The sequence below is a fragment of the Leopardus geoffroyi genome, chromosome C2, assembly GCF_018350155.1.
Source record: "Leopardus geoffroyi isolate Oge1 chromosome C2, O.geoffroyi_Oge1_pat1.0, whole genome shotgun sequence".
NCBI classification, from domain to species: Eukaryota; Metazoa; Chordata; class Mammalia; order Carnivora; family Felidae; genus Leopardus; species Leopardus geoffroyi.
Genome location: NC_059333.1, coordinates 46,660,119 through 46,730,203, shown reverse-complemented (window position 1 = coordinate 46,730,203; position 70,085 = coordinate 46,660,119). Strand labels below are relative to the sequence as shown.

The 70,085-nt window shown below is 37.5% G+C and overlaps 1 protein-coding gene and 1 long non-coding RNA gene across 2 annotated transcripts; one reads left to right on the top strand and one right to left on the bottom strand.

Moving 5' to 3' along the window:
- Nucleotides 1-23,844: 23,844 nt before the first annotated feature.
- On the top strand, nucleotides 23,845-25,165 carry LOC123610776. Its single transcript, XR_006718292.1, has 3 exons — nucleotides 23,845-24,210; nucleotides 24,293-24,369; nucleotides 24,668-25,165. It is a non-coding gene; the product is annotated as an uncharacterized LOC123610776 (long non-coding RNA).
- A 36,215-nt stretch (nucleotides 25,166-61,380) lies between these two features.
- Nucleotides 61,381-69,620, bottom strand: LOC123610317 (soma ferritin-like). Its single transcript, XM_045500971.1, has 4 exons — nucleotides 69,536-69,620; nucleotides 65,326-65,432; nucleotides 62,639-62,782; nucleotides 61,381-61,573 (listed from the first exon to the last, which is right to left on the bottom strand). Exons 1-4 carry the CDS (start codon nucleotides 69,618-69,620, stop codon nucleotides 61,436-61,438), a joined length of 474 nt encoding a protein of 157 aa, XP_045356927.1. The 3' UTR covers nucleotides 61,381-61,435.
- Nucleotides 69,621-70,085: the final 465 nt, after the last annotated feature.

Genomic DNA, 70,085 nt, shown 5'->3' with positions numbered 1-70,085 from the left:
TAGACAAAATGATATTGTGAGCTTCCTTCTAGCTGGAAGTTTTCATGATTCTAAAATTCTTGTCTATTGATAATTCTGGTTAAACCTATTGAAGGCTTAGCCAGGACCAAAAAGCCCAAGTTAAGTCCAATATATTGGCTCGTTTTTCTCAAAGAGGACTGACTCTCACACCCCACCCACCTCTGCCCACTACAAAGCTTCCATTGAATGCGGTACTGTGTCAGCCAGTGTGAACTCCATCTGCCTATCTCAAAAGAATGGAGCTCTGTACAAACATAGTCATACTTTTGGGGGCATGTGAGAGTGTATCAGGGCAATTGATTATTTCTTTTATGCATTGAAAGCCGAAGCACAGGGATAGAATGCTGATGTAAAAAGCAACATGACCCATTAGAAGAAATTTAACCAGTAACATCAACTCAATTTTGAACGTCTTATTTGATGTTTTATTTATTAGAAAAATATTTATTGAGTGACCAAGATGTGCCATGTATGAAATACATAATATTTACTAATCATAAGTTTAGAAGAATGCTTTCTTTCTCCCCTGAAAAATAACCTTTAGCAGAGCACTAAATTAAATATTTCATACTTAAGTTTCCTTTTCAGTTTTGTTCACATCCAATAGTATTTTATTTTAATAATATTATTTCACCAACATTTATTCTGTATATATGATTGCCAAGGACTGCGGTAATCTAATCCTTGGGGGAACCAAGCCATATGGATTTGGTCCATCTCTTTTAAAAGTTCACGATGTTGGGACACCTGGGTGGCTCAGTTGGTTGAATATCCGACTCTCTCAGGTTATGATCTCATGGTACGCGAGTTCGAGCCCTGCTTAGGGCCCTACGCTGACAGCGCAGAGCCTGCTTGGGATTCTCTCTCTCCCTCTCTCTCTCTGCCCCTCCCCCGCTCATATGCTCTCTGTCTCTCTCAAAATAAATAAACTTAAAAATAAAAAAAAATGTTTAAAAGTTCATGACATAGATGGGCAATTATAAGATTTATACTAAGGAAATGCAGTCACTACAACAAAGGGGTAAATGAGTATTAAATGGTATAAACTGTGCATAGTGCAGGGACAAAAGCATCTCTTTGGCCTGAGGGGTGTATAGAGGGACCTTGAAGAAGAGGTTTTGAACAAAGAGGGAGGGACATGTGGGCTGATCCTGAGAGGAGAGAATAATCATGGGTGTGGGGACAATGTATATGCTGTTTGACTTGAGAGAATGGGTTGTAGATATCCTTGTAGTCTTTTCCTTAACTTCAGATAGCCAGTCTCTTCTTTCTTTTTTCCACAAGTCTACTTGCTGCAAAGGTGAGTGTTCAAAGACCTACTACATAACTCTTTAAAGCCCCATGATTCGCACTTGCCGTTGCCTTGGTCTGGACTGTCCTTTTCTTGCCTTCTCTGGTGGATTATTTACTCCTATTTACTACTTATTTTTCAAGGCCCAGGTGAAATTTTACCTTTTCTGAGATATTTTCTTCCAGCAGAAGCCCCTCTTCTTGTGTTCCCATGGCATGATGCTCATCTTAAATAATTATATATATTTTTTGTCTCCTGGTTGTATCATATTCATCTTTGGGTCTCCAGTTTCTTCAAGAATCCTGGTGTGAAAGAATATTACGCTTGTTGAGGGAATGAATGAGCTGGTTCTAACACTCATAAGATCAACTTCACCTCTCCTAATTACCGATTTAATTCCAATTTGACATTACGTTTTATAGATTCTGAGCAAAGTGGGATACTCCCCCTTTTCCTAACATCAGAAAACCTTGGAGAAAAGCACTGTTATTTTCACAGTCAAGCATTTTATCCTAAACCTGGGCATCTGAATAAAAGACATTGACACCTGTTTCCTGCGTTTTGCTCATATTCTTGTAGCACTCTATTTATATACTAGCACTACCATTTTAGACACTGGAAAACCAGACAGGAAGGCTGCACCCCCAACCCTCCTCCTCTATGTTTTTCTGATCACTATTGACATGTGAGGCTGGAGAATTCTTTGTTGTGGAGGGTTGTCCAATGCATTGCAGGGTGTTTAGCGGCATGTTCGCCATCTACTCACTAGATTCCATCCACTACTCATAGTAGATGTCAACGATGCAACCAAAACCATCTCCAGACATTGCCAGATAAACCCTGGAGGATGGGATCACCCCTGGCTGCAAACTACTGCATTAGGTCAAGATTGCCTCAGGTCCTCCCTTATACACACACACACACACACACACACACACACACACACACACACATTTTCTCTCACACACATTCTCTCTCACATGCACACTCACACACACACCTCTTTCACACACACCAACTCTCTCACACACTACCTCTCTCACACACATTCTCTCTCTCACATGCACATACACACACATTCTCTGTCTACACACACACACACACACACACACACATTCTCTTTAACACACAATCTCTCACCCACATTGTCTTTCTCTCACATTCTCTCTCACAAACACATTCTCACACATACACACACTCTCTTACACACACATGCACGCACACACTTCCTTTCAGCTTTCTTTCTTTTTCCCCTCCCTTTTTTCCTTCTTCCTTACCCTTTTCTTGGTAAGTGTCATCATAGTTGTCTCTTCATCTTCAGCAACTACTCTTGGGAAAAACCAGTTTACTATTCTCTCAGGAAACAGAACATGTGAAGCCATTATTGGTCACTAGTGACTTAGAGTAACCAAATGTCCCAGTTTGACAAAGAGTGAAGAAGTTTCCAGGATGTGAACATTTTACTGCTAAAATTGGAGAAATCCTGGGCAAACCAGAATGAGCTCATGTCCAACCCTTTTAACCTCTGATCCCTATGGTCCAGTCCGTGTATAACGTCTTACTCATACAAGCCCAGACCAAATATCTATTAGTTATAAAAACAGGATTACAATCTAAATTTTGTGCTTTTATAAATGCATTGAAGTTGCTTCTTTAACACATTCCCACCTCCAGCATCTTTCTTACCTTTTCCCCCTTGTCCCTGATTATCTTATACCTACACTACACCAGCACCTTTCCTTCCTCCTACATTTCCAAAATTCTCTTATTTCTTTATTTTGAGGATTAACTTAACCTCTCTCCTTTCTCCTCTCACCTCTCAGGTTCTCCCTTCATTGCCACCTTTCAAAACCAATTCCAGGAACTGACTTGGCAGTGATGGAGGAGACACTCCCTGGGGGGATAGATGGGTATTGGAGGAAAGAAACAGAGCAGTCTGAGTCATTGTTGGCTTCTAGGGAGAAAGAACAATACCAGAATCATTTACATGTAATATCACATATGTATTACTTTATGAGCTACTACCTAATAAGAATAGCTAAAAGTGGAAACAGAGGAATGAGAAAACCATAACAGCTGAATTTTGATGGGATGTCCGTATGGAAAATATAGATATACAGATTCTACCCTGAGTAGCTGTGGGGAGGATATAAGGCTGCTAGTGCTCAGTACTAGTTCCTGAGTACATAGCAAGGGGAAGAAGTTAAGGGTAGGGGCATTAGAAGGGAATACAATTTGCTGTTTCATATCACTGGGTAAAGCCAATGTTATGTTCTCCTGATTACACCCTTATCTTCAACTCCTTTCTCCCCAACATTCAGTCCTTTTAAACTGGTTACCATTTGGCCAACTAATTTGTCTTTGCCTCAAATGTTCTGAGGTCACTATATCACCACCACAAAATAATTTCATTAGCAAAAGTGTTCTCAAACACAAGACATAAGCTCTGAAAGGAAAATATAAAATTATAAGATCACTGCTGTAATATCAAATGCCCATCGAGTTAAAAGAAGATGAGAACACCCCTCACACAGGGAAGCAGTAACGCTTTAGAACAAGAGACAGAAGGATTAGTGGGTTCTTACTCTGTGAACCTAAGGGTCTGTTGCATTTCCTACATGTAAAATGTTTCCCAAATAACCCTCATGATTCATGTTTTGAATATCATGAAGTTTGAATTATTTACTTCACTTACAAAAATCCATTTGGGGCAAAAGATAAAACCATATGAAAGACAAGGAAGAAACCGATTGCAGACAAGGGCATTTATTTCTATTTATGGTATTTGAATTCTGCAGAATTCATGCAGACTTAAATCATTTTCATGTTTCAGGCTCATAGTGACTCAGCTCTTCCTTTACCAGTAAATGTAATTGTTAATGAACCTTGCCCTGCCTTTGCAGGGGCAGAAATCCTTTTATTTCATTAAATCCAATTCAATAAGCAAGAGCTTCTGTTGAACTCCTGAGTGGGTTGAGTGTGCTTGTGTGTTTCATTTTAACATTCATTTAACATTTATTATAGAAATTATTATATTATCTCTATAGCCATAGCTTTCCCTAACAATCCTGTACTGAAAATGTTCTGGAAGTATATTACCCCTTTGGGGGTCTGTATTACTGTTCTATTGCTGTTGTGACAAATTATCATGGACTTTGTGGCTAAAGACAGCACAGATGTATTGTCTTATTAGTTCTGGATGTGAGAGGTCTAAAATGAGTTTCGCTGGGCTAAAATCAAAGTGTCAGCAGGGTGGCATTGCTTCTAGAGGCTGAATGGGAGAATCCACTTTTTTGCCTTTTCCAGCATTTAGAAGCTGCATATATTCCTTGGCTTCTGGTCTTTTCCTCCATCTTCAAAGTTAACACCATAGAATCTTCAAATCTTTCTGTGACTCTGACCATCTTCCTTATTCCATATTTAAAAGTCCATTGTGATTACATTATATCCACTGGATATTCCAAAATAATCCACTTAATTTACACTTGGCTGATTGGCAACTCTCATTCCATCTGCAATCTTAGTCCCCCATTGCCATGTAACAACATACAGGTTCAGGGAATTAAGATGAGGACATCTTTGGGGGGCATTTTTTGCTTACCAAGGTTCCAGGTATGGAAGGGGTAGTCCTACTAGACTCTCATCTTTGGTGGTCTCTGAGCCTTATCTTCTGTCACCAGAATTGGGTGGTCATGAAATCAGAAACTCAGAGCCACCAGGGCACTTGAGACGCCCTCAGGCAAATGTTGGCTTTGGCTCTTGCTTACCTCTTAGGTTTCCCATATTATTTATTTATTTTTTAATTTTAATTCATGTGTAGTTAACATACAGTCCCATATTAGGTACAGGCATACAATATAGTGATTCAACAATTGTATACATTACTCAGTGTTCATCATGATAAGTGTATTCTTAATCTCCTTCACCTATTTTACGCACCCCCCCTTACACCTCCCCTCTGGTAACCACCAGTTTGTTCTCTATAGTTCAGAGTCTGTTTTTGGGTTGGTCTCTTCTTTGTTTTGTTTCTTAAATTCCACATGAATGAAATCTTACAGTATTTGTCTCTGAACTGTTTTTTTCAATGTTTATTTATTATTGAGAAACAGGGAGAGACAGCATGAGCATGGGAAGAGCAGAGAGAGGGGGAGACACAGAATCTGAAGCAGGCTCTAGGCTCCAAGCTGTCAGCATAGAACCCGACATGGGGCTCGAACTCACAAACTGTGAGATCATGACCTGAGCCAGGGTTGGATGCTTAACTGGCTGAGCCACCCAGGTGCCCCTCTGACTGACCTATTTCACTTAGAATTATACTCTCTAGATCCATCCACGTTGTTGCAAATGGCAAGATTTCATTCTTTTTTATGAGTGAATAATAGTCCAATGTATATGTATACATATATACATACACGTATATGCCACCTCTTCTTTTTAAGTTTTTTTAACGTTTATTTATTTTTGAGAGAGAGAGACAGAGACAGAGCCTGAGTGGGGGAGGGGCAGAGAGAGGAGACACAGAATCCGAAGCAGGCTCCAGGCTCTGAGCCATCAGCACAGAGCCCGATGAAGGGCTCGGACTCACAAGCTGTGAGAAGGAAGATTGAGCGGAAGTCAGATGCCCAACCGACTGAGCCACCCAGGCACCCCTATGCCAGCCCTTCTTTATCCATTCCTCTATCAATGGACAGACACTTGGGTTGTTTCTATAATTTTCCTATTGTAAATAATGCTGTAATAAACATACAGGTGCATATATATTTCTGAATTAGTGTTTTTGTATTCTTTGGGTAAATACCCAGTAGAGGAAGTACTGGATCATATGGTCATTCTATTTTAATTTTTTGAGGACCCTCCATACTGTCTTCCACTTCCCGCTTTTATATTGATGTTGAGTTTGTGAGTATCTTAGTTTCCTTGCCATCTCAGAGAACCATTAAATATGTTATAATTTTTTTAATGAAGCTTAAATTGTTTTCATTCATTGGGACACTTAAGATAAACAAATGTCCCACTGTACCAGAGATCATGCAGTTGCTCTTAGGAAATAAAAGTTTGGTCTGATCTAATAATATTTTACCCCCATTCCTGCAAGTGTAAGATTAAAACTACAAACTCTTATCCAAGTAGCTATTCCTTTCCCCTCTCAGTCTGCTTCAAACTTTCAATCTTTAGTGGAAGAAGGGGGCATTTTTGGCTTTGTTTCTTTTTCTTCTTTCTGTTTCTTCTTATATTTGCAGCTGTTGCTTTGAACTCATCCAAGCATAAGGGGTAGAGAGAGAGCTATCTTGTTTAGATTATTGTCTAAATAAAAAATATTCTAAGGGGCGCCTGGGTGGCGCAGTCGGTTAAGCGTCCGACTTCAGCCAGGTCACGATCTCGCGGTCCGTGAGTTCGAGCCCCGCGTCAGGCTCTAGGCTGATGGTTCAGAGCCTGGAGCCTGTTTCCGATTCTGTGTCTCCCTCTCTCTCTCTGCCCCTCCCCCGTTCATGCTCTGTCTCTCTCTGTCCCAAAAATAAATAAACGTTGAAAAAAAATTTAAAAAATATTCAAATATACAAAAATCATTACAATTAATAAGTCATTTGCACTTTGATGCAGTCAAATTTTTATTTTTAATTTTAAAAAAATTTTTAATGTTTATTTTTGAGAGAGAGAGAGAACGAGAGCAGGGGAGGGGCAGAGAGAGAGGGAGACACAGAATCTGAAGCAGACTTCAGGCTCTGAGCTGTCAGCACAGAGTCTGATGCAGGGCTTGAACTCATGGACCATGAGATCATGACCTGAGCTGAAGTCAGCCGCTTAACTGACTGGGCCACCCAGGAGCCCCAGGAAATTTTTTAAAAATCTGATTTATATTTATTTATTAAAACTATCTAAATATGATTAAGATTATTTATAAGTCTAATTTATATTCTTATATTATTTTCTATTAACACAAATATAAAAGACTTATGAATAAATCTAAAGAAATATAACTAATATTTCTGTAGGAAATTATAAACATATATTAAAAGAAACCAAAGAACACTTAAATAATGAAGAGCTGTGTATGGATAGGAAGGGTCAATATTAAAAATATGTCAATTCTTCCCAATTTACCTATAGATTTAATGGAATTTCAAAGAAAAATCCCATAAGAGTGTCTTTTTTTCTCCCTATTGTTCTTGATAAACTCATTCAAAATGTACAGAGTTGAACAAAAGGCCAGGAATAGCCAATACTCTCCAGAAGAAGAAAAGGATGTGTTGAGGGAGACTTGTGTCATCAGATGTCAAGCTACATTGAATAACATAGTGTTGAACTGATGCAGACACAGGCAAACAGACTACTGGAACAGACTACAGTGTCCCAAACAGACCCACTGCTATATGGACGCTTGATTTATGGCAGAGAGAGAATTAAAGAAAAGAGGAGAAAGGATGGGGTAATAATAAATTGTTGTGTGGCATTTGGGTATCTGTATCATTTATTTATGGCTACATGACAACCTCTTCTGACTCTAATTTGTGTGCTTGAAATAGCAACCATTTGTTTATTTCATAATTCTTAGGTCAAAAATTTGGGCTGGGATCAATTGGATGCTTTTCTCAACAGGCTCATTTTTAGCTCACTCAGGTGTCTCTGAGCAGCTAAAAACTCAAGCAGCTCTGCTTCTGCCTCTTTTGGCCGTTGGCTGGAGGGACAAGGGTGACTGGGCCACATACCTCTCATCATGGCAGTGGCCGACACGAACAGAGAGAGCAAAGATGTCCTAGGCCTGGAATTGGTATGACATCACTTCTGGTGCATACTAATGGTGAAATAAGTCACAAGACCAGTTTAGATTCAAGGCAGAAATAGACATAGCTTGATGAAAGAAGCAATCAAGGATTATAGCCACCTTGCAACCTGGCACGGTCTATCCTTTGGACACAATAATGATCATTCCTTCCGCATGTTGGACTCCCAAAATCTCATCTAATTATGGTCATGCTTTTATCGGTCTTGTGATCTAAAGCAGATCAGGTGAGAATCCTCAGATGGGCTCCTCTACTATAAACTAAAAAAGACGTATTAACCCATTATCTGTCCCCAATATACCCAATAATATACAAAGACAAAGCAGAGACAGGATCATTACAGTACACACTGACATCAAAAAGGGGAAGGATGTGAAATACATAGCAGCCACTGGTCCATAATGATTCTGAAATCCAACTGGACATCTGTTGCCAAGTCTCCCCATTCTAGGGGCAAGAAATATTTCTTGATTAGGTCTAGTTTTATCTCCCTGCTCCATTGTTCTCCTAGGCTCTTAGCTCCTACCTTCTGAGTTTTTGACTCTATCTTCTGGGACATTGTTCCTTTCCTATAAGGAAAAATCCATGTTTACAGCCAAATAGCTTTCTCTTATTGCTTCCTACTGGTAAAAAGCAAGGGTTCCTGAGGCTATTTTGTAATCTGAGCGATCTCAAATTTTCATCCCAAGTGTGCGGTCCTTTCATCAATACAATTCTCAAAAGTTTGTGGTTTTGCTATGAATCTGACTTGAGAGTAGTTGGTTCAAGAAAAGCCACACCCACAACTTTTTTGAGATAGAATTTTGTGGATGTGTCTGTTGTGGGATATCATTCTTATAATCCTTAGACTCAGCTCCTTTTTTTAAGTTGAGTGGGTCTACTAGATACCGCCTTAATTCTTTGAAATATCTTAATAAAGTTTTAATAGCCACATCTTGATATGATCTTCAGTCTCAGACTGCCTTCACTTGAAAGACTTTTACTGGCTAAAGGGATTAGAGATGAGAAGCAGTTTTATTTTCTGTAAATTCCCTCCAGATTCTTTCCTTAGCTCTTTTCTTTCTTTCTAGGCAGCTAAATAAAACCAATCAACACTTTCAACATTTTGCCAGGAAGTCATCTTGCAAGGTCTATAAATTCATTAGGAAAAAATATATCTATTTAATCTTCTAAGTTACTATGAGCAACCCTTTGCCAATTGCTTTTAACTACATGATACATGTTGCCATTTTTTTCTGGCCAGCTATAGCAATTTCCTCGCCTTTTTTTTTTCAGCAACCACTAATAGTTTACTCACACTTTTCCTCATTTTTGCTACTGGATTAATTTTTTTTTTCAGTCTCTGCCGAATTTAGGGACCCAAGGCCACATGTTTTAGGTGTTTTGGGTTTTTTTTTTTACAACAATAACCCACTTTTAGGTACTAATTTCTATATCAGTTTTTACTGTGGAACTAGCCACTCCAAATCTTAGTTATTTATTTTTATTTATTTATTTATTTATTTATTTATTTATTTATTTATTAGCTCTTGGTCCTATAGGTTGACATTTTGGACTCATTCTTCTGTTGCTCTCAGGTATCCTTAATTATGCTTTCCTGTTCAGCTGGCAGTCAGTGGCCTCACATATCTGGTGGGTTAGCTGGCTTTCATCTGGATACTGGGCCACATATCATCATCCAGCATGCTACCACAGGCTTATTTATGTGCCAGTAGCTGGAGGGTCCCTAAGAGCAGCAAGGGAACAAGCCCCAGTGTACAACTACTTTTGAAGCCTTTGCTTGTGTAATTTTTCCCACTATCTCTTTGTCCACATGGTCATGTCCAGATTCAAGGCACAGAAGAATAAACCTTACCTCTTCTTACGAGTAGCTGGCATAGTCACATTGCAAAGGGATGAATAGAATTTGTGGCCATTTTTTCAATCTTGCAATAAAATGAAATAAAAATTAAATATTTTTACAATGGTAGTGTTTTGTTTTTTATATTAACCATACATCATAATAATGCGTATAAATTGTTTATTGCAGCATTATTTATAATAGCAAAATTATGGAAGCAGCCCAAGGGTCCATGGATAGATGAATACATAATATATATATTATGTATATAATGGAATATTATTCAGCCATAAAAATGAAATCTTGCCATTTGCAACAACATGGATGGAGCTAAAGAGTATAATTCTAAGTGAAGTAAGTTTGTCAGAGAAAGAGAAATGCCATATGATCTCATTCATATGTGGAATTTAAGAAACAAATGAACAAAGGGGAAAAAAAAGAGACAAACCAAGAAAGACTCTAACTATAAAGAACAAACTGATGTTACCAGAGGGAGGTAGATGGAAGGAGGTGCATGATACAGGTGATGGAGATTAAAGAGTACACTTATCATGGCGAGCAATGAATAATGTATAGAATTGTTGATTCGCTGGGCGTCCGGATGGCTCAATCAGTTAAGCTTCTGACTCTTGATTTTGGCTGTCATGATTTCATCGTTTGTAAGTTTGAGCACCCCCTCGGGCTCTGCACTGACAGTGCAGAGGCTGCTTGGAATTCTGATTCTGTCTCCCTCTCACTTTGCCCCTCCCCCACTTGCTCTCTCTCAAAATAAATAAACATTAAACAATTTTTTTTAAAGAATTGTTGTATCACTATAATGTACACCGATAAGTCATATAACACTGTATGTTAACTACACTGGAATTTAAAAAAAACAATATAAGTGAAACAATTAAAAAGTTTTTAAAAAATAAACACAAATAAACTCTAAAAAGTAAATAAATTGATATTTCAATAATATTCCTGCTGATTTGTAATATGTCCGACAAGAGCTTGTGGTAGGAATAGGAGTGAAGCTCTGCGGTTTTCTGGTTGTTCGTTTGTGCACTATTAGCGCCTTCAATTCGTTGCCAGATTATGTTTTTTTTAATCACCTATTCATTTTGTGAGAGTTAGTTAGGTTGAAAATAGAGCTAGAATACGTAAATCCACTCAACTAGGCACGGTCTGCCACGTGTGGCAAACCAATCAGGAAGGATGCCAATGTCAGTCAAATTGTCTACCCTCCACTCATCCCTTAGGCTCTCTTTCATATTGTATATGGCAAATGACTGGTAGATAATCACAAGGGCAAGTGTCAACGTGAATATTTAATTGTGTATTTTATTTTAAATTAAAACTACATAGAAAGAGAATGAATATATTCTAGTATTTTCTGGATTGTCTGGTTTCCCTTCTGGAAAGTATTTGCCAAAGTGCTTTAGATAATTTCTCATCACCAGGGTTACTCACAACATTCTGTGGAAATCCCACCACTCTAATTAAATCATTTGCACATAATTTTGTAGGCCTAGTCTGTCATCCTCCATCTGAAAAGCAAAGATATCTGCATGTTTTGCCTAGTCTGCCCTATTCCCAGCTCTGTTTTACGTAGAATGTGGACCTACTTTTTTTTTAAATTGAGGTAAAATGATATATAGCATTATGTAAGTTTCAGGTGTACATCGTTATAATCTGTATACACCACAAAGTGATCACTACCATTACCATCCATCACCATACAGTTGAGTCCCAACACCTGTTCCACCCACTTCCTAACCCCCTGCCCCTCTGATAACTACCAATCGGTTCTCCATAAGTTTTGTTTGTTTTGTATTTTAGATTCCATATGTAAGTGAATATATGGTATTATTCTTTCTCCATCTGACTTATTTCATTTAGCATAATACCCTGTAGGTCCATCCACATTGCTGAAAATGACAAATTTTCCTTTTTTTTTTATGGCTGAGTAGTGTGTATACACACACACAGACACACACACACACGTTTATATGTCTTTAATCAAATATGGATAGATCACATGTTCTTTATCTATTCATGAATGGACACTCAGTTTGTTTCCATATTTCCATATCTTGGCTGTTACAAATAATGCTGTGATGAACATAGGGGTGCATGTGTCTTTTTGAGTTGGTGTTTTTACATTCTTCAACTAAATTCCCAAAAGTGGAATACTGAAAAGTGGGTAGCTATGGTAGTTTTATTTTTAATTTTTTGAGGAACCTCCATATTGTTTTCCATAGTGGATTGCACCAATTTACATTCCCACTAACAGTGTGTAAGGGTTCCCTTTTCTCCACATCCTTGCCAACACTTGTTATTGCTTGTCTGTTTGATAACAGTCATTCTAACAGGCATGAGGTGATATCTCATTGTGGTTTTGATTTCATTTCCCTGATACTTAGTGATATTGAACATCTTTTCAATGTGCCCGTTAGATATCTGTATGTCTTCTTTTCATTTGTTTATTTATTTATTTGGAGATAGAGAGCATTGAGCAGGGGAAGGGCTGAGAGAAAGGGAGAGAGAGAATCTCAAGCAGGCTCTGCACTGGCAGCATGGAGCCCAACATGGGGCTTGAACTCACAAACCGTGAGATCATGACCTGAACCAAAACCAAGAACCGGACACTTAACCAACTGAACCACCAGGCACCCCTACATCTATATGTCTTCTTTATAAAAATGACTATTCAGATCTTCTGCCTATTTTTTTTTTAGAATATTTGGGGATTTTTTTGTGGGGAAGGACTTTTTATTGTTGACTTGTATGAGTTTTTTATATAGTTTGGATATTAATCCCTTATTGGATATATAATTTGCAAATATCTTCTCCCATTTGGTAGATTGCTTTTTCATTTTGTTGATAGTTTCCTTCACTGTGCAGAAGCTTTTTAGTTTGATGTAGCTCTATTTGTTTATTTTTGCTTTTGTTTCCCTTGCCTGTGGAGTCAGATCCAAAAAATATTGCCAAGACCAACGTCAAGCAGTTTATTTACCACCTATGTTTTCTGCTAGGAATCTTATGGCTTCAAGTCTTGCATTCAAATCTTTAATCCATTTTTGAGTTAATTTTTGTGTATGGTGTAAAATAGTGGTCTAGTTTCATTCTTTTGCATGTGGTTCTCCAGTTTTCCTAACACCATTTAATGAAGAGATGGCCCTTTCCCCATTGTATATTCTTGCCTTCTTTGTCATAAACTAATTGTCCTTATACATGTGGGTTTATTTCTGGGTTCTCTATTTTATTCCATTGATCTATGCGTCTGTTTTTATGCCAACACCATACTATTTTTTATTACTATGGCTTGGTAGTATACTTTGAAACCTGAGATTGTGATACCTCCAGGTTTATTCTTATTACTCAAGAGTACTGTAGCTATTCAGTCTTTTGTGGTTCCATACAAATGTTAGAATTATTTTTTCTAGTTCTGCAAAAAACACCACTGAAATTTTAATAGGCATTGCATCGAAACTGTAGATTTGGGGGGGGTGTAGTATGGACATTTTAACAATGTTAATTCTTCCAATTCATGAGCACAGAATATCTTTCCATTTATTTGTGCCTTCTTCGATTTCTTCTATCAGTGTCTTATAGTCTTCAGTGTACAGGTCTTTCAACTCCTCAGTTAAATTTATTTCTAGTGATTTTATTTTTTGATAGTAATTGTAAATGAGATTGTTTTCCTCTTCAAAAAAATTTTTTTAATATTTATTTATTTTTGAGAGAGAAAGACAGTGACAAAGTGCGAGCAGGGGAAGGGCAGAGAGAGAGAGGGAGACACAGAATCAGAAGCCGGTTCCAGGCTCTGAGCTGTCAGGACAGCTGGAACCCATGAACAGCGAGATCATGAAGTTGGACGCTTAACCAACTGAGCCACCCAGGTGCCCCTTGAGATTGTTTTCCTTTTAATTTCTCTTTCTGATAGTTTATTATTAGTGTATAGAAATGCAGATTTCTGTAGATTGATTTTATATTCTGCAATTTTACTTGAATTCACTGATCAGTTCTAATAGCTTTTTGATAGTCTTCAGAGTTTTCCAGAGATAGCCTCTTGTCACCTGCAAATAGAGACAGTTTTACTCTCCCTTTCCAATTTGGATGCTTTTCTTTTTTCCTCATCCAATTGCTGTGGCTAGGATTTCAACTATAGGCACATCTTGTTTTTATTGTTTCACTTTATTGCATCTTGCAGATATTCTGTTTTATACAAATTGAATGTTTGTGGCAACCCTATGTTTAACAGGTCTGTGAGAGCCATTTTTTCCATCAGTATTTGCTCACTTCATGTCTCTGTGTCACATTTTGGCAATTCTCACAGTATTTCAAACTTTTCATTATTAATATTACATTTGCTATGGTGATCTGTGATCAGTGATTATGGCTCACTGAAAACTCAGATGATGGCTAGCATTTTTTAGCAATAAAGTATTTTTTTAAGTTTATTTATTTATTTTGAGAGAGATAGAGATAGTGTGAGCGGGGGAGAGTCAGAGAAAGTGGGAGAGAGAAAGAATCCCGAGCAAGTTCCATGTTACCAGCTGTGGAGCCTGAAGTAGGAATCAAACTCATGAACCGTGAGATCATGACCTGAGCCAAAGTCGGACGCTTAACCAAGTGAGGCATCCAGGTACCCCTACATCATTTTTTAATTTGGGTATTATGTTGTTTTACTAGACATAATGCTATTGCACACTTAATAGATTATGGTGTAAATGTAAATTTCATATGCACTGGGAAACCAAAAAATTTATTTGAATCACTTTTTTGTGATATTGATTTTATTGTGGTGGTCTGGAACCAAACCTGCAATATCTCTGAGGTATGCCTGTGCTATGTTGAATAAAAATGGAGACAGTGGGCATCCCTGTGTTGTTCCTGATCTTACAGGAAAAGCTTTCAACTTTTCGCTGTTGAGTACGATGTTTGGTATGGGTTTGTCATATATTGCCTTTATCGTATATTTTAATTAATTTTTTAATGTTTATTTATTTTGAGAGAGAGACAGAGTGCAAGTGGTGGGGGGGGGTGGGCAGAGAGAGAGGGAGACACAGAATCCAAATCAGGCTCCAGGCTCTGAGCTGTCAGCACAGAGCGAGAGGCAGGGCTTGAACCCATGAACCATGAGATCATGACCTGAGCTGAAGTCGGACGCTTAACCAACTGAGCCACCCAGATGGCCCTAGCCTTTATTGGACTAAGGTATGTTCCCTTTATACCCATCTTGTTGAGAGTTTTTATGATAAGTGGATGTTGAGTTTTGTCAAATGCTTTTTCTGCATCTATTGAAATGATCATATGATGTTCATCCTTCATTTAGTTAATGTATTATCTCATTGATTGATTTGCATATGCAGACCCTTCCTTGTATCCTTGGAGTAAATTCCAGTTGATTATGCTGTATGATCCCTTTAATGTATTATTGATTTTGATTAGCTAATATTTTCTTGGGAGTTGTTGCATTTATGTTCATTAGGGATATTAACCTGATACTTCCTTTTTTGTGTTGTGTCATTGTCTGGTTTTGGTATCAGGGTAATGGAGGCTTCATAAAAGGACTCTAAAAGCATCTCCTCTTCAATTTTTTGTTCGTCCTACTTCTTAGTCTCAGATAGGTAAATAAGTGGATAGGTATTTATATGAAGAAATGTATCCTTTAGCTGGAACATCTCAATTAATTTGATTTTTGTTTGCCTTGCCCTCCGGCTTTAAGATGGGGACATTTATATTTACTCCATAGGACTGTTAGGAGAATTAAATGAGTAAATTATAAGATGTTTTGAACAGTGTCTGGCACATAGTAGGCAGAGTACATGCGAGTTACTTTATTCTTTTCTTTAATTTTGACTGAGTTTATTTGGTTCTTGTCCAGATAATACTTTTTGTCTTTCTCCCACACTTATTACTTTGTCTGATTCTTGAGAGCAAGAGCATCTTTGTGTGGCAAAAGAATTGGCCAGAGATATATGGAAGAGTTGATTCTATAGACACGGTAAATAACATCCTGGGTTTGTATTAGAAGGCCAAGAAGAAAGATGATGCATGAATCATATTAAAGTCCTTTTACAAATGCAAATGTTTTTTTATCAATTGCTTTAAAGGTAAAAGATGAAGATGAAAAATCTAAAAGATGTATATTTTTCCCCACAGAGTTTTGATCCCAGGAACAGTTCCAAAGGGGGATTTGCATGTTTTTATATATAATTTTTGGTATTTGGTAGAGTATCTGCTTTTCTGGTGAAAGGGAGTAGAAGGGAGCTTGGGGATTCTTACTTATTTCATCCATTTTTGATGGATTCTTTTATTGAATACAAATAAGCATGGGAGAATTTACCTATATAAAATGTTTTCATTTTATAATCATCATGATAGGCACAAAGTGGCAGTAAAGCAGATTATAAGAGGGTCAGAAGGAGAGGTTAATTTTAACATGGACTCTTAAGAGGATTTTTTATGTTTTTGGAAGAGATTTTGGGCAAATCCTCAGAGGATTAATAGAACTTTGTCTGATATGCCCCTAAAAATGTCATCAAGTATATCTGTCAGTCTATTTTTATATAGAAAAATAAAAATTAATATTTTTATATAATTAACTTTAACTCAGACTTATTTGTTACTCCACAGAATGTGTAGAAGGTGCTAGAAGAGGGAAGGGCTACATGAAAGAAAACTTTAGTCCATTTTCATTTCATTTTTTCTTGACAATTACTGTTCAGTAATTGGAACCACATGTTACACAATTGATTACTTGATTAAATTGTGAACTTCTATTGTTCCCTTATTGTGACTTAAAATTATATCCCCACCTAGATTGGAAGTTCTTTGAAAGTCATAATGTTTTAATACTTCAGTGCATTTGGTGATTGATTGAAAAACTTAAAAAAAAAATCTGTGTTCTCTTGGGCTGATGGGTTAAAGAGAGAGGAAAGGGAACTAATATTTCAATCATTCTATGCCTTACACTCCATAAACATCCTCTCTCATAATTCTTAACATCCCTCTGAAGTAGATTCATCACCTTCATTTTAGTGATGAACAATTTGAGTGATGTTTGAAAAGTTAGCCAACTGGTCCTATGTTACTGTGCTTCGAATGAAAACCAGATCTGTATTTATCCAGTCTATTCTTTTTCTTTTTATAAACTTGTAAAATTTACTTATGAATCTTATATAATACATAATTATAAAATGTACTTATAATATATTCCAAAAGGATTTATCTTTCATATATAAAAATATATAGTGTATGATTATATATATTATGATATATATATATACAATGTTATATGATACATATTATATATAATTATATAATATAATCTTAATATATACATATAGTATATCCCAATAAGATTTATTTTTCACACCTTTGTTTACTCACCATTTTTCTCTGGTCTCAAATAAAACCCAGACTTGTAGCACTGGATTATTAATAAGGTACCAGTGGGAATTTTAGTAATCTAGAATGGAGAAAAGGTAGGGACAGCATTTTTTTCTTGGTTAGTCACTAAGATTAAACTGAAACAAATTTATGAATTCCCTTCTCTTTCCAGAGGCTTGTATCAGGGTGGGGCAAAGAACCACAATGAAGCCTACTCTCACAAATTATCTTGGTCTGGCCAGACAGACTGGGAACTTTCTGGTTTATTGGCCCTGGGTCTCAAATAAAACCCAGACTTGTAGCACTGGATTATTAATAAGGTACCAGTGGGAATTTTAGTAATCTAGAATGAAGAAAAGGTAGGGACAGCATTTTTTTCTTGGTTAGTCACTAAGATTAAACTGAAACAAATTTATGAATTCCCTTCTCTTTCCAGAGGCTTGTATCAGGGTGGGGCAAAGAACCACAATGAAGCCTACTCTCACAAATTATCTTGGTCTGGCCAGATAGACTGGGAACTTTCTGGTTTATTGGCCCTAGAGCAGCCCTGATAACTGGGGCAGAGGGTGAAGCAGGGAGGCTCTGAGTGTTTCCTGCTCTCTAAAGGACTGATTTCCCATCTGCCATACCGTCAACATGTTTTAGTAAGTGTTTGGCCTCACAGGGAAAGCTGCCAGCATCGTTTCCTATCTGGCTCTGCTGTGTCAAGTCCAGAGGAAACCTGTTTCAGTCACTGTTCTCCTGGAACCACCCACATCATTAGGCAGGAAGGGCAGGGGGAGCGTGGAAGTAAGATGTGAAGACGTGTCATTGAAAAGAGGTGGTGTTTGGGAAAACACTTTGGGGCGTGTCCTGGTTACGAAAACAAAGAAGGCTAGGCCCAAAACGCCTGGAACTGGGAGGGAGTTTGTTGTAATCAAGAGCCCAGTCTCCGGAGGAGGATGGGAGGAGGGTATGTCCTCAGAGAAGGTAACCCGTCGGGATTCCATCAGTGACAGCAGTTGAGTTTGGCTTAGTCTCTGCTAGTCCTTTCGGCTGGCCAGAAACATTTGCTCTGTGCTCTTTTTCAGTCTGCCCTAGCATTTATCCTATCACAGCAGAATTGACAGTAATTATAGCTCTGTCCATTTTTCCCTTCTCCTGCCCTATATATTCATTTTTTTTATTCCTTCTTTCCTTGCTTTACTCCCCCCTATTATTTTGTTTGTTTGTTTTTATTCATGTATTCAATTTAACTGCTGACACCTATAGATACTATATGGCTTTCTTAATATCTTCAGAACACAAAGACTAATGGTCACTTGTTTGAGGATATGGACAAAGGCATATTTGTAGCAAATACCATGTGTGTAGTTTATATGGTTTATAGAATGTTCTTTTGGCTAATGGGATTATTTTGCCATATGGGAGTTAAATCAGGAGCTTTTTATTGCTGGTGCTTTGAGGAACTGAACTTAATCTAACCTTACCCAGGAATGTTGAAGAATGTGACTAATTGTATATGCTGGTTACACTGTCAGGGGCAACTGTAGGAAGTACTGATAAAGAATCATGAAGAACAAAATGAGAATAAGCCTGCTCAAGAATTATGAAAAACAGGATGTCAGAGTTCACTTGATGGAACTACTGATGCAAACTGAGTAACTACTGATGGTTTATGAAAAGTAGGACAACGAATTGTAACTTCAAGTCCATATTAACAGAGCCCAATATCCATTATAGCTTTGTAGCCACTTGCTGGCTGCCAGCATGAATTCAGGTTTTTGTTTGGTTTAGTTTGGTTTGTTTGGTTTTGCTCAATAGTAAACTTACCTAATTTATATTTATGAATTGGCCCATTCATTTGGACTTCAATTTCTTTTCTCTCCCGCCAACAATGTTGAATAAATATCATTGTGTTGGCTGGTTTGGGCCTGAGCTCAAGTTCCCTTTTCTGCAGTTTACCAGCAGGAATATCAGTAAGCTGCTGGTAAGCGGTGTCCTCATTTGCAAATTTGGGATGGTGATAGCTACATTGCAGGAATGTTGTAAAGATTAGAGGCACTTATGTAAAGCCTCTGGTATATAGTGGGTAATACCCAGTAAGTATTCTGTAAATGAAAGAAATACTGCTTATGACAAATTAAGTAAATAATGAATGTTTCTTTGCATGGACTATTATGTCATCATGTAAAATAAAATTTCCAAAGACTATATTACTGTGGGACAAATGTTTATGGTAAAATATAAAGTATAAAGGTGGGCCACCAAACCTGACACATGGTATGATTCAAACAGTACAGATAAAAATTCTGCAAAGAAGAAATGTTTGGAAGGACATAGACCAACATGTAAAAGTGTGTGCGTTGGCTGTGTCCCTCCTTTTCCATGTTGGCAAAGCATGGCTTTTATGAAATGGAAATAGCAGGTATTGCTTCGTTAGACCTGTTGCATGCACCTGTGGTAGGGACACCAGTTCTGGGCAGTGGAAAATATAAGAAAGGGTTTTCTGAGAAAGGGTCTTCCTCTCTAACAAAAAGCAACACATGGGAGCCCATTTGGGGGCCCCAAATATTGTCATATTTACACATGGTACCTGGCATGGGAGTGCCATCTTGCAAGCGTGACGGTTATCAAGTCAATATAGCAGGTATGGCAGACTGAGTCCTACCACCTGATGAAATTGTGGAGTTGCTCTAGCAAATCTGGAAATATTTTCCTCCAGAGTTTTTGGTTGTAAAGTAACAAAACCCTATTTTTTAAGCATCTTTCAGCAGTGTGTTCTGTTACTTGAAGATGAATATTCACTAACTGATTTGAAAATATAGCTATTTAAATTTTTAACTAAAATTTTTTTCTCAACTTTTTCACTTTTCCAGATTTCTAAATCTTTAAATTAGGAAAAAGTATCTTAGGTAGCAAGTTATTGGATCTTCACATAGTAATGTATTGGTGTTATTTGACCTTAACTGAAGGATGGTTTCTAAGAGCTCTTGAATAACCAACCATTTCCTCTCTTTCCTTCACAACGTCCTGACTCCTCAAAATACTTTAAATGTCACCCCAGTAATTGCTACCATGCAGATCAAAAGAATGCATGAAAGTCTCTTTTGATTATTCCATTTTGACCAAATTGTTGGCTCTCGCATATATTATACAAAATATTACAAAATAATAAAGATGAATAGCATTCACCAACTTGGCATTTATGGATGGCTATTTTTTTTTTTTTATGAAAGCTCTACACCCAGTGTGGGGCTTCAACACATGAACCTGAGATCAAGAGTCACATGCTCTACCAACTGAGCCAGTCAGGCACCCCTATTTTGTTTCTTTTGTTCAGTATAATCACCTACCATTACTATGTCTCTTATCATTTATGGTACCAAGTAAAAGTCAACAATCATGATTTAACATGTGATTTTTTTTTTCCAGCAAAGTGTTATTAGAAACCTTAAAATATTTATTTTAAAGTTCCTATGACCTAATTCTTATCACGGGAGAATTCCCTGCCTTATTTTTTATATGCTACACAGTTATAGGATCTTTGCAAACATATTACCTAAACCTTCATTTTATATACCAGAAAACTAAGGCTCAGAGAAGTTAGGGGCTGTGGCAAAGATTGCACAGTTGACCGAGCAGGGACCTAATGACCCATACTCTATGACTACCAACCGAGAACTCTTTTAGCCAAATATTACAAAAAGTAAAAACTTCACAGTAGCTACTTTTCCCATTTAGCTTTTTTTTGTGTGTGTGAAACATTTTCTTATTAAATGAGGGGTGACACAGATGCCAGGTATTATAGTCACAGTATTAAAATTCTGGGGCCAAACAGATTTATTTAATTTGGTGCTTTTCAAAAAAAAAGTGCTTTGTGATTTTTCTCTTTATACCTTAGTAAAATTTTATATATAATACATTTGCAAATATAGTGTCTTAAAGTTAATGATTTCATTTTTAGTTTAGAAAATATGGACATGGTATTAATGTTAGGGCTCAGCATTTCTCTTCATATTAAGTTGTTCTCAACCTTATTAAACCTCCTTGCTTTCACAGGTTGATAGGAAATAATGACAATATAGAGGACATCAAACAAGGGGACGATATTTTGGCTTTTTATTTGATACTCCAGGAAGATCTGATGTCATATTCCTAAAAGGACAAATCAGACCAAAGTGAGGCTCCAAGACGACTGGGCTTTTTGGACATAATCTTATCAACACACGATCTGGGGAAAAATTACTCACACCCTGAAAACCTTAGTTTTCTCATGTGTTAAATAGGGACAATCAAATACCAATTTCTGAAGACTGTTCTAATAATTAAATGAGACATTCCTTATAAAACACTTAGGGGGCGCCTGGGTGGCGCAGTCGGTTAAGCGTCCGACTTCGGCCAGGTCACGATCTCGCGGTCTGTGAGTTCGAGCCCCGCGTCGGGCTCTGGGCTGATGGCTCAGAGCCTGGAGCCTGTTTCCGATTCTGTGTCTCCCTCTCTCTCTGCCCCTCCCCCGTTCATGCTCTGTCTCTCTCTGTCCCAAAAATAAATACACGTTGAAAAAAAAAATTAAAAAAAAAAAAAAAAAAAACACTTAGCAGAACACCTGGCAAATGTAAGTAACATTGATTGGTCTTTGTAAATGCCACTCTCCCATTAGTCACTTTCGTTTTATCTTCTCCTTTTCTCTTTCCTCCAATTAATTTTACATCCTTTCCAACTTTTTCCTGTCCTTTCCATTTCTGCCATCTTTCCGTTCTTCCACTCTTCCTTTCCTCAGAATCTTCTTCTCTAGATATTTTTTTTCATTCTTTTCTGTGCAGATTGTAACCTTAGCTAAGTAGTGGTGGCACTCACAGAGTTGCTGACTTTCAGTCTCTTCTATTCCTCTGCCTAATGGTTATCATAGATCTTTTTTCTCTGTTTCAATCATACTTCACTTTAAAAAAAAAAAAAAAAGAGGCATACCTCGTTAGTAGATCTTTTGGTTCCTTGGTAGATCTGTATGTTCTCTTTAAGACCCCAAATATAGATATTTAAAATTTGCAGTTTGCGAAAAGGATGAATTTAATTTCCTATGTAGTAAACACAATAACTAACATTTATTTAGAGCAGACTATGTACCAAGTTCTGTTCTGTGCATTTCATGTTTATTAACTGATTTAATTACCCAGAAGGGCACAACACAAATATTGTACCTAGAAGAGCCCACCATCTGACAGTTTTTATTTTGTATTTCTTTAAACATTTAATTTTTTAATTTTAAATTTCTTTTATTCTTTTTTTTTTTTTTATTTTTGAGAGAGAGAGAGAGAGAGCATGAGTCTGAGCAGGAGAGGGACAGGGGGAGAGAGAGAGAGAGAGTGAGAGAGAGAGAGAAAGAGAGAGAGAATCCTAAGCAGGCTCCTTGCCCAGCGTGAAGTCCAAGGTGGGGCTGGATGTCACAAGTGTGAGACTGTGACCTGAACCAAAATCCATAGTGAGATGCTTAACCGACTAAGCCACCCAGGAGCCCCTAACAGGTTTTTTAAATTAATTTTTTTTAGAATAAAACTGTATGCCCACTATATAAAATTATGACAATATTAATAAGTGCATAGAAAGTAGATTGCTCCTGTAATTTCATGATTCTGATATAATCAGTTACCATTTTAATATATATCTTCACACATGCATATATGTTTTGTAGACATACATATCATATAAATGAGATTCTGATAAAGTATTTTGTGATAAATATTTTGTGATAAAGTATTTCTTGATGTTGAGATAGGGACTGTAGATTAGGTTCTAGCAGGGAAGCACAGTGATGCATATTCCCTTTACTGATGAAAGGTCTTCTTCCCTTTGGAAAAGTCAACATTTCCCAGTCACCACACATATTCAAATTACAGTGGCAAGGATGACGTATGGTGGTGACAAATGACAGATTGGGAGGAAGTAAAGAAAGGTTACTACTCTACAATCTCTGTGGGAACTTATTGTTATCTTGGAGAAAGCTAGTGAAGCATCTCTGGATCTCCATCATCTTTATCAATCAGCATGCACCTATTACCATTCTCTAAAAGGTGATTTTTATAAGAGAGGCATCACAGATGTTCTGAGAAGATAGCAAGTGGAAGATAGGTCTCTTCTTTAGAACTCCTAATAGAGTTCCTTCCATTGATGCTTTGTGTTTCATATTACATAAAAATACAGAACTGATAGAGTAGTAAGCTTCCATAAGGAGGTTTCACTAAGAACTAGTATCTTTGGCCTAAAACTTCAGGGTTCACCTAGGTCAGCAATGTTGCAGAACAACATAGGGAGATTCTGAAATTCTTACAATAGGTCACAAGGAGTTGAATCACAGACTAGGTTAGACCAGAGGTAGGTTTATAGCTGGAAAGAGGAAGGAGAGAGAATTCTTGAAGTAATCAGGATTAAACCAATTGTGAACCTTCTGCTTTGGGAATGATGTAACTGGCAAATTTTGTGCCCTTCTTTTATGGCCCCACCCATGATTAGTGCTTAAGTCAAGATGGGAATTTCCATTAGGTGAGTGATACAGTCAGTGGATTAATCTGAGAAAATCCGGGGCAGTTTGACATTGAAAATATTGACTGAACTTGTCAGAGAAGTCAATTTAAAAGTGAGAGGTGATTTATATCTACAAGTGAGGACCTGACATCTTGGTGTCCCACTTATTTTACTGTAAGTCTAGTGTCAACTAATTTATTTAACTATATTTGGGGTAAACATTTTATATCACTATAATAAGATCTTGAAGAGATAGTGTTTTGTTTTGTTTTCTTTTCTTTTCCAGTAACATGGAGTAGCTGGTTACAGACCAAACCTTCCCTTGAGAATGTGACATGCTGGACAATATATAAAGCCATCAATCTGAAGGCAATGGGGAATTCTGAAGCCACAAGGTAGGTCACGATTCCCGGGAGAAAGTGCATTGGACAAACTGAGGAACCTTCCCAAATCTTCTAGGGCCTAACTGTCTTCCAGGTCCTCAAACTTACTGTGGATCTAAGGTCACCACCCCTTCATCCATAGATCCACAGACTGCCTCAGCCTCTGCCCAGGTGAGGCCAATCTCCAGCATGGAAACCTTTGTGCTTGATGTGGTCTGAGCTGCTGCAGCTATGGCAGGAGGCCCCACTGTACCCAGCAAGTATCTGATTTCTGTCACTAGTTCAGGAATTGGATGAAGCAGCATGCTGCAGGCTATACAATTTTGTTTCCACAGTAGGTCTGAAGAGGGCAGTTGAAAAACTTAGAAATGCAGAGAAGTTAATGCCTTGTGGGGTAAATTTTGACCAATGAAAGAAGTCATTCAGTGGAGGAAGCCCCTGAATAAATTCCTCTTCCTTTCTCCAACAGACTATTCCAAGACAGGCTGCATTCAAGCAGTGAGCTGCGTCTCTTTGTGAAGCTGTGGTCATCTGCGATATTGCACTCGTTTGTATTTGCCCTTCCTTCTTTTTTGCCCAACTTTCTTTTCCCTTTACTTTGGTGTCTCAGAGTTATACCTCCCATTTTTTTCTAGGGAACTTAGGCTAAGACAGAATGAAAGTACAGAGAAGTGAGCCCAATTTAGCTCTGTAGACATTTGTCTATGTGTAAGCAGAAAGCAAGAGGCTGAGATGCTGAGCAGAGTTTCCAACAGTCTTACAGTGTTGGTAAGAAAAAAATGGACTTAAGGACCAAGGAGGAGAGGCCCAGGCAAACACTCCAGTTCTAGCTTGTAACTCCAGAAGGGACAGACATTACCTCAAAAATAATGAAGCTGGAATTAAATCAACTAAATCTTTGATGGAATGAAAATTAATCTGTCTCTTACCCAACTGCCAAACAAAAATAAATTCTCTCTGAAAGATGGTATTGTCTAGAGTCTTAAAATATCTGTATAATTTATCACATGTATTGTCTTGTGTGGCTGCAAATAAACAATTACTATGTTTATCAGGAGATGAGACCATATGACAGAAAAACAAGAGAAAACCATATTATAGAAACATACTCACTGGAAATCCAAGTATTGGATAAAATTTCAGCATAAAACAGGAAAATATTAAAATTCTTCAAATATAAATTCTATACATTTATAGAATCTATAAATTGATTGAACTAAAATCTATAAATTGATTGAAGCAGATTAGGTATAATTAAAAGAGAGCATTAGTAAATTGGAACACAGACTGGGAGAAAATATCTACTACAAAGCACAGAGAGAAAAGAAAATGGAAAATGCACACAAAAAAAAGAGGAAACATACAAGATCTATGGGAATGGTGAAATATTTAACATGTATGTAATTGAAATCTACCAAAAAGAAAAAAGAATAAACAGATGAGAAAATGAAGCAGACAGAAAATTTGAAAATCAAAATGACAGGACTTTACAAAATGTCAAGCCACAAATTCAGGAACTTATAAACACCATTCAAATTAAGTACAGATAAAACAAATATGGGTATATAATAGTAAAAGTGTTCAAAAGAACAAAGACAAAGGCAAAATATTAATACAATCCAGAGGAAAAAGATATCTGATCTTCAAAATGGCAGCAATTAGACAGATTTTGAATTCTCAAAAAAAGAAGGTAGGCCACAAACATAAAATGACATCTTCTGTCAGAGCTAGAGGAAACTAACTATACTAGAATTTGATAACCACAGAAAATGTCTTTTTAAAGTGAAAGCAAAATAAAGATATTTTCAAATAAAAAAACAGAATTATTCACCAATTTATACTAAGGAAATACTAATGGGAGTTCTTTAGTCAGAAGGTAAATTATTCCAGACAGAAAGCATAATGAAATTGGAAGAAATAAAGAACAACAGAAAAGATAAATACATGGGTAAATCTAAACGAATGTGTAATGTATAGAATAATAATAATATCTGGAAGTGTTTGAGTTCTATACAGAAGTAAAATCCATGACAACAATAGCACAAAATGTAGGGAAAGGGTAAATGGTGTTAAACTGTTCCATGAGCCTCGTGTGGCTTGCGAAGTAATTTATAGTTTTTTAAAAATATTTATTTATTAATTTCGAGAGAGAAAGCATGAGTGAGGGAGGGGTAGAGAGAGAATCCCAAGCAGGCTTCTCACTGTCTGTCCTAAGCCCTAGGAGGGGCTCGATCTAATGAACTGTGAGAGCATGACCTGAGCCGAAATCAAGAGTTGAAGCCTTAACCAACTGAGCCATCCAGGCACCCCCGGGGAAGTAATTTAAATATTACTTTTTGTCAGACTTTAACAAGTCAAGGATGCATGTAGCATTTTCCAGAGTAAAAGCTAAAAGAATAGTGAAAATGTATAATTAGCAAGCAATCCAGGTGAAATATATAATAAATAAAAGCCTAATTCAAATCACTGCAGACAAGAGGGAGGAAAAGAGAGGGAGTGGCAGAGAAACAGCAAGAAAATCAAACATTAAACTTGAACTTCTAAACATAAGTAATTGTGTCAAATGTAAACAGGCTAATATTCTAATTAAAAGACAATAATTATTAGACTTGATAATATAAATATTATGTTTGGCTTGCAAGAGATACATCTTAAATATAAGAACGCACAAAGATTAAAGTAAAAGGACAGAATGTGTAAACCATACAGACACAAAACAATACAGGGCTGATACACTAATATCAGATAATGTAGGTTAAAAACATTTACTTAGGGATGAATAGGACATTTCAAATGATAAAAAGTTTAATTCATCAGGAAAATATAGTATTCTAAATTCAAATGACTTAACAAGAAACTTTTGAAATATATAAAGCAAAACCATACATACAAAACCACAAGAGAAGAAATAGGCAATCACAGTGGGAAAATTTTAACACAAATTTCTGAATAACTGATGGAGCAAGCCAAAAGAGGAAGGGGGAGGAAGAGGAGGAGGGAGAGGGGGAAGGTGAGGAGAAAGATCAGTAGACCTTCAAAAGATCTGAACAGCACAATTAACAAAATTTACCTAATTCACATATATATAAATCATTGTAATTAGCAACTGTTGCATGTGCATTCTTTCTAGATACACATAGAACATTTGCCAAAATTGATTATATGATAAGCCCCAAATAAAGTGTCAATAAATTCCAAAAGATTGAAATGCGGTCATTCTATGATGACAGTTCAATTAATCAAGAGATCAATAAGCAAAAGATAATTAGGGTTAAAAAAAAAAAGCCTCAACAGTTACCTCACTCCATAGACAAAAATTAACTCAGAATGGACTATATACCTAAATATAAAGGAAAAAAATATACAAATCTCCCATAAAACACGTAAATCCTTTGTGACCATTGGTAGACAAAATTCCCTAAAATGGGACACACACACAAAAAAAACCAAAAAGCGCTAGCCATATATATACATATATGTAAACATATGTATATACATATATGTAAGCATATGTATATACATATATGTATACATATGAATGAATGAATTGGGATTGATAAAAATAAACAATTTCTGCTCTTTAAAATACCCCATTAAGAAAGTAAGACAATATAAAAAGTATATCTGCAACTGAATAATAAGAGAGAACAAAAACCCAGTTTTAAAATACAAGCACAGGGGCACCTGGGTGGCTCAGTTGGTTAAGCGTCCACCTCTGGATTTTGGCTCAGGTCATGATCTCACAGTTGTTACATGGAGCCCTGTGTCAGGCTCCACACTGGGCATGGAGCCTGCTTAAGATTCTCTCTCTCTCTCTCTCTCTCTCTCTCTCTCTGCCCCTCCCATGCTTGTTCTTGCTCTTTCCCTCAGTATCAAAACAAATAATAAAATATAAGCCTAAAATTTGAATAAATATAGATCTAGAAATGACAAACAAGTACATACAAAATGCTTACCATCATTAGTCATCAGAAGAAATATAAATTAGAAGCATAATGAGATACCACTACAAACCTATAACAACTAAAAGTAAAACGGTTGACAATACAAAGGGTTGGTGAGGATGTAGAGTAACGGAAACTCATAAAGTGGGAATATAAAATGGTACAACTCATTCAGAACATGGTTTGGTAGTTACTTATCAAGTACCATTTTACCCAGCAATTTCACGTTAGGAAAGACAGGAGGACATATGTGCATACATATTCAAAAATACTTGTAACAGCTTTTTTAAAAAAAGTTTTATTTATTTTTGAGAGAGCATAAGTGGGGAGGGGCAGAGAGAGGGGGACTGAGGATCTGAGGTGGGCCCTACGCTGATGGCAGTGAGCTTGACGAGGGGCTTCAACTCAAGAACAGTGAGATCATAACCTGAGCCAAAGTCAGTCTCAACCAGGTGCCCCAATACTTACATCAGCTTTACTCAAAACAGCCCCAAACCAGAAAAAAATGCAAATGCCATCAACAGGTGAACAGATTCATAAACTGTAGTATTCATACAATGAAATACTTCTCAGCAGTGAATGGGAACAAACTACCAATGCATGCCACAAAACCACTACATTGACAAAATAAGCCAGACAATAGAAGATTACATTCTATATGATTCCATTTATATGAAGTTATACAATAGGAAAATCGTAATCTATAGAGAAAGCACAATAGTGGTTTTGTAGGTCAGGGATGTGGGAAAATTGACTACGGAGCAGGAGGAAACTTTATGGGACATGAATTTGTTCTTGAATTTGTTGGACGTTACACAGGTGCATACATTGGTCAAGATATCCTGAACTATATAAATAAGTATAATTTAATAGTACTTACATTATAATTCAATAAAGTCAGTTTAGAAAAAAAAGAGACTTAAAAGACATATAAATAAAGTAGAAAATTTCCAAATGTTTGGAAATTAAGCAGAATAGTTCTAAATGATGAATAAGGCTAAAAAAATGACAATAAAAATTAGCAAATATTTAAAGTGAATTGATAGTGAATATGCAGGATATCCAGACTTGCTAACCAAACAAAAATCATGCTTAAAGAGGAAATTTATAGCCTTAAGTGCAAATATTAAACTGACTCTAAATTAATTATTTACATACCCAGATAACTAAATCTCTAATTTCAAGGGGTTATGAAAAGAACTGCAAATTAGGGGCACCTGGGTGGCTCAGTCAATTGAGTGTTCAACTCTTTATTTTGGCTCAGGTCATGATCCCAGGGTCGTGGGATTACGCCCCACATCAGGTTCTGTGCTCAGCGTGCTTAAGATTCTCTCTCTCTCTTTCTCTCACTCTCCCTCTGTCCTTCTCTCCTGCTTGCTCTCTCTAACATAAAAAAAACTAAAATTTAAGTTAAAAATAAAGCTGCAAATTTATAGAAGTGATCAATTAACTCAAAACTTGGTTCTTTGAAAAGAATTAATACATTGATGAAGTCCTGATAAGACTGATCTAGAAAAAAGAAAGAAGGCATAGGTAATATCAGCAATGAAAAAGAAGACATCACTACAGAGTCTATGAATATTAGAAACATTATAAGAGGATATTTTATACAACTTTAAGCCAATAAATTTGAAAACTTAAATAAAATAGATTAATTTCTAGAAAATCAAAACTGATTGCAATGGAAACAATAAGAGATAGAGAGTATGAATAATCCTATGTCTATTTAAAAAAATTAGATCTTTGAGGGGCGCCTGGGTGGCTCAGTTGGTCAAGCATCCAGCTTCAGCTCAAGTCATGATCTCATGGTTTGCAAGTTTGAGCCCTGCATTGAGCTCTGTGCGGACAGCTCAGAGCCTAAACCTGCTTCAGATTCTCCATCTCCCTCTCTCTCTGCTCTCACTCTCTCTACCTCTCAAAAATAATAAACATTAAAAAAATTTAAAAGTGAGATCTTTGAATCTGTGATTAAAATCCTTCCTGAAAAATATAAAATTCTAGGCCCACAGGACTTTAGTAGGAAATTCTTCCCAATAAGGAAGAAATAAGACCATTTAAACTCTTCTGGAGAGTAAAAAAGAGGTAACTCTTCCTGATTCACTTTATAAGATCAGTAGAACTTTAATATCAAAACTGAGTAGGACTTACAAAAATAATAAAGGATAATCTTGCTTATGGTCCTAGTTGCAAAAATCTTAATTAAAATATTAGCAAAAAGATGCATAAAAGGACAATACATCGTGAGTAGGTACAGCTGTATTCCAGGAACTCAAGTTTAGTTCAACAAAGAAAATCTACCCATGGATTTCACTACATTAACCGAATAGAGAAGGGAGATCATATAATCATTTTAATAGAGACAAACAATGCAAGAGATTAAATTCAATGTTATTCATAAAAATTCTTTATAAGCTAGTAATAGAAGGAAATGGACTTTATGTGATAAAAATTATCTCTAAAGAAACTTATAGCAAATATCATGCTTAATGGTAAAATATTGAAACATCTTCCCTAAGTTCATAAATAAAATAAGAATCCCTGCTACCATTACGTCTGTTAAACATTATTCTTGAGGTACTAGCCTATACAGCATATCAAGAAAAAAGTAGTAAGCATTGGAACGGAAGAGATAAATAAATGGTAGTGTATGTAAAGAAACCCACAATCTACAGGAGAACTGTTAAAATTAATGAGTGCAATAAGTGCAGTAAGATTACTTGGCCAATATACCCAAATTGCTATTTCTTTTTTGGTTTGTTTTTAGCTTTTATTTAAATTCCAGTTAGTCAAGGGGCGCCTGGGTGGTTCAGTCCATTAAGCGTCCGGCTTCGGCTCAGGTCGTGATCTCGCGGTTTGTGAGTTCGAGCCCCACGTCCAGCTCTGTGCTGACAGCTCAGAGCCTGGAGGCTGCTTTGAATTCTGTGTCTCCCTCTCTCTCTGCCCCTCCCCCGCTCATGTTCTGTCTCTCTGTCTCTCAAAAATAAATAAACATTAAAAAAAATTCCGGCTAGTTAATACACAGTGTATTATTAGTTTCAGTGTACAATTTAGTGATTCAACACTTACATACAACACCTGGTGCTCATCACAAAACGTACACTCTTTAATCCCCAGCACCTATTTAACCCATGCCCCCACCCTCCTCCCCTCTGGTAACCATTGGTTTGTTCTCTATAATTAAGAGTCTGTTTCTTGGTTTGCCTGTCTCTTTTTTTCCCCTATGATCATTTGTTTTGTTTCTTAATTTCCACCTATGAGTGATATCATATGGTATTTATTTTCTCTGACTGACCTATTTTGCTTAGCATATTACTCTCTAGTTCCATCCATGTTGTTGCAAATGGCAAGATTTCATTCTTTCCGATGACTAACATTCCATTACATATCTACATATATTATATATATATATATATATATATATATATATATATATATATATATATAGTGTGTGTGTGTGTATGTATAATGGATATATATATACCACCTCTTCTTTATCCATTCATCAGTTTATGGACATTTGGGCTCTTTCCACAATTTGGCCATTGTTGATAATGCTGCTATAAACATTGGGGGTGCATATATCACTTTGAATCAGTATTTTTGTATTCTTTGGGTAAATACCTAGTAATGCAATTGCTGGGTCGTAGGGTAGTTCTATTTTTAGCTTTTTGAGGAAGCTCCATACTGTTTTCGAGTTCTGCACCTGTTCGCATTCCCACTAACAGTGTAAGAAGGTTCCTCTTTCTCTGCATCCTCGCCAACACCTACTGTTTCCTGTGTTGTTAATTTTTAGCCATTCTGACAGGTGTGAGGTGATGTATAATTCACTGTAGGGTTTATTTTTTAAGTTTTTATTTTTGAGTGATTTCTACATCCAACATGGGGCTCAAACTCCTAATTCTGAGATCAAGAGTTGTACGCTCCACCAATTGAGCCAGCCAGGTGCCCTTCATTGCAGTTTTGATTCGTATTTCCCTGATGATGAGTTATGTTGAGCATCTTTTCATGCGTCTGTTAGCCATCTGGATGTCTTCTTTGGAAAAAATGTCTTCATGTCTTCTGCCTATTTTTAAACTGGATAATTTGTTTTTTGGGTGTTGAATTTTGGAAGTTCTTTATATATTTTGGATACTAATTCTTTATCAGGTATGTCATTTGAAAATATCTTCTCCCATTCCGAAGGTTGCCTTTTAGTTTCATTGATTGTTTCCTTTGCTATGCAGGAGCTTTTTATTTCGATGAAGTCTCAATAGTTTATTTTTGCTTTTGTTTCCCTTGTCTCAGGAAATGTGTCTAGTAAGAAGTTGTTACAGCAGATGTCAAAGAGGTTTTGTTTCCTCTCTCATGTTAGGTCCTTCACCCATTTTGAATTTATTTTTGTGTATGACGTAAGAAAATAGTCCAGTTTCATTTTTCTGCATGTTACTATCCAGCTTTCCCAACACCATTTGTCTTTTTTCCATTGGATATTCTTTCTTGCTTTGTCAAAAATTAATTGGCTTTGTAGTTGTGGGTTCATTTCCGGGTTTTCTATTCTGTTCTATTGATCTACTTCTCTATTTTTGTGCCAGTCCCATACTGTCTTAATCACCACAGCTTTGTAATATAACTTGCAGTCTGGAATTATGATGCCTACAAGCTTTGCTTCTCAAGGTGACTTCAGCTATTTGGGTCTTTTCTGGTTCCATACACATTTTAGGATTGTTTTTTTCTGGCTCTGTGAAAAATACTGGTGGTATTTTGATAGGGATTGCCTTAAATGTGTAGATTACTTTGGGTAGTATAAACCAAATCTATGTTTCTTAATACTGAGAACAAATAAAAACTTGAGAAGTTAAAATTTCCAAAAGCATCATAATAGTAAAATCTAGCTAAAAATAATGAAAGCTATAATCTCTCTATATAAAACTACAAAACATTACTGATAATAAGGAAGATACAAATAAATGGAAGAAACACAGTATTCATGGTTTGGAGACTCAACATACTAAATACGTAAAATACTGCCTAAACTAACCTATAGATGTAATGCAATTCCAATGAAAGCCCAAGACATTTTGTGAAAAAATTGGCAGGCTAAAATGCATATGGCAGTGCAAGGGCCAAGAAGAGGTAAGATAATCCTGAAGAAAAGGAAAATAAGTGGAACACTTATAATACTTACTATAATATTAGAATAGTTAAGAATAGGCAGTTGACAACTGGAACAGGCTTAGAGAATCCAGACACACACATGGCCAATAGATTGGTAAGAAAAGTGGCTCTGCAGAGCAATGAGAAAGAATATTTTTTTACAAATATATGGTGCTGACTCAATCGGATATATGTATGTAGGAAAAAAAAGTGAATCTTAATCTCTGTTTCACATCACAAAAAGAAAAACAGTTTCCAGGTAGTTTTAGACCAACATGAAAGTCACAAAAATAATAACACTTCTAAAAGAAAGCATAGGGGGGCGCCTGGGTGGCGCAGTTGGTTAAGCGTCCGACTTCAGCCAGGTCACGATCTCGCGGTCCGTGAGTTCGAGCCCCGCGTCAGGCTCTGGGCTGATGGCTCAGAGCCTGGAGCCTGTTTCCGATTCTGTGTCTCCCTCTCTCTCTGCCCCTCCCCTGTTCATGCTCTGTCTCTCTCTGTCCCAAAAATAAATAAACTTTGAAAAAAAAAATTAAAAAAAAAATAAAAGAAAGCATAGGAAAATATCTGCATAGTTTTTGGGGTAGGAAACAATTTCTTTAGCATGATGAAAGCATTAACTAGAAAGGATGAGACTGACATACATTAGGCTTTAAAACTTGTTTTCATCAGAGACACCATTAATACTGCAAATAGGCCAAAAGACTGTATATAAAGAACTACTAAACAAATTTATGGGTAGAAAGACAACCCAATACAAAAATGCTCAAAAAGACTTTTAAACAAGCACTTCACAAAAGAGGATAGCCAAATGGTCAGCAAATGTGTGAAAAGGTGTTCAGCTTCAGTAGCTGTCAGGGAAGTGTCCACAGCCAGATAACAATCTGTCCCACACAGAATGGCTAAATTAAAAAAGAAGCAGCTGTCAATACCAAGTGCAGAGCTGTAGAACAACGGGAAATCTCATACTGCTTTTGAGGTAGAAAATTGTCACAGTCTCTTTGGAAAACTGGCAGGATATTCACATATTCAGATGCTGTTCATATAGATACCCTATGGCCCAACAATTTGACCCTTATGTGTACTCCCAACAGAAATGCATGCCCGTCAGTACAAATTACCACAACACTATTCACAATGACCCCAACCTGGAAACAACACAAACGCTCACCAGAATAAGAATGGATATGATGTGGTATATTCAAACAATGGAAAAACTCTGTAGCAATGAACAGGAAAAAACTTCCATTTAATGCAAACTATGAATGAATTTTATCAATGTAAGTGAAAGAATGCTGATACATACTCTATAGTTCAATATCTATTACATTAAAAATCAGACCAAGCTAAGTGATGGTTTGTTTAATCAATAGGCAAAATGTGTCAGTTAAGCAAGATATGTAGGTTCCAGAGATCCACTACAGCATTGTATCTATAGCCAACAATGTCCACTTAACATTTAAGAGGCTATATCTCATGTTGTGTCCTTATCACAATAAAATCTAAGACAAACAAATGAGAAACTAAATGATAGCGTTCGAGGTAAGGTAGTGGTTATATTATGGGAGGAGGTAGAGGAAATAACAACTGGGATTGGACAGGAGAGGCTTCCCTGACCCTAGTTGTGTTCTATTTCTTAATCTCATGGTGATTATATGCATGTGTTCCTGCTGTTATAATTCATCAAGCTCTATGCTTGTGGTGTACTTTTCTGTATATGTCAATAAACTTATTTAAAAATAAAGGCAATCATAAAGAAGCCAATTGTGGTTAGAGTAGAGGATAAATGAGCATTTATTTAAGGACTTGTGCTTTTAAGTGTGCATTCATTTTCTTTTTCACCATAACCAGATGGAAAATATTCTCAATATCATTATTTTATAGATCAAAATGCTGAGCCTGAGAGGAAGTAAGCAAATTGTCCACGGTCTCACAGCTTGTTTTTCTGCCTCCAAAGGTCTTGTTTTCTGCACTATGTTTATGTCTCCTCTTGTAGTTTTTTTCAGAATTCACAAATTGCCTGGGTGGCTCAGTTAGTTAAGCGTCCGACTTTGGCTCAGGTCAAGATCTCACCATTCATGGGTTTGAGCCCTGCATAGGACTCTGTGCTGACAGCTCAGAGCCTGGAGCCTGCTTCAGATTCTGTGCCCCCCCTTTCTCTCTGTTCCTCCCCTGCTTCTCTCTCTCTCTCAAAATAAATAAACATAAAAAAATTTAGGGGCTCCTGGGTGGCTCAGTTTGTTAAGCATCTGACTTCAGCTCAGGTCATGATCTCTTGGTCCGTGAGTTCAAGCCCCGTGTTAGGCTCTGTGCTGACAGCTGGGGGCCTGGAGCCTGCATCAGATTCTGTGTCTCCCTCTCTCTCTGCCCCTACCCCCCCACTCATACTCTGTCTCTTTCTCTCCTTCAAAAATAAATAAACATTAAAAAAAATTTAAATACAAATGTAAAAAGATAATCCATTGTATATAAATCTGTCTTTGCTTTCCAGATCATCCCTTTAGAATGTAACTTTTCAAGGTAGCAGAAGTTACCAGAACTTCTCAATAATTAGCCTAAGATAGTTGCTAGAGCCTTGAAAGTTAAATGTAGCTGAAATAGGAAAGTAACCATGATTTACTCCATTCATTCAAAGTGAAAGAAATGTAACTTTTAAACATTTTTTCTAAATTAAATCAATGTGTTCTCCCACACATCCATCAAGTTTAGAAGAAAATCCAATTTTTGTCTGACAGAAAATCTAATTTTATTCATGGAGTGAGTGGGTGGGACCCCTTTTCTATTTCACGGTTCCATAAAGGAATCCTGGGGCCTAGTGGAAATTTGAGATGGGCCTCTGACCTTGATCTCACTGTCAAATGTTCTCTGTCCAAGTTGAACAATGGATTCTACACCAAACTTCATAGTTAGGAATCTCACTATTGCTTGACCATGCAGGTCCCCCATGAGACAACTGGGCAGCCCCTCCCACTTGCAAATTCTTTTCTGCCACCTGCTTCTCTCAAGTCCAGGCACCCTACTCTCTTTCCACTCTTAGAACTCTGACCTTTCAGACAATTCAGTCCCGGGACTCCATTCTAGGAAAACTATGGATCTATAGCCAAAATGCCTTAGGCAGCACTTTGGAAACATCTCAAAAATGTCCGGGTAAATGCAAGCATAAGCAGGTGTGTGTGTGGAAATTTCCAGAAAAAAATATTGATAGGGCTCCTGCCAAGGCAGTAGAAGTTTAACTTTATTCTATAGTCACAGACTTGTGTGCCTGGGTATTCCCCCAAGGAACAATACCAGCCTTTAGAATTTCCCAAAAGCTATGTTTTAGGAAAAGCAGAACCATATGCTTGGGATGAGGATGGAACTTTGTTGGGGCAGGTCATCAGTGGTAGAGGAAGATTAGTGTCTGTAGATGGAGATCAGCTCCAAGGATGTGCATGTACGCATGCATGTGCAGAAGGAGGAGGTGGTGGGGCTCCCCTCCTTTCTAGAATGTCAAACAGCCTGAGTGGTGGTGCACGGAAGGTCCTCGGGAAATGGGGCATTGAAATGATTCCTTGGGAATAACTCATCCCCTTAATTGGTTTTCTCAGCATTGGTGTGGTCTGAGAAACAAGACTGGCATGTATATTGGTCTAAGCTAACATAATAGGATTAATAATTATAATAATTACAGCAGTGAGTGAGCCTCATCAACATTCCACCTATAATGCTAAGTGCTTTAGATCCATCATGCCGGTTACCACCCTGAAAGTGAGTACTATTAGCCAAGTGAGCTTCCGAGTAGTTAACAAATAGCAGAGCTGGGATTCAAATCCAAAGTCTAGATCCAAAGGTTGTGTGTTTACCATTATTGCACATTTATTTTTGAGAATAAACCCAATGTATATGATGTTATTCCCTTCTTCTTACCAAAGCTCTGGGCCCCCAAATTGATAGCAGACATGGTGTATTTGAACTGGTAGGCCTGGTTGGGAGAGAATACAAACCTTATGTGAACTGGGAAATAAAGAGGTAAATTACTGCCAGCAATGAATTTGAATTTTGTTTTTTTTAGGTTAGTAGTGTTGTTTTTTCTTTTTAATTGTATATTTGACATGTAATGATATATTAGTTTCAGGTGTACAACATAGTCATTCAACAAGTTTCTATATTCTACTATACTCACAAATGTAACTACCGTCTGTCACCATACTATGCTATTACAATATCACTGGCTATATCCCCTTTATGATATACCTTTTATTCCATAACTAGAAGCCTATATCTCCTATTCCCCTTCATCCATTTTCCAATCTGCCCACCCACTTCTCTCTGGCAACCATCTGGATTTGATTTTTTTTAAGTTTATTTATTTATTTTGAGAGATAGAAAGAGAGTAAATGGGGAAGGGGCAGAGGGAGGGAGACAGAATCCCAAGCAGGCTCTGTGCTGTCAGTGCAGAACTCAGTGTGGGGTTTGAACCCACAAACCGTGAGATCATGACCTGCATGAAGATCAAGATTTGGACACCTAACAGACTGAATCACCCACATGCACCTGGATTTGAATTTTTTAAAAATCTTGTTGGATGGATTGGACATCTATTTGGATACTAGGCAGAAATTATGTTCATTGCATGGATGGAATGGCAATGATATGAAATATTGTTCTTAACAAATTAGAGTGTGACTCCTTTTTTTTTTATTGGTCCCAGGCAATTAGATCTACTGATCTCTTGCCTCATCTTAAAAGAAAAATAGGAAAAGCTCAGTGATTATATATATATATATATATATATATATATATATATATATATAGTACTCTATAAATGAACTAAAAACCATTGTATTGTACACTTTAAACAGATGAGTTTTTTTTAAAGAGGAATAAAAATGTTTTAATTATTGAAATACACTGGTAAGTTGAGTAATTTACACTGCCGTACTAAATGGCTATACATGGTCATCATCAAATTAAGAACTTTCTAGATACCCCACCCACAGGTCCTTGAAAATAGTATAGGATTAACTTGATGAGATGCTGTGATCACACAAAGGAGAATGGGAGAATCAATGGCTATGAAGGATTGCTGGTGATGTAATACTTTCAACTAAAGAAACTATAGAAAATTAATCAGAAATGTGCAGAGGGCGTGCAAATTTCAGTGGCTTATTTTTAAATATTGTAATGTATACACAGTTCCTAACAAAAGAAATTCTCTGGCACTTAAATAAATCCACGTATTGTTTACCCAATTCCTTTCTAGCACCACAACATTCAACATGTTCCTATGGTTTCAACTACAGACTTAAGAATTTGGGTGGGGAGGGGAGGCAGACTAGTCAACTGTTTAGATGTGCATGCTACGATGTCCACAGAGTGAAATTCCTTCCCAATCTTAATGAACAAGGTTTTGATTATTGAGGCATGATATTTTTTTTTTTTGAGTTTTTTAAATTTATTTTTGAGACGGAGAGAGACAGAGCATGAGCAGGGGAGGGCAGAGAGACAGGCAGACACAGAATCTGAAGCGGGCTCCAGGCTCCGAGCTGTCAGCACAGAGCCCGACACGGGGCTCGAATTCACAGACCGTGAGATCATGACCTGAGCTGAAGTCGCACGCTTAACCGACTGAGAAACCCAGGCGCCCCGAGGCCTGATATTTTCTTTTAATTTTTCTGTGCAGTGTTTGATTGGATACCATATTGACAGCTTCAGATATTAGACCTACATATAATCGTCCACAGTTTCTCCTCTTGTTCTCTACCCTTATCGATTCTTCTGTTAGCATCTTTAGCTGTTCCTGCGGGCCACTGTGGAGTTCCTGCAGCCCATAGAGCCACTGGAACCACTGGCCGGGGAAGCTCAGCTTGGGAGCTGGCGGCAACAGAGGGGAGCGGGCAGGTGCAGCCCAGGGTGGAAAACCCTAAATAGAGGAGTTTTATGGTAAGTAACTCATATCTCCCTACACTGTTAAACGTAAAAGTATGCTTTCATATTAAAGAATTATTTATATCTGTAGATAGCTTCTTCAGTTATATTTATGCATGCATTGACTTTATTGTGTCATAATTACCTTATGTTTGTTTGTACTAAGATAGTTTTGCATTCACTTTTCTCCAGTCGTGTATTTGTATTGTTAATAGTTGCATAGATTCCCTCATATCATTTGTCATTGTTCAGGCACCCATTGCATGCTGCTGTACAACTGAGCATTTCCAGGGCTTTGCTATTATAAATGCTACTGTTTTACAAAAGTATGTAAATATAGCTTTTACTTTTTTTTTTAAGATAAATTCCTAATAGTGGAATCACTGGGTCAAAAGCTATGACTCTTTCAGGGTTCTTGTTATATGTTGCTAGAAATAATGCAGTTTTAATGCCACTGCCAACTTGGAGTTCACACATATCTTGCTGGTCTTTCCAGTCTCTTCCTTGATTTGATATCTTTGAGTAGCTAATATCATGATGCACTTTATAATATTGAAGAGTTCAACAAGTTTTCCTTATTTCTCCCCTGCCTGCTAAGAAATTTTTCTGTGAGTAAATATTTTAAGGATGAGGTATTGCTAACTCTCAATCAAACTAAAAATAAAATCCATTTTTATAAGCTTTCTAGTATTTAAAAAATGAATAAAAATATTAAACATTTTTTTACTTTTCTTCCTTACTTGTTTTCCTGTGTCACTCTTTCCTTGTCATTATAAAGATGTTTATAGCATCTGCGAGCACTTAAGACAATACTGAAGACTTAAAAGTATAAGCATTCCCCACCTCCCCCCTGCAAAAAACACTAAAAATAAAAGTATGAGCATCCCATTTCCTAAAGGAGGCTATAAATGATAGAGAATGTTGCTGTAAATGCCCATCTTTGTTGTTATTTAGCTATTATCTTCATCTTATGTATCTAAATCAGGATTAGGTTTTAAAAATGGGGAGTGGGAAAGAAGTTATTAATGTTATTTTTGCATTAGGTACTGAAGAATTTTAGACTCCAGGGTAAGTTGTGGCACTCAGATTATGAGAAATTTGAAGGCTAAAATAATGTCTTATTCGTATCTTGAATCTTTCCAAGTCTACAGTAAGTGCTTAATAGGTTCTCATTAAATAACATTAAATTTTCCCTTCTGAGAAATTTCCCATGATTCTAATCAGTAGGAAGAAATTTCAGGTATGGCCTGAAGGTTGGTTTTATCTATATTAAGAATAAGCATCTGCTCTCGAGGTGCAAAGTAATAGGGAATTGTCTAAATAGCATTTTACCATCCAATAACAATATATTTGTCATTAAGAAGTTACTAGCCCCTGTGCGAATTGAACAAAGCTGGAAAGCATTTACCTTTGTATTATAGTTTGCTGAACAAAGGTATAAAATAAAAATTTCAGAGGAAAATGAATAGTTTCCGTGTACATAAAAATACTTAAATGCTCATTAAAAATGAACCTTCTTTATTCATTAAATCAAGAATGCATTGTTAGAATTAAGAATTACTATTACCATGGTGCCTGGATGGCTCAGTTGGTTAAGCATTCAACTCTTGATAGGGGCTCAGGTTATGATTTTGTAATCTCACAATCAAGCCCTGCAACAGGCTGCATACTGGGCATGGAGGTTGCTTGCGATTCTCTCTCTGCCCCTTGCCCTAGTCATGTTCTCCTTTCTCCCTCTCTCAAAATAAGTAAATAAACATTAAAAAAAAAAAGACTCTTGACCTTAAAAAAAAGAGAATTGCTATTATTGTATTTCTGTAATGAAATGACATTTCTTAAAAATAAAAAAGTCACTAGTGCAACCCCTATCAAAATAACACCAGCATTCTTCACAGAGGTAGAACAAACAATCCTCAAATTTGTAAGGAACCTGAAAAGATCCCAAATAGCCCAAGAAATCTTGAAAAAGAAAACCAACGTTGGACGCATCACAATCCCAGACTTGAAACTGTATTACAAAACTGTAATCATCAAGACAGTATGGTACTGGCACAAAAACAGACACTCAGATCAATGGAACAGAACAGAGAACCCAGAAAAGGACCCACAAATGTATGGCCAACTAATGTTTGACAAAGCAGGCAAGAATATCCAATGGAATAAGACAGTCTCTTCAGCAAATGGTGCTGGGAAAACTGGACAACGACATGCAGAAAAATGAACCTGGACCACTTTCTTACACCATACACAAAAATAAACTCAAAATGGATGAAAGACCTAAATGTAAGACAGGAAGCCATCACAATACTCGAGGAGAAAGCAGGCAAAAACCTCTTCGATCTTGACTGCAGCAACTTCTTACTCAACACATCTCCGGAGGCAAGGGAAACAAAAGCAAAAATGAACTACTGGGACCTCATCAAAATAAAAACCTTCTGCACAGCGAATGAAACAATCAGCAAAACCAAAAGGCAACCGACAGAATGGGAGAAGATATTTGCAAATGACATATCAGATAAAGGGTTTGTATGCAAAATCTATAAAGAACTTATCAAACTCAACACCTAAAAACAAATAATCCAGTGAAGAAATGGGCAAAAGACATGAATAGATACTTCTCCAATGAAGACATCCAGATTGCCAACGGACACATGAAAAAAGGCTCAACATCACTCATCATCAGGGAAATACAAATCAAAACCACAATGAGATACCACCTCACACCTGTCAGAATGACTAACATTAAAACTCAGGCAACAAAAGACGTTGGCGAGGATGTGGAGAGAGAGGATCTCTTTTGCACTGCTGGTGCAATTGCACCACTAGGTATTTATCTGAGGGATACAGGTGTGCTGTTTCGAAGGGGCACATGCACCCCAGTGTTTATAGCAGCACTATTGACAATAGCCAAAGTATAAAAAAAGAGCCCAAATGTCCATCGATGGATGAATGGATAAAGAAGATGTGGCATACACACACACACACACACACACACACACACACACACACACACAATGGAGTATTACTCAGCAATCAAAAATAATGAAATCTTTCCAATGGAACTACAGGGTATTATGCTAAGTGGAATTAGTCAGGGAAAGACAAATATGACTTCACTCATATGAGGAATTTAAGAGACAAAACAGATGAACATAAGGGAAGGGAAGCAAAAATAATGTAAAAACAGGGAGGGGGACAAAACATAAGAGACTCTTAAATATAGAGAACAGAGGGTTGCTGGAGGGGTGGTGGGAGGGGGCGATGGGCTAAATGAGTAAGGGGCACTAAGGAACCTACTCCTAAAATCATTGTTGCACTGTATGCTAACTTGTATGTAAATTAAAAAAATAATAGATTATAAAAAAAGTCACTAGCTTTTTTTGTATCTACTGTATTTCTGAGACGTATAGCTGATTATTCATAATTATCATAAAATGAAGCTGAGACTTCAGAGATCCGGTGTCCTGCTTAGCTAAGGTCACACAGTGAGCTGTAGAATTAGGACTAAATCCCAGGTCTCCAACTCCAAATCTCAGATTCGCATCACACAAGCACACAAGCTTTTTTTAAACCACTGTCCCAGGAAACACTGCTTCAAGGAGAACAAACTGTTTGCACTATTACCCTTTTAGAAAGCCACATCAGAAGATTTTTTTATATCTTGGCATAAAGAAATCAGTTCAGTTTAGTTTACCTTGGAGTAAAGGACTTAAACATATCAAAATTTATTTTTTTAAAGAAAAATTTAAGATTTCTATTTTTCCTTGTGAGATCAGTGGCAATTACTTTACCCCATAAGCTTGTAAATAATTTCAGGAATGTCATGTCAAAACAGGCCCACATAAACCATAATTGGGTAGCTGCCCCCCGGCCCCTTATCCACAAAGGATATGTCCCAAGGCTCCCAGTGAATGTGTGAAACTGGGAGTAGTACCAAATCCTATATATGCTCATTTTTTTCTTTTACATCCATACTATGATTAAGTTTAGTTTATAAATTAGGCACAGTAAGAGAACAACAATAACTAATAATAAAATAGAACAATTGTAACAATATACTGTAATAAAACTTACATGAATGCGGTCTCTCTCTTTCTAAAAATATTTTACTCACCCCTCTTCTTGTATTAATGTGAGATTATAAAATGCCTAGGTGATGAGATGAAGTGAGGTGAATGACGATGTAGGAATGGTGACCCAGCGTTAAGGTCCAATTGGTCTTACCACACATCAGGAGAATCGTCCACCTCAGGAGTCTGGTTGACCACAGGTAACAGAAACTGGGGAAAGCAAAAGTGTGGGTAAGGATGGGCTACTGTACTAGATACTCTACTAGATGCAAATAAAGCTCATTTTCTGACCTCTTATTTGACTCTCAGTGGACTATATTATGGCCCCTCATGCTATGTTAAAAAAAAAAAACCAACAATAAACAGATATTAAATAAATGAATAAATAAATAAATAAATAAATAAATAAATCTGCTTGCTCTTTGCTGTATGTCTCTGAAAGTGTTTTTGATTTTCCTCATTTTTAAAAAAATATATAAAATCTTGATTTTTTAAATAATAATAATACCTGCTATATAAACATTCTTGTTTTCAGTTTTAGTTTCTTTTTTTTAATTTTTACCTTTACTTTTATTTTTTATTTTTTTAAATTTACTTCCAAATTAGCATATAGTGCAACAATGATTTCAGGAGTAGATTCCTTAGTGCCCCTTACCCATTTAGCCCATCCCCCCTCCCACAACCCTTCCAGTAACCATCAGTTTGTTCTCCATATTTATGAGTCTCTTCTGTTTGGTCCCCCTCCCTGTTTTTATATTATTTTTGTTTCCCTTCCCTTATGTTCATCTGTTTTGTCTCTTAAAGTCCTCATATGGGTGAAGTCATATGATTTTTGTCTTTCTCTGTCTAATTTCACTTAGCATAATACCCTCCAGTTCCATCCACGTAGTTGCAAATGGCAAGATTTCATTATTTTTGATTGCCGAGTAATACTCTATTTGTGTGTGTGTGTGTGTGTGTGTGTGTGTGTGTGTGTGTGTGTGTGTATACACACATCTTTATCCATTCATCCATCGATGGCCATTTGGGCTCTTTCCATACTTGGGCTATTGTTGATAGTTCTGCTATAAACATGGGGGTGCATGTGTCCCTTCGAAACAGCACACCTGTATCCCTCGGATAAATGCCTAGTAGTGCAATTGCTGGGTCGTAGGGTAGTTCTATTTTTAGTTTTTTGAGGAACCTCCATACTGTTTTCCAGAGTGGCTGCACCAGCTTGCATTCCCATATATAAACATTCTTAATAAAACCATTTTTTTTTTATGTGGACATAGTCAGTTTTCAGTTGGATATGTCTGTGAGCTAAGCCATTTTTTTTCCTCAAATGAGATCATGAGATGACCATCTACTATGTGTGTCATGGTAGGAAAGGTGTACAGAATGGATGAGCCAGATCCCCTCCTTATTATATAGGTAAGAACTCTGATCCTAGAAAGGTAACAAGCCTTGTTAAAATCATTGACAAAGATAGGCTTTTCACTGGGACTTTTGTTCTATGTGGTCCTTTTCTATCCTTTTAGGGAGGCTTTCACCCAACCCAAGATACAGCATCATTGACAAATTTAAGTTCTCAGAGGAAGCAAGTATATGAGTATCTTTTAAGAAAATATTTTGCTAAAAGGGAAACACAGAGAAATTTTAGAATGGCCAGTCCTAACCTACAAATTTCTACTTCTCTTTTTCTTATTTTCAGCCAGAATTGCAGTTTGCTCTCAAGGGCCTGAATATAATCAAGGGTAGGCAGATAATGCAGTTAATGGCAAAAAATGGAAGCAAATTCTTTCTTCTTGCACCATGGCTAATTTGAAAAAAAAAAACAGTCATATAATATCATGAAATCTTATATTTCATTTCTACTGGGTTTCTAATTCAGTTAGTACTGTAGAGATATGTTAAGTAAGATTTGGCCTTTTTTTCTTGAAATCATTTTTTGTAAATTTTATTTTATTTTATTTTATTTTTTAAAACTTTTTGTTAATGTTTATTTACTTTTGACAGAGAGAGAGACAGAGCATGAGTGGGGGAGGGGCAGAGAGAGAGGGAGACACAGAATCCGAAGCAGGCTTCAGGCTCTGAGCTGTCAGCACAAGCACAGAGCCCAACGCGGGGCTCGAACTCACAAACCGTGAGATCATGACCTGAGCCGAAGTCGGTTGCTCAACCTACTGAGCCACCCAGGTGCCCCATTTTTGTAAATTTTAAATAAGAGAATTAGAAGTTGAAAAGTTCATGAGTAAAATTTAATAAGACTCTATCAAGATTAGATCTGCTGATAGTTTTCAAAACTAAATTGCTCGATTTTTATAAAATGGTGAGATAAATTATCTACCAACTAACTGATACTATCTTGGAACAAAAAACATGCCCTATTAGCAAATGTCTGGTTAATTCCAACAAAAAGGTGTTTTCTAAAGCCAAATAAAATAATTGGAAATATTGCAAAAATACATGACACCAAAGTTATTTTCAAAAAGATAGAATATATTTAAAATGCTGTCAATATGGTATGCATGTGTCTATTCAACTATAACTTCTCTTGCTTTGGTATTATTTGAAAAAGAAATAGCCATTATGTTTTTTGTTATTATTGTTCCAATCCAAAAGGTAAATAACTGATTTTATGTATGAACAGATTTTATTCCGATCTGGAGTTGACTATGCCAATTTAAATGACCAGATATTATATGAAGTATCTATACGGAGTATTAAGTAGGAGAAAGGGATACTTTGTATTAGTCAGGGCTCTCCAGGAAAACAGAACCAATATATATGATAAAGTTTATTATGAGGAATTAATCTCACTTGACTATGGAGTCTGAGATGTTCCACAATCTGCTGTCTGCAAACTGGAGACCCAGGAAAACTGGTGGTGTAGTTCAGTTCAAGTCCAAAGGTCTGAATTCCATGGAACTGGTGGCATAAGTCCCTTTGAGGGCTGAAGATCAATGTCTGGTTCATGCAGTCGGGCAGACGGGGCAAAGTTTCGATTCCCCATGTTTTTTTATTTTATTCAGGCCTTCAATGGATTGAACGATGCCCACCCACCTAGGGGAGGGCGATCAACCTTACTGAGTCCACCAATTCAAATGATAATCCAATCAATAAACACCCTCACAGATATACTCAGAAAAAATGTTAGCTGAATGTATGGGTACTGCATGACTCAGTCAAGTGGACACATAAAAGTAACCATCACAAATCCACCCCTTTTGAACTTGGCACCTATACACATCTTCTTAACTTATACTTAATCTCAAAATAAAGGCAATAACAATGTCATAATTCTGCTTAATGTGGTACAACTATCCTGCATACAACCAAAAATGCACTAATCTTTTCCCCACAAGAGGAGGTATAGTACTTGAGTGACGTTTACTCTTTACTCTGATATCCTGCAACTTAAATATTATTATGTCAAATTAACATTTATATACATCAATTGAAAATGGTGATACAAAGTTAATACAGCTTATGTTACATTATAGGGGAATAAGATAGGGGAAGAAACAAAGATACACACAGATATATATACAGCTGTATTCATGATAAACAATAAGGAGGAAGTGCTCCATATTAATGCTCTTTAATAATAAGGAATAAATACTCATGACCATTATAGTCTCTGTTTCTGACTGGTCATGCTGGTATTTATAACTACCTCCTTCTACTACCTGTTCTGTGTTCCCTTTGCCTTCAGCAAACACCTAATCTGGTCATGATTCTTTACCTGGTAGGGTGACCCAAACCTTTATTACTGAAGGATGTAGGCCTCCTTAGTAGTCCTGCATGCACTGGATTGTTGCAGTTTTCCATTTCTTTGTTTTTGCAACAGAGGGCATTCTAATTGATTCCAGTTTTCGGTTCTTCCCGTTGTGGGCAATATTCTTACCATGTGTAAGTACTTGATTCTATCACATGTGTCGTTTTTATCCATTCATTGTTCTAAGAAATTTACCTTTGTCATCTGTTGGCAGTCAATCCTTCTAGCAAATCACGAAGCACTATATTTTATGGAGTGCCTGCGGAATAGAGATTTCAGCTCACCTGAGCTGTATGAAGGACATAAACACAACAAAGACATGGCAGTGAACCCCCAGGGCTGATAAAAATCACTTCTAGGTAAATTGGTAGCTCCAGTCTTACATAAACTCTTATATTGGTAATTCCACTAAAAGGAAATAACATTTAATTTACTATATTCTTCTTTGGCTCCCAGATTACTATGTTATAGATCTTCATGGTATTTTAAAACAAGGAACAAATATTAAAAAGTATTCAGTCCAGGGGCGCCTGGGTGGCACAGTCGGTTAAGCGTCCGACTTCAGCCAGGTCACGATCTCGCGGTCCGTGAGTTCGAGCCCCGCGTCGGGCTCTGGGCTGATGGCTCAGAGTCTGGAGCCTGTTTCTGATTCTGTGTCTCCCTCTCTCTCTGCCCCTCCCCCGTTCATGCTCTGTCTCTCTCTGTCCCCAAAAAAATAAATAAACGTTGAAAAAAAAAAGTATTCAGTCCAACTGAGCACCTCAGTTAGGAGTTGGCTCTCTGGGTCTGAGTAGAGGAGATGAGAAAAAAAAAATGGCCATCTAGAAAAACCTGATGGGGCACATGTTCCAAGAGAGCTCCTCGTTACTGAAATGTGAGGAACAGTGACTTTATGGCATGGCACAGCCACTTCTGTTTCCTGCCATGGCTGCTCATACATCTTCATTATGATCCCTTTCTTTCTTTCCTTAGGGTGCTGTCCTGCTGTTTATTTTCCATGGAGATATTTACATAAGGAATCTTAAATCTTATCTGTCAGGTTCCTGAACCTTTTACTTAGCTTTCTCTAGGAGATATTTTACTTTTAAGAGAGAGAACACATGGACCGTCAGTGTCAGGCAGCTGCAGCTGGGTCTCATGTCAGTCGTTATCAAGGTGACCATGCACAGAGCACTGGACCAGCTGCTGAGGGCCGGGCTGTCTGCCTATCACTCATGGGAGAGATAACTCAGAAGAAAAACAGTACCAATACATACCAACTATAAAATGAGTTATTATTTGTGATATACTTAAAACAGTGCTCACCACATATTGTTTGGTAAAGGTAAAACAAGTCAGTTTGGAGGGGACAAATGCGGCTCCTAGGGTCTTAGTCACAAAGAGGCATTATGGATGCTGGAGTGGGTCAGATAGTGCACACCCAAACTCATGTCCACCCAGAACCTCAAAATATAAACCTATTTGGAATAAGTGTCTTTACAGATGTAATTAGGATAAAGACTGAGATGATATCACACTGGATTAGGATGGACTCTAAATCCAGTGAAAATTCTAAGAGATAGAAGAAGAGAAATATAGGGAAGAAGGAATGTGAAGATGGGGGTAGAGATTAGAGTGACACGTCTACAAGCCAAGGAATGCCAAGAATTGCAGGCAGCCACCAGAAGCTAAGGAAGAGGCATAAAATGATTTCTGCCTCAGAGCTTCCAGAAAGACCAACCCTGATGACACTTTGAATTTGGATCTTTGGCCTCCAGATCTGTGAGAGAATCAATTTCTGTTGTTTTAAGAACCCCAGTTGACGGGAGTTTGTTGTGGTGGCATCACAGAAAACGAATGCAGATTTCTATCTCAAGTCTATGCAAACTCTGCATTTGTTAGGTAATGGAAGAATACAAACAGGTTTTGTTCTGGAAGGGTAAACTGTCTGCAAATATTCCTATGATCTTAATCCAAACGCACCTGTACATGCAAAGAATAAGAATATCAATACAGTGAACACATACACCAGTCTAAAAATACAAGATTTTTTTTCTAACCCATACACTTCTCTGAAAACTACTTTCTGTGAACCCTGGTAGCCATTTTTATGATGTGTGACCTTGCCTTTCTTCTGTAGCCTAGCAGCTGTTTGTCACCAGGGGCAAGGCATTCCTGACTTCTCAGGCTAAGCAAAATCTTTTTCCTAGTACTTTGGAATTAGAACTTGGTCAGTTTTTACTGGCTTTCCAATGAAGGACACATCAAGTTGAGAGGACTCAGGTGACTGTGAGCCAACAATATGGAGAAACTGCAAAGAGAAAAAGAAAGAAGCAGACATATGGCTACAGTTTGGATAAAAGACCATACAGGGGAGCCTGGGTGGCTCAGTCTTGATTTTGGCTCAGATCATGATCTCATGGTTGTGAGATCGAGCCCTGTGTTGGCTTCTGTGTTGGGTGTGGAGCCTGCTAGACATTATCTCTCTCCTTCTCCCTCTGTCCCTTCCCCACTTGCTCTTTCTCCCTGTTCCTCTAAAACAAAACAAAACAAAACAAAACAGAACAAAAACTATATATCCCTAGAGAACAAGAGACCAAGAGGATCTTCATAACAGATTGATTACCACTGAGAGGCAGTTAGGGGATGGTGGTTAAGAATGGGGGCTCTGGAGCCAGATGGATTTGGGTGAGTTACTTGACCCTCTCGAGTTCCTCACTGTAGCTGGGACTAATAACAGTAGCTCCATGAAATAGTTGTTCCTTGGATTAAATGTAAAAAACACTTCGGATGAGGTAAGGCAAATTAAGTGCATTAATATGAAACATTTAAAGTGTACGTCATATGTATTCAGGAGATGTTGGCTGTAATTATTATTACCCTATCCCCCCAAATGGCTTTTAAACCACCTCATGCTTCTTCTTTTTTTTTTTTTTTAATTTTTTTTAACGTTTATTTATTTTTGAGACAGAGAGAGACAGAGCATGAATGGGGGAGGGTCAGAGAGAGAGAGGGAGACACAGAATCTGAAACAGGCTCCATGCTCTGAGCTGTCAGCACAGAGCCTGAGGCAGGGCTCCAACCCATAAACCGTGAGATCATGACCTGAACTGAGGTCAGACGCTTAAATGACTGAACCACTCAGGCATCCCTTGTTTAGTTTTGTTGTTGTTGTTGTTTTGTTTGTTTTTGTTTTTTGGCTTTTTTTTTTTTTACCATTTTTTTTAATTTGGCAAAAAAGTATTACGCACACTGTATTATTTTGTACAAAGATAAATTCCCCTTATTAACTATTAGGTTATTCCAAAGTAGTTCATATAGGAAAGATAAATTAAATCCTTGTTACCAGTTTTCAGAGTTTGAGTATGAATTAGCTATTATCCTCCAAAGGTGACCACTTTTTTTTAGTGTTATTTATTATAATTAGTATATTATAATTATTTAACAATTACCTATTGTTAGTAAGTATTTATTATTTAATATTTTACCAATAAATTTAAGCATATTTGGTATGGTTCAGTCCATTGTGGTTATTTTTCTCATGAAATTGGCTATCCTTACTGAAAGGAGGCCTCTTCAAGTTGGTTCTGAATTCTTTTTGACAACCTTGCTTTCTAATATGATAACATGTTTCAGGATTATTAGTATATATCCTGACTCAGAAGGACAAGCAGCCATTTCTCAAAGGAGCCTTAGCTCCGTCTAGTGACAAATCATATTTAGAGACCATACTGAGGGTGTCAGAGTGCTCATTGCTACTTATTTCCAGGTCTTTTCATTAGACAGTTAGGACTTTTTTAAAAAGGTAAATATATCATGAGCTCATTCTGATATTCATAATTAAGCATCTATAGGATTTTTACTTAACCTCATTGATCCTACATTTATTTCTCCTTTATTCCAGACAAGAAATCCCAGTTCTCACAAACACCAACATAACTACTTATTTGTTTTGTCACATGATAGACACAGACAGGAGTGTCAAGAACAACACCATTAGCTACTATGCTACAAGGTCATTGTTTTAAATTGCAAATCTGATTACATCACATCTACCTCTAAACTCCTCATTGCTTTCCCATCCCCTGAAGAACAAAGCCCAAGCATATTAACACGCCATAACAGACACTTCGTGATCTGACCCTGTTCCATTGACTTGGCCTGAAATGCTCTGTTCCTCCTTCCCTCCTTCTGTTGAACTCTGAGTCATCTGTCCAAGTACAGATCAGAAGCTTTTGTATCCACGTCCCTTCTATTCTAGCACAAATGGTCGCTCTTTTTCTATGTTCTTCTGTGCCTCCTACAGGCTTTTATTCATGCTTTTACCAAACTGAATTCTCATTATTTACATTATAAGTGTATTCTCTTTGGATTGTGCATGTCTCAATAGCTAGGGCCCATTTAATTTTGTATTCCCAGGATCTAAGTTAAGTCCATGAAAAATAGAAGATGCTTAATAAATACTTGTTTAATTGATATGATTTAGTATGACTGAAGAGGTGCAAAATCTAGCAGTTTTGTTTTCTGATGTTTAAAAAATTGTCTATAGTGTTTTTAAAAAATTTCCTTTCTGCTAGTAACAGCACATTGCTAGCAATTAAAAAGAGGCACAAGAAAATTATTCACAAAGTCATAATTACTCTTGTATCACTAGGCTTAAGGTAAATGCAATGAGAATAGTAACAGTAATATCTGTGAGCATCGGCAAACCTCTAGTCAATGACCCCAGTAGCCATACCTCTAATGCTAACAGGATACTGGAGGATCTTCAGTGTCTGCGTTTTGCCCATCAAATAGATTGCATTTGTATTATTTCTCTTTATCAGGCTCAGTTCTGCCTCTACAGAGAACCAAGGCAGACAGTAAATTTATTCTCCGATATTCTTTTCTAACAGCTTTAAGCATTTGCTTTTCACAGTCGTCAGGGAAATGCAAGTTAAAACTACCATAGGATGGAGGGGATTGTGAGGTTTAAATTCCCAGTTGTGGAATAAATAAGTCACAGAGATGGGGGTGCAGCATGGGGAATATAGTCAATAATATTGTGATAATGTGATATGGTACAGACAGTGACTACTCTTATCGTGGTGAGCATGAGTAACGTATAGAATTGTTGAATCAATGTGGTACATCTGAAACTAATATAACATCACATGTCAATTATACTTCAGTAATAATAAGCTACAATAGGATACACTGTATACCCACTAGAATAGCTAACATTAAAAAGTTAATTCATAGTTTTAAACTGTCCACATAAAAATATTCTTCATATGTTAATAAATTGTGTTTTATTTCCCCTTCTTTTTCTCTAAAAGCATCTATGTAGATGCCATGCCTCTTCGGCTCTCTCCCCACCTTCTTTCTTCTTTCGTATTTGTCATTGTTGTTTGAGTTGGAAATTTCTGGGTCATCTATTTTCCAGTTTCCTGTAGGTGAGAAGGTGCCAGAATAGCAGTCTAGGCTAAGTGACTCTCTTTTCGGTAGTCACAAAATCAGCTGCCTTCCTCCAACCTAATTTGTCTTTATGAAGGCTTGCCTTTTTGCATCTGTGTACCTAATAGTTCCAGAAGGGCCTTCTACCAGCCCAGTCCTATTCCTGAACCGTCTTTACCAGAAAAAGGATATGGTTTTTGTTCTCAGGAGTTATTGCTCACATTTGGGAAGCAGACATTTTAGTATGTGTGCTTTTGATATATATTAGTACTGGATTCTCTGTCTTCCACTTTCTTCCTTTATGTATCTTTATCATTTGAAATCAGTAGGTTTAGTTCAGGAAACCACAACAGTGCTGTGTTTCTGAGAACAGGTGTTCAGAAGAGTTTTTTAGAAGTGCCAGATGTTAGACATCAATAGTAAATATTTGCTTTCAAAAGGATGGGGCCCCTCATCAGTGACAACTGCTGTGATCAAAGAGGGTGGGTGTGATGGGAGAACTGAAGACAGTAAGTTTAGAATGTGTTTGGGTGAGGATTCACACAGAGGTGGCAGATTCAAGAAAATAGCACTTCTTAAAAAAAGGGGAGTTAGAAAGTTGCAGTTAGAAGCAGGATTCCCTGGTGAAAGTGGCTTCTTCACCAGAGGTGGTGAAGGTACCATAGAAGTTTGCGGCTGATGATAGGAGCCTTTTTGAACCAAGTTAGGATCTGAAATTTAAGTGAGGCGTGGTCCCAGAAGTGGCATTTATCATAGTAATAGAGGAAGGAGCTCTTTAGCTGAGAAACTGGGAAAGCTACCCCTTCCCTTACTTCAAAAGATCCTCCTTTCTAACTGAGAAAATCCAACTCATTCAAATATGATTAGCAAAGTAATTGTGCAGCTAGAACTAGATGCAAAGAAAGCTACTCTAGGAAAACAAAAGAACAAAAAAGAACTAAAAATAAATACAAAACTTCTGTGCAGACTATAAACACTCATTAGAAAAACACTGCTCCAAAGCCGAGAAATACTTCAACACAACATCCCAACATGAATAAAGGGAGAAAAAATTATGATGTAATTGCAACCAGGAAAGAAGATAATAAAAAATAAATAAATACAAGAAGTCAGGGAAGACAGAGCCAACAAAGAGAAGGTGATGGTAAGTCAATGAAGTATGTGAAATGATTAGTAAAATTTAGGAAAGAGGTAGAAGACACAGGCAAAATCACTTTGAAAAAAATTTTTGTAATGTTTATTTATTTTTGAGAGACAGAGCGCAAGTGGGGGAGGGGCAGAGAATGAGGGAGACAAAGAATCCAGAGCAGATTCCAGGCTCTGAGCTGTCAGCCCAGAATCCGACGGGGGCAATAGAACCCACGAATGGTGAAATCATGACCCGAGCCAAAGTCGGACGCTTAACTGACTTAGCCACCCAGATGCCCCCAAAATAATTTTATAAATAAAGACCAAATTATAAGGAACATGAGAGGAAATGGATACTATATAAAGTGTAACACAAAACAGAGAATATATACACATGGGGGAAGTGAAGAAAGTGAAAGAGAAATAAGCAAAAATATTTTTTTACTTACATTTTAGTTACTTAACACACTGTGCAGTATTGGTTTCAGGAGTAGAATTCAGTAATCCATCACTGACATACAACACACACTGCTCATCACAAGAAATGCCCTCCATAATACCCATCACCCATCTAGCCTGTCTCCCACCCACCTCCAATGGCAGTCTTCAGTTTGATGACAGAGATATCATTAAGAGTCTTTTGTGGTTTGTTCCCCTCTTTTTCCTCCCCCTTCTCATATGTTCATCTGTTTTGTTTCTTAAATTCCACAAATGAATGAAATCATATGGTATTTCTTTCTCTGATTGACTTATTTCGCTTAGCATAATATATTCTAGCTCCATCCACATCATTGAAAATGTCAAGATTTCATTCTTTTTGGTGGCTGAATTCCACTGTATGTAAATATACCACATCTTCTTTATCCATTCATCTGTGGATGGACATTTGGGCTCTCCCCATAGTTTGGCTATTGTTTATAAAGCTGCTATAAACATTGGGGTGCATATACCTCTTCGAATCTGTATTTTTGTAACCTTCGGGTAAATTCCTGATAGTGCCATTGCTAGATCATAGGGTATTTATATTTTTAGTTTCTTGAGGAACCTTCATACTGTTCTCCAGAGTGACTGCACAAGTTTGCATTCCCACCAACAGTGCGAGAGGGATTTCTGCATCCTCTCCAACACCTGTTGTTTCTTGTGTTGTTAATTTTAGCCATTCTAACAGGTGGGAGGTGGTATCTTATTGTGGTTTTGGTTTGTATTTCCCCGATGATGAGCAATGTTGAGTATCATTTCATGTGTCAGTTGGCCATCTGGATGTCTTCTTTGCAAAAATGTCTATTCGTGTCTTCTGCCCATTTACTAACTGGCTTATTTGGTTTTTGGGTGTTCAGTTTGATAAGTTCTTTATAGATTTTGGATACTAAGCCTTTATCAGATTTGTCATTTGCAAATATCTTTTCCCATCCCATAGGCTGCTTTTAGTTTGGTTGATTGTTTCCTTCGCTGTGCAGAAGACTTTTATCTTGATGAAGTCCCAATAGTTCATGTTTGCTTTTGTTTCTCTTGCCTCCAGAGATGTATCTAGTAAGAAGTTGCTGTGGCCGAGGTCAAAGAGGTTGCTGCTTATGTTCTCCTCTAGGATTTTGATGGTTTCCTATTTCACATTTAGGTCTTTCATCCATTTTGAATTTGTTTTGTGTATGGTATAAGAACGTGGCCCAGTTTAATTTTTCTGCTTGCTGCTGTCCAGTTTTCCTAACACCATTTGTTGACGAGACTTTTTTCCATTGGATATTCTTTCCCGCTTTGTCAAAAAATAGTTGACCATACAGTTGTGGGTCTATTTCTGGGTTTTCTATTCTGTTCCATTGATCTATGTGTCTGTTTTTGTGCCAGTACCTTACTGTCTTGATGACTATAGCTTTGTAATCTAGCTTGAAGTCTGGAATCATGATGCCTCCAATTTTGTTTTTCCCTTTTCAGGATTTCTGTGGCTACTTGGGGTCTTTTGTGGTTCTATACAAATTTTAGTATTTTTTTTCTAGCTCTGTGAAAAAATGCTGGTTTTATTTTGATAAGGATTGCATGAATTGCGATGGGCAGTACAGACATTTAACAGTTTGTTCTTCCAACCCAGGAGCATGGAATGCTTTTCCAGTTCTTTGTGTCCTCTTCAATTACTTCCATAAGTGCTATATAGTTTTAAAAGTAAAGACCTTTTACTTCTTTAGTTAGGTTTGTTACTAGGTATCTTATTGTTTTTGGAGGAAAAAGATTTTTTAAAAGAGAAAGTGAAAGTTATAAAAGATTAGGCAAAATGATTAAAAATGAGATTAACAGGAGTAGTTTCATTGGAGAAAAACCAAAAGAAGAGAGTGAAACAAACATTATAAAATGTTCTGAAATAAGACTTGTGTTTGTATATTAAAAGGCACATTGAAGATATAAGAAAACTGTCCCAGAATGACCACTACCAAGACTTCCTACTAACATATATCATACAAACATTAGATGTATCTTACTAACACTAGTAGCAAACTTTGGACATCTGGTAAAACGACTGTATCATTTTTCAAAGTTTATTTATTTTGAGAGAGACAGAGGCAGGGTGAGTAGGAGGAGGGGAAAAGAGAGAGAAAGGGGGAGATAGAGAAAGAGAGAGAGAGAGAACCTCAAGCAGGCTCCATACTGCTAGCACAGAGCCCACAAAGCCACAAGATCATGACCTGAGCCAAAACCAAGAGTCAGATGCTTAACCAACTGAGCCACCCAGTTGCCTCTCATTTCTTTTTTAATTCTTGAAAAAAAATTTTAATGTGTATTTATTTTTGAGAGAGAGAGAGAGAGAGAGAGAGAGAGAGAGAGCGCATAAGTGGGGAAGGGGTAGAGAGATAGGGAAACACAGAATCCAAAAGAGGCTCCAGCTTCTGAGCTGTCAGCACAGAGCCCGCTGCAGGGCTCAAATTCATGAACCTGAGATCATGGCCTGAGCTGAAGTCGGTCGCTCAACTGACAGAGCCACCAAGGTGTCCCAGGCACCTCTTATTTCGAAGTGAAAGAAAGCCACGTTGGCACAGCTATAGTCCATTCTAACAGAAATGAAACAATACCTATCAGATACCTAAGGAAAGGAAGTTTGAACCAACAATTTTAAATCCATTCAAGCTGTCCTTCAAGTGTCAAAGCTATAGGCAACAATTTCTGCAAATTCAAGGACTTGGGGAATACTGTCTACATTAGGTCTTACTGAAGCATCTCTCAAAGAACAAAATTCATTCATTCAAAAGATGATCAGGGAAACTTCAGCAAAAAGACTCTGGGTGAACATTTGAACTAGGGCTAAAACAAGAGCTAACTTAAGGGGAACAAAATAAAATATACATATGAACATTTTAATTATATAAATTTTCAATATGGAGGCTATTATTTTAAAAATTATAATTCTTAATATATTTTTATTCTAGTGCCTGCCTTTATAATTAGCCTTTTATATAATACCCTTAGAACCCTCTTTATTCAGACAATATCTATTGATTCCTATTATGAGCATCAAGTGAGTTAACTTGAGTTAACTTCTTCCTCCTATCTTTTCTCTATAGCTTGCTGTGCCCAATTTTAGTCAATAATATCATTTGTTTTGGAATCAATTGTGTTCTCCAAAAATTCATGGGGTACATGTATGCTTAATTTTACAAGGAAATATCCTACTGTTTTCCAAAGCAGTTGCCCCACTTGTTCTCACCAACAATGTTGAGAGTTTCAATTGTTTTATTATCTTGCCAGCACATGGGTGTTGACAGTTACTTTAATTTTAGCCACTCTGATGAGTAGGTATTAAGTTAGTATCTCTTTCTGGTCTTTGTATTTCTCAATGATGTTAAGCAAGTTTTATGTATGTTTTCATGTTTTTATCTGTGATGCTTATTTCTTAGTACTAAATTGTCTGAACCCTCAAAATACTGTTGGGATTATGATCCAAATTGCTTTAGTCCTATACATTGATTTGGAAGGTGTCACAAATTTAATCTTTCTCTCCTCTTTCCATTATTCAAAGCTTTTATCTCTTTCAGGAAGCATTTTTATTTCATATAGTCTTCAAGTTACTTTTTAAGGATTATTCCTAGACCTAGCTACTTTATGTATTTGTGGATATTATAAGCAAGAAATATATTTTTAATGTTTCCCTGTTTATTGATCATGGGAAAGATTGGCTTGTAGATATTATTCCTATATCCAGCAACATTATTAAACTTTCTTGTAAGTTATAATAGCTTTTCAGTTCTAGTTAAAATCATATCACATTAACTAAGTCTTTTTAAGCAGATATAGCTTCTTTTCCTTTAGTTTTTCTATTGCATTGTTCGGAATAGTGGTTCTCAAGCAGAGAGACTTTGCCCCTCAGACATTTAGCAATATCTGGAAACAGTTCTGATTGTCACAGCTATCTGGTAAGTGAAGGCCAAGGATGCTGTTAGACATTTTGCAATGGGTAGGACCCTCCCCACAACAGAGTCATTTGGCTCAAAATGTCAACAGTGCTGAGATTGAGAAACCCTGCTCCAGAACCTCTAGTAATATACAAAGTAGTGTTGAAGTTAAAGCAATTTTGTCTTATTCCTGATTTTAATGTGAATGTCTATCATTATTAGGGATAAAACTTGACATAGTTAGAATTATAAAAGAAGGAATTTATTCAAGAATACTTTGTGAACTAGTAATTCTCCAGTGGTGATAAGTTAATCATGGCAGTGGTTCTCAAAAAGAGGAAGTTATAGAAGAGGTGTGAGAAGGTAGGTAAAGAAGTCCATTATGTGGTTGATGATTGCCAAGGAACATGCCCTTCCTCACTGGAATTGCTAAAGCATAAAGTACTATGAAAGATTAGTTAGTATCACCTAGATTACATTGGACCTGCACGCCTTTCTATTTTGCCATTGAAACAATGATATCATTCGCAGTGAAGGTCCTCTTTAGGTTAGAAACTTCTGTGTACTCGATATTTTTATGTATGAATGGGTCAGACTCAACTCTTATTTTTCCTCATTAGCATATTGAAGACATTTTTCAATTGTCTCTTTTCATCTAATATTGATGAGAAAGCTGTTATTAATATGTCAGTTTTCATTCTTTATAATCTCTTTTATGGGGAGCTTTTTTTATTCTTGATGCTGTAAAATTTCACTACAATGGATCTTTTTCCTCACTTTCTCTTTCCTCCCAGAACTCTAATTAGATCTTTTGTTCGAACTACATGTCTTAACATCTCAAGTACCATTTCTTTGTTTCTTTGGCTGAGAATTTCTTAGCTTACCTTTAAATCACTTGCTTGATTAGCTGTGTTTGAATATTCAGTCCATTTGTTAACTTGATTTCTTTTTACCCTAAGATATCTAATTGGCCCTTATCACTTTTTCTTGCTTCAAAAAAATATTCCTTTTTTTTCCCCCAAGGTTTTACCTCACTTTCAGTGACCTGTTTTCTTGTAATTGCTTCTGTCATGTATTGACTTTCCTCAAGTTTAAGAATTTACGCTATTTTGGGGTGTCTGGGTGGCTCAGTCAGTTAAGCATCTGACTTCAGCTCAGGTCATGATCTCGCAGTTTGTGGGTTCGAGCCCCGTGTCAGGCTCTGTGCTCACATCTCAGAGCCTGGAGCCTGCTTCGGATTCTGTGTCTCCTTCTCTCTCTGCCCCTCCCCACTCACACTCTGTCTCTCTCTCACTCTCAAAAATACATAAACCTTAAAAAAAATTTAAAAAGAATGTACGCTATTTTACAAACAGAATACATAATCTGAGTAGGTACTGTTCTACATATTTTACATATTAATTTACTTAATCCTCTTATTAACTGTAAACTAAATACTATTAACCCCACTCCATAGACAACTAAAGTGAGTCTATGATTGAAGTAAAAATTTTATTCAAGGCCTTGGAGCTAGTAAGTTTTGGAGTGACAATGTAATCCTATAGAGCGACCTTTCTTCCCAGGTTGTATACGAGTTACGTGAGGCCCTTGGGTCTGACCCAAGCTTCCATACTCATTATTTCCTCCTAACCAATTATGCTGGTAGCTGCCAGCTGGCCCACAGTGGAGAGGGTAAGGGCATCCCCATAGTCTTCAGTGCCTTCATTGCCTGTGTACCCTCCTATTCGCTACGCCTACCTTCAGCTGTGAAAGGACACTTTGGTTGCAGCTGCCTATCCCCTGTACACTTTCAGGTGGGAGTCACCATTTCTAGACCAAGAGCTCTTGTTAGCTTTGCATTCAATTAGGAGAAAACCCTCCTATTTTCTAGACTTAAAATACGTATCCAAGCTAGAGGGGAGGGGAGCTATAGTAAGACCTAAGGAAATTACTACTTTCTATTATATCCACTTGGACTGGTTGAATTTATCAAATCCTGACTGTGCATCTGGGTATTTGAACTATGAGGGAAGGCTTTTTTTCAGTGGGAACATACCCACTGTTCCAGGAAGCTTTCGCCAAACTCACATTGATGGAAATAACCCTTCTTGTACTCCAATAGCAATTTAACACATAATTATAATGCAAAACCAATTTATTTCCATGTGTAACAATGAAGATGGGATACTAGATAAAAAGGAAAGCAGTCTTCTGTCAAATAGAGATCAAGATTCTTAAGTAGCTGCCTTTGAAACCTATTACAGTGGAACATTCACTGTCGCCTTCAGATGTTAAGCCTCTTTACCTGATGCTTCACCAGGTTTTTCAGGTGTGACCTCCTTCTCAGTCAGCCTGTCTAATTCCTTCTGATAGCTACGTTGGTATTCCAGATAGTTTATGTTCCTTTTCTGTTTAGCCAGGAACTTTTTCAGGAAGTTTAGGAGCTACAAAAATAAAACCAGGAAGGACTAATTGAAGACCTTTGTCTGCAATGGGAGATGATCTAAGATCTTGCTACCCAACTTATAGTGCGTGGACCAACAGTCCTGGGAGTTTGCCAGAAATGCAGAATCTCAAGCCTCACCCAGACCTAAGAAATCAGATTTTAAGAAGGAACAAGGCTATTCATATGCATATTGAAATCTAAAGAGCACTGGTTGAAGACATTCAAGACAGCTAGGTGAGTACAAATATCCACTTTTAATGAATATGAGTGTTAGAGCATCTCCTCAGAAGTAGAGATTAATTTTAATGAGCTCGTACTGCAATGGTTTTCTACCCTGTTTATCTGAATCACATGGAGGTTTCGAGTAGGCACCCAGACCCCATTCCTAAAGTTTTAGATTTAAGTGGTCTAGCATAACACCCAGTCATTTGTAGCTTTTCAGAACTTGTCAGTGAGTCCAGTATCTTCTAAGGTTGATAACTTTTGTATTAGGACTTTTTTTTTTTCCCACTGACTCTGAGAGGCTAGGGAGTTGGCAACAAAGTTACCACTACAAGGTAGAGTGTTCACCATCAACCAAGAAGACTTAAGAAAAGTCTATAGGATAAGGGGTCACCATTAATATTCAGTTTTTCAGGGACACTCAAGGATAGTGGTTCTCAAAGTGTGGCCCCTGACCAGCAACATCACCTGGAAACTTGTTAGAAGTGCAAATTCTTGGATACTACATAAAACAAATTGAATTAAAAACTCTGGGGGTGGGGGGGGGTAGGGCCCAGCAGTTTGTTTTAGTAAATCCTCCAGGTGATTCTGTTATCCATTAAAACGTAAGCACTTTTGGTCTAAGACATTTACAAGCCAGCAACATTATCTAGAGTGTATCATTCCCAGAAAGTCTTCTCCATCTTGTGTTGAGTTGCACTCCTCCTTGCCGGTACACCTACTCTTCCCACACCAACCTACTCCCAGAAATGAGTTCATGTATGTGCTTGAGGAAAACAAGCACATATGGGACGATCTATTTTTTTGGACCCATTTCTTAGAAGTCTTCACAGAAGTGAAAGATAACCTTGCTTTCAGAGTTAACTACTTACATCAGTTTCACTATTTTGAGAAGCCAAGTTCATCAGGTCTTGTAGGAGCTTGTTTAATGTGTTTTCCAACTGCAGAGCAGACTCTATAGCTTGAATGCCAGTTCCCCAGTTATCAATGTCAGGCCTCTGTTGAAGAGGAACAAGGAAGTCACTTTTCTACCTCAGAAACTTTATTACACTCTACACCCTGGGTTCCATTATGACTAGGTTTACATAGGCTAGTAGTTTCCAAACTTTGTGGCACAATGGAATCAGCAGAGCATCTTAAATACTCATGTCTGGCTCTCCAATGCAGAAATTCTGGCTTAATTGGTATGGGGTGTAACTGGGTATCGAGATTTTTAAAAGCCCCCCATGTAATTTAAATTTATTACAAAGCTTGACTACTCCCAGTACAGTTACATGGGCTTTGGGATTCCATGATGGCGGTTCAGTTCTATTACTACTAGACATTTAGTTCTCTTTATAAAGCTGGAGTTAAAAGAACCTGTCAGATTAGTAGGACTGTTTCTACATATACTTCCCCCAGTTAAGGTTTAGATGGTCCTTTTGGAGTGTATGTCCCCGTGAAAAATAATTTGTTTTACTACATTGAATATAGCCATATTAGATACCTGAGCGTGCATCTGAATTAGACTAAAGATCTAACATAAGATGCTAACACATTTAGGAAGAAGTCATTAGAGGAGTGCTTCTCAAACTATGCAGAGCATTGGAATCACCTGGAAAGCTTGTTAAGATACCATTCCTTGGGCCCCACCCCTAGAGAATCTGAATCAGTTTGTCCCGTTTGGGTCCATAAATTTTCAATTTTATTAAGTTCCTATGTGCTGCTGATGCTGTTGGTCCATTAAAACAAACAAACAAGGGGCCCCTGCCTGGCTCAGTGGGAAGAACATGAGACTCTTGTTCTCAGGGTCATGAGTTTGAGCCCCACGTTGGCTGTAGAGATTACTTAACTAAATAAAAACCGAAAGAAAAAAAAAGAAAAACCAAAAAAGCTTTTGGTGGCTAAGATTTACTCACAAAATATGAAGAGATTACAAATAAGACACATGCTTGCCCTCAAAGTCCGTTGCTATGATCCCATCTAAGAACATGAGTAACCTTACAAGTTAGGTAGCAACTAATCATTTAGCTCTCTGGACCCACGGAGTTGATCCTAACAAAGTAACAAAGTCACACAGTCACCTTAATCACCGGAAGGCAGATTTTACTTCGATGCTCTCTTAGATAGGTTATGAACTGCTTTGCATGTTCTTTCTTCACCTCAATTTGGTCTTCAAAGAAGGGGAGATAAAGAGGTGCTTCCGTCTCTTCATCGTAGTAATAGGACTGGAACAGGGGTGAGAATGGGGGCAGAAAGGTGGTGAGAGAAACTGAATTTCAAGACTGAAAAATCCTACACAAGCTCACTTCATTATTTCCGTGTGGTTCAAAGGAGGCCTTCTTTGTTCTTTCCGTAGTTTGTCCTTTGATTTTCAGAAGGCCCAGGCTGTCTTTCTGAACCCAGGCTACCTCAAGGAGAAGCCACCCAGATTCTAATGTGCTGGTGCCTAATCTTTGGCCATTATGGCCTTTTTAGGGGTCAGATTTGTGAACCTGACATGCTGGCATTTATTTCCAGTTAAACATGTAGAAATGCTGGCAGAAGTCCAGCATAAATTGACATTTTAAATGTCAATCTAGTTCATCAATCCTCATATATCTACATTAACTCTCTAAGACTATATGGGTGAAAAATTGCTTATTTCGTTTTCCCACATAGTTGATGCTCATATAGCATTGGGAAGCCACAAGAAAGCACTGTGATTCTCCCTGTCACCTCCCATAGTTTGTAATCGCAGCTCTGAATCATTGGGCCTCATTGCAGCAAAACCCTAGCCTCTAAGTTACTGTCTCATCTAGTATCAACCCACAAACATGCAATAGCTACCATTACTAAAGATATAGAGGATATGTCATCACCCCAACCAGAGCTAAAACCTCCCTCCCAGAGCCTCAAAAACTCATACTAACCATAGTTAAATAAGCATCACTGACATTCAGCTCATAAGATGCTAGATAATTAACAGCAACCCTACAGGCCTCAGAGAGGAGTTTTTGAGCCTGGGATCCCATCTCAGCTTTAGAGAAAACCAGGCATAAAAAGGGCTACCCATTAAGGTAGGAGACTTCTTAAATACCAACAGGCATATAGCCAGCCCACTTCCATCCAGCTGAAAACTAGATGAAATTCCATCCAGCTGAGATTAACAGCTACTAATCTACCAATGAGGATGTTGTTTCTGCATGAAAACACCAGTCTGACCTAAGAAAAATGGGGGTGGGGGGCAGGAACCCTAATCCTCCTAACCCAGCAGCGTTCAGTTTTCTCCCTCACATTCACTCTGAATATGAGAAAGTTAATACATTTCCTGAACAGGGAAACATTAACAGAGTAGCTGCATTACATTTCATTTTCTTCTTTCTTCAAAAACTATTTATGGCACATCATGCTAGGTCCTGTGGGGAATCTAGGAAGACTGACTAAAATACATTCCTTGCCTAATAGATGACATATCCCCCACCCCGTAAGGTCTCAACACACACAATTGATCTTATGGCAGGATATGATGGGAGTTCTAAAGTGTCAAAAGCACATTTAGCTGAGAGGATTGGGGCAGATTTTATTCATAAATTGACATTTGAAATTGGCCTTGGAGGGTGGGTAAAATGTAGAGAAATGGAAATGGAAGCAGGGCGTCCACCTGGAGAACAGGCACACAGAGGCTGTAGGGACAAGATATACAGTGGTTTCTCCAAACTTCAGAAGACTGCTTCGTTTAGCAACCTTTTGGCTCCTTCCTCAAACTGTCCTCAAAAGTCCCTACCTGTCTCATCACACACCTTCTTTATTTGCCTCCTTGGAGGGCAGAGACTGTTTTACTTATTTTGGTATTCCCACAGCCCATAATGAAGTATTTTGTAAATAATAGGTACTAAGTCAACATTTACTAAATAAAAATATATTTTATATGTGCAGCCCTGTAAAATTTCTCATGGTCTGGTGGATTCTTAGTTTGAGCCTAAGCCATGTTTAGTTGAGCTGAAATAGACATGACAGGTCATCAAAAGCCTATGAGGCAGTAAGGAGTGAGAGCATCTCCCAAGGGAGAGTTCTTCCTAAGAGAAGGACCCAAGCATTCCAAGTTTGGCCCAATCACAAAAATAAGGTCATCAAAGGGAAGGAATCATTATAAAAAGTCCTATCATTTGTCACTTTTGTTCCCTGACCCAACATTGCCTTTGTCCCCACTTGAATTCATGCCTTTAATCCCAGAGAAGTACTTTAGGTGCTTCTCAAACTGTTATTTGAATATGAATCACCTGGGGTTCTTGTTAAAATGCACATTCTGATTTTGGAGCCTGAGATTCTGCATTTCTTTTCTCCATTCCTTCCTTCCTTCCTTTCCTTCCTTCTTCCTTCCCTTCCTTCCTTTTTCTTTCTTTCTACTTTTCTTTCTTTCTTTCTTTCTTTCTTTCTTTCTTTCTTTCTTTCTTTCTTTCTGTCTGTCTGTCTGTCTTTCAGGGAGAGAGTATACACAAGGAGGGGAGAAAGCAGAGGGAGAGAGAATCTTAGGAGCCCGACATGGAGCTCAATCCCACGACTCTGGGATCATGACCTGAGCAGAAAACGAGAGTTGGATGCTCAACTGTCTGAGCCACCCAGACACCCTGAGATTCTGCATTTCTAAAAAGCCTGCCAAATGCTACTGAGTAGCAAAGTCTGCCACATTTTGAATAGCTAAGGTGGAAGACATGGAACACTTATGGCACTGCTGAGGAGCCCTCTACTAGGAGAGGAGAAGGGGGCTTTCCACGCTGCTTCTCCACACCCCTGCACTGCTCTGGCCTGTCAGGGCTTCCAGACTCTCCATGGCAGCAGCCTGGGAATGTAGCAGTGCCAGGGCGCTCAGCAACATCTGGCCTGCAAAGGTTAGAGCTGGGGAAGAGGAAAGAAAATGACAGCTAACCACACGGTCAACTGGTGGTGCTCATAGTATGTGTAACATATTGCCAGAAATCCCAAAAGAATTTGGGGAAACTTCAGGAGATTAGGGTCCTGTGTGAACAGATGGGGAAAAGTGACAATAAAATCTGGGCTATTACTTTAATATGACCCCATTTCCAAAACAGTAAATTTGGAAGATAAAGATCTTATTTACACGGACATAATATGAGAATTGGATAATTTCTAGGTTATCTATAACATCTTTTCATGTAAACATTCCATAATGCTACCATTCCAAAACACAGAACTGGTATGTATGAACAAAATGTTCCTGCTCTTGTGGGTTAAACGTTATTAAAAAACATTACCATCTGATCACTTAAAAACAAAGTTGCCAATATATAGAAAAAAAAGGGAGGAAAGAAATACATCATCAACATCAGTAACAGTTGTGTGAATATGGGAGCTTTACAGGTGATTTTTTCCTTTTTTTATTTTTCATATTTTCTCAAGCTTCTATAATCTCTCTCTATATTTTCATTTTGAAAAGTAACCTAATAAAACCTTTCTAGAGAATTAACACAATGCTTTTCCCTAATGGAAGCTCCACATACATATTTATGAACATATCATTTGTTTTCTAATTATAAATGTAGTGTATGATCATTATAAAGTATTCCAAAATTACAATATATAATGTAGAAGTGAAAGTCCATGGGTAACACTGTAGTTCCTGTATGTATTTTTAAATATAATTTGATCCATAATACCATCATTAAATTTGGGTAACCTAATGAATTGACTTTTGAATTATAGAAAGTGATCAGACTGGTCTATGTGCCCTTTCCCCTGGAATGTGCTGGAAATACAAAGACACTTTTTTTTTAATTAGATAACTCCTCTTAAAGTTTTTTTAAACCTAATTCACACTTTCTGTCCTGTTAATTCACCTTATCATCTTCCTGATGATTAAGAAAGAAGCAAGGCTAATCAAGAAATTTTTATCTTAAAAATAAAATATCTTGGGGCGCCTGGGTGGCGCAGTCGGTTAGGCATCCGACTTCAGCCAGGTCACGATCTCGCCGTCCGTGAGTTCGAGCCCCGCATCAGGCTCTGGGCTGATGGCTCAGAGCCTGGAGCCTGTTTCCGATTCTGTGTCTCCCTCTCTCTCTGCCCCTCCCCTGTTCATGCTCTGTCTCTCTCTGTCCCAAAAATGAATAAACGTTGAAAAATAAATTAAAAAAAAAATAAAATAAAATAAAATATCTTTAGTGGAGCATTTATTGTGTTCTTTGTGCACATGTTGTCCTTATTCGTTTTCAGTCTCATGAGGAGAGAGCCTACATTTCAGTCATCTTTGTATCTCCCAGAGCATATAATAAAGTGCCTTGGCCCATAGAAAGCACTCAGTGAATTACAGTGACTGAACAATTTGAAAGTAAAAAGGAACCTAAAAGTTTAAAGTTGTTGCTTGTCAAGAAAGGAACAATGGACAGAGCCGAATGAGTACTTTGCACTTTGGAAAAGCAGATTTCAAAAGTTCCCAAAAATCACGTGGGAGGGAGAAAGCAGGGAATTGCGTCATAGGTCTTTGAAAGAAAAGACAATATTTAACAATCCCAGACACTGAGTGGGTCTTTAAAAAGTGTTCATGGGTGAAAGAGTAAATGAGTGAGGTAATTTATTGAAATAGCTCAATAGTAAGCCTTGACGCTAAGATTCACACATGAGTCTGGTGAGAAAGGAAAGGATGGTATCTACAGAAATCCTTGTGCCTGAACACATATCCTGCAGCCTCTACTTCCAGACTTAGCATGGCTGTCATATCCTCCAAAACATGTTTTCTGGCTTTTACAGTTTGGGTTTAGCATCCCCCGCTTTGCGTACCTTGGTTATAGTAATTCTTTCCACACCTTTGCAACTGCTTGCTTACTTGTATGTCTTCTCTATTAGTGTATGAGCTCCTTGAAAGTAGTCGCTTGGGTCATGACTTGGCCATCATCTAGGAAAGACCAGGACATCGCAGGTTGCCAATAGCTATTCATTCACTATGAAACAGTAAGTAAATGGTCAAATGTTTAAAGGGCAAATACAAAAAGATGGAAGACAAATACATGACAGGAGTGAAAATGTAAAAAAGTATCAGGAAATATAAATTTTCGTGTGTGTTGAGGGTTAATAGAGAAATACAAGCAGCATAGTAGGGACATAAGAAGTAGGAGGGAAGTCTAAGTAGTGGAAAAGGGAATAAAAGAGTACCTAGATAATTTATTTTTTTTTTTATTTTTTATTTATTTTTAATTTTTTTTCAACGTTTATTTATTTTTGGGACAGAGAGAGACAGAGCATGAATGGGGGAGGGGCAGAGAGAGAGGGAGACACAGAATCCGAAACAGGCTCCAGGCTCTGAGCCATCAGCCCAGAGCCTGACGCGGGGCTCGAACTCACGGACGGCGAGATCGTGACCTGGCTGAAGTCGGACGCTTAACCGACTGCGCCACCCAGGAGCCCCTAGAGTACCTAGATAATTTAAATCAGGGCACATGTCCAAGTCTAAGTGAACTTTACTCTTTGGGTGAAATAATGATTTCTGGAAGTAACTTAAGAAAAGCACTATTGGTAATATTTAAAGAATAATGGAGAGAAATGCCAAAATACAACCAAAGGCTTTTATGTCTTGGTGGAAGGATACAAGAATTTGCACTAGATGATGATATAATTACCCCCATCAGCATCTGAAAATCAGAGATGCTGTTTATTGGATTGGGAACCGCTTAGCATAAGGCTCTGGTGACATATTACAAGGCATTATACTCCATCCTATCTTCTTTTCCTTTTATTTTTCTTAAGTCAACATTTTGGGTGAATAGAGTTTGACACTTTAATCACTTAGCATGCATAATGACAGATTAGGGGCCAACAGAACTCAACAGGTAAAATCAAATTGGCTAAAGTTAATATGATAAACTGTAACTAAAGATGAATGTGAAATCCTATGTTTTAGTTCAGTAATTTAATAATCCATAAACAGAAAGAGGGAGAGCTTATTGAAAGACTTAGATTTTTTAATTGGTTGAATTAAAGAGTTGGCAGAAAAACAAATGCAGTTCACTTTTGACCCCTCAGACAGATAATGGCTTATTTTCTTGGATAATGATGGAGCTACAGAATTGCTGAGGCCACATGTACAGACAAAACAGGGGGAGCTTCAGTTCTTGGTTTCAGTCTTGATCTCTTTACCTGGAGCTGTTCCTCACAGCACTTAGGTGCTTCCTATGAGCCTCAGCCTGGTCAGCCTTCAGCTTGTGGATGTGTCCCTTAAGAATCAGCTTGTTTTGGGGCACCTGGATGGCTTAGTCGGTTAAGCGTCTGACTCTTCGTTTTGATTCGGGTCATGATCTCACAGTTCATGGCTTCAAGTCACGCATTGGGCTCTGTACTGACAGAGTGGAACCTGCTTGGGATTCTGTCACCTTCTCTCTCTGCCCCTCCTCTGCTCACTCTCTATCTCTTTCTCCAAATAAATAAATAAACATTAAAAAGAAAAAGAGAAAAAGAAAAGAAGAAAAAAAAAAGAAAAAGAAAAAAAAAAGAAAGCTTGTTTTTAAACACATTCCCCTTCTCTTTCAGGTACAGGCTGTGATACCTGTGGTGGGGAGTCTTATATTCACCATATCTTCTAAGCATCCAGCTCTGAATTCTCACCCAGGCTGCATTCTCAGGCATTTGACAGTGCCCTTTGCATACTCGTGCCCATTATACTTGCCTTTACATCAGGGCAAGGTGTTTCTTCAGCACTGAGCATGGGAATGGGCAATTACAGGCTTCTGAGTGACCAGCCCATCTTTGGTTAGCTTCCAGATCCACTGATAGGAGTTGGCATTGGCAATTTCATTTGTCCCACTGGGTTCCAACCAAGACCTTCTTTTTGCCACAGTGAAGGATACTAGAGATGAGCATTTTCTGAATCCTCATGGCTGCTGTTCAGTCTTCAATAAGCAATTCCAGTAACGAGATCACCGAAGATAACCAGTCCTGCTCTTACTATGTACTGACTCATGTTCACAGGGTCTAGCCATCCAACACACACTTACCTAGCACCTCCCAGAAGTGGCTAGCTGGCCAGTGCTGCATGGTAATAAAGACAATCAAGGACTTGAGGAGCTTATCGCCTAACATTTTATCATATTTTTGTTTAATTCTGGTGCCACACTTTTGAGATGTTGATGAACTATAGCATAACTAGATGCAAGAAAGTTTTATTTATTTCAATATTTGTTTTTTACAATAGTAGGATTTATAAATGCTTGAAACGTTGATGAAATTGATGGGTAAAAATTCTTCACAACAATCTTGCCAAGCAGGTGTTTTATTCCTTTTTATGAAAGTGAAAAACAGAGAGGTCAAGTCACCCACCTACAGTCACACAGTTAACTAGTAGCAGAGTCTGGGTTCAACCTCATCTCTGTTTGACTCCAAAAACTCGGGCTTTTTCTAATGTGCTATTCATCTCATTGTATTCAAATAAATGCTTTCTTTTTCTGGTTTATTAATGTAAGAATATGAAAAGACTCACAAACCCAGAACTAAAAATAAATATATGGTCAATTAATTTACAACAAAGGAGCCAAGAATATACAATGG

What these genes read in the sequence shown, in the direction of transcription:
- LOC123610317 (XM_045500971.1), bottom strand. Translation starts at nt 69,620, where the DNA reads ATGTTAGGCGATAAGCTCCTCAAGTCCTTGATTGTCTTTATTACCATG. An exon ending in CCACTTCTGGGAGGTGCTAG is followed by an intron (nt 65,433 to 69,535) that starts GTAAGTGTGTGT and finishes CCTCTTCCCCAG; the next exon opens with CTCTAACCTTTGCAGGCCAG. An exon ending in CAGGCCAGAGCAGTGCAGGG is followed by an intron (nt 62,783 to 65,325) that starts GTGTGGAGAAGC and finishes CCCCTGTTCCAG; the next exon opens with TCCTATTACTACGATGAAGA.